Raw genomic sequence first — 62,857 nt, 5'->3', positions numbered from 1 at the left:
CCTAATAGTATTGGTAAGTATTATGTATAGGTGCTGTCATCTCTTCCATTTCACAGATTTCTGATGTAAGGCAAGATGAGCTTGGGGAATTGTCTGTAACTGTGAGATCTTTGTGTGTATGGTAAACAATGATTTTCTGTAACTGTGGGTTAACATAAAAAAGTAAGGTTAAATCACTGTTTACATAGTAACATAGTAGGTTAGGTTGAATACTCATTTTCTGCCTGGATATTGCGACAACCCCTAAGCTTAGCTTTCTCACAGCTGCTCCAGAGCCTACTGAGCATGTGAGTGTCAACAGAACACTTCAAGATGGTGACCCCCTGTGTTTGAAGTCCTGGGATTCCATTGCTGCTATTCGAGACGAGCCGGGAAAGCTTTTAGGGCTGGTTTCAATATAGAAAATATGGCATTTTTCACTTATTAATTCTTAGGGTTTAGTTCTCTTTAAGTGTAAAGGGGCAGGGAGAGTGTATGGTATAATATACACTCATTATACATATATACAGTATATGCATTGACCCTTCCCTACAATTGTCACATTAAGATAATAAGTGTGCCATCTTACAGTTATCCTTAATTTACTAATTGTTTGGAGTTTTTACTGTAGGCAGGACCCCATCAGAAATCGCAGAGCCCCATATGACAAAAATTCCCCCTGGGCTGCGCCCACCACAAGCCCCACCTTCAGGTCCGCCCCCCACCACACAGTAAAAAAAACAAAAAAAAATATTGGTGGCTAGAGTTTCCACATGTTAATAAAAATAAAAAAGATATTGGTGGTCAGGCCCCCCCAAAAAAAAAAACATTTTGTGGCCAGGGGCCGCCCTATTAAAAAATATTGGTGGCTAGGACCACATGAGAAAAAAGTTGGTGGCAAGGCCCCCCCCCACATCATAAGAAAATTGTTGGCTAGGGCATTAAATGTCCATGCCTTCCCGAAGTCACAGCTCTCAGAAAGATGGGGGGCCCTGCTAATCAAGTAAGTGTGGTTTGGCCGGCCCCCCCTTACCCTCGGGCCCCCTACAACTCTCCCCCTTGTCCCCCCCTGATGGCGGCCCTGACTGTAGGCCATAGTTACCTCTACACATTTGTATATTCCTGTAGTACAAATATAGCCAATCCATGTGTCACACCAAATAACTGAATAAGTGAGATACCAACCAAATGTAAAATGACTGTACATTGCACTTCAGAAACTACATATATTTCTATTTTTTATTACACTGTAATTTTTTACACACGGTTTCCCCTTGAAGGATTTTCACATCTTCATATTCCTAAACAAGGACTGCATTTCTTACAAAGGGGAGTTTAGTTTCATTAAAATTGGTGGCGGAACTACCGGGGAGCAGGGGGTGCAATTGGACCAGGGCCCCCAGTAGCTTGCACACTGATGAAGCCAGCCATAAAACTGTGAATGGATGGGGGTTGGGGGGCCTGGCTGCATGTCCGCACCCTGGCCCACCCAACGCTAGTTATGTTACTGATTAAAATGGAAATGATCAGTTATGCAAAAACATTTTCCACTCTTCCCTGTAGTGATGTGCAGGTTGACCTGAAAGGGCTTGAAATTCGGGTGCCTGCTGCGGGTCTCGGTTGGTTGGGGGCACTGACTGGGGAAGTACACTACTCCTCTGCTTTGGAAAATGTCTTCAGAAGCTCACAGAAGTAATGTTCAGAGAGGGGTGAGATGCAGGTTAGGGTCGGGTGCAGGTTGTACTGAGTATTTATTAGGCATTTTTTATAGTTTTGTTTTAATGGATGTTATTATAGGGATGCAACTTGCCTGGTCCATGATAAAACACTTGTGCTTCAGCACTGTACCCTTTAATCACACTGGTAGACTAAGGTTTGGAATGATTTGCACAAGAGACAAAAACTTTAAATTATTGCTTGAAAAAGTCCTTAAAAATTCTTTTGGGTAACCAGATTCCTCCATACATTTTCTAACATATGGAACATTAACTTTTACAGTGGATTCATGTGTAGGGCATTATAACAACTCTATTAATTAAGGTTCCCTGGACTTGTGTAATGTATTTGCTGCAACATATATACGTCTATTCAACTTAAATGTCCCGCCGTATGCAGATTAGCCTGACGAAGACCTCTAACGAAGTTGCACTTGGATTTGCTCGCTTTGCCGAAATAACGCTACAGAAAATTAGCCAGCGTTCGGCGCCCTGGACGCAAATTTTAAATGTTAGTAAATTTAGTGCTGTCTGACCGACGATTTTCGCCTGGCAAAAGTGTTGCGATGACTGTGAATTTTCACCGCTTAGTAAATTTACCCCTAAAGGTCTTCTGCATTCAGCCAATTATCAATATATTAAAACAGGGATTACTTTGTCCATATATTGCAATACAGTCAATAACGGTCTTTCCGTTATTTGGCTCTCCATACCTCAATTCTACTAAAAAAAAAAAAACCATTGTTAAAATGTGACTTATTTTAATATAATGGAGACTGCCTTCCTGTAATTTGGAGCTTTCTGGATGACCGGTTTCCAGATATCGGATCCCACACCTGTATATTCAAACTGGCCAAATATGTCAATGTCATCCCTGGTCTGGCCAGTCCTACACTCACTTCATTATACTTCTTTATTATATATTTTACACAGGGACTAAATTATACCTGCAACTCTATGTATGCTGGGTGAAAACAACCAAACATAACAAACAACCAGAAAAAACAGGCGTCAGCACCCTAATTTGCACATTCACAGCTAAATTTGCATCATTCGTAAACTCAGTTGGCCAGCAAAGTCACATGACAGTCAGGGGTTGGAGAAACAGTTTTAGGGATATAGATTCCTTATACTGCACCTCTAATAAACAGATCAGGATGGTTTAGGGACACTAAAGCCGAACATAAAGCTGCCCATTGAGGCCTCCAGTGCACTATAGAAATTGACTTAAAGGGTGGTTTCACATTTAAGTTAACTTTTAGTATGTTATAGAATGTCAATTCTACGCAACTTTTCAATTGGCCTTCATTTGTTTTTTTAGGTTTTTGAATCATTTGATTTCTGTATTATTCTTTATAATACACAAGAGCCGTGAATATCCTGTAAATTATATCTGTATAAAACTGAAACTTGGGTATTTTAATTAATAAAGTACCCCCCGTTGCAAATATAAGGATATTAGAAAGTCACTGTCAGCCTTGTGCTTTTATATGATCATGGAACTCCTTGGCAACTAATAACATCCTTATATTTTACAATAGTGAGTACTTTATTCATTATATTATTTGCTTGCTATTTTGACCCTTTACAGTGTTCAAATGGTGGGGTCACTGACCTCATCTAAAATGCAATTGGTCTGTAATATTATTGCCACTTTTATATTGGGTAATTGCTAGGGTAATTTAGACCCTATAAAACCAGTTCCTAAAATTGCAAACTTGAGAGCTGCTGGATAAAAAGCTAAATAACTCAAAACCACAAATAATAACAAATTAAAACCAATAGAAAATTGTCTCAGGATATTGACCATTGAGAGTGCTGATTCCCAGCAGTATGTCAGCCGTCTTGCTCTAATCTTAAAATTTCCTTAGACTATAAGAGTGGCCATACACAGGCAGATTAAAGTTGTTGATATTGGTCCTTTAGACTGATTCAGCAGTTTATGTGTCTGTGTGTGGGGGCTTCTGACAGGTCTTCACGATTCAAATCAGGCCAAAAATCAGATATCAATCTGGCTGGTTTGATATTTCTTGCAATCAAGGACCATATTGATGTGGTCCTACAACCCGTTGGCGCCCATTTCATTCGTATAATCTGATAGTTTGGCCCGTGGGCCGAACGTTTGGATTAACCCAATGTCACCTGCCGTTTGGGACCTCCCCAAACGAGTGGATCTTTATTGTGTATGACCACCTATAGATCTACTCATTTGGTTAGGTCACCAAATCTGCCTGAGTATGGCCACCATTACACACAGAGATTTATGTGCCGTTTTGGGGACATTATATTACACTGGAAATCAAAAAATAGGGAGGAAGGACAGACTTGTTCAGTCCTAGGAAACTGTACTTAATGCTTCCAACTCCAAATGCAGGAACAAAGAACATGGAGCCTTTAAATGAACTGTTAGTATGAGAAATGATATTCTGAGACCATCTGCAATTGGTTTTCCTTTTTTATATTGTTTTTGAGTTATTTAGGTTTTTATTCAGTAGCTCTCCAGTTTGCAATTTCAGCAATTTGGTTGCTAGGGATAAAATGACCTAGCAACCGTAAGAAACTGGAATAAGAAACTGGAATATGAATAAAGAGAGGCCTGAATAGAAAGATGATTAATAAAAAGTAGCAATAACAATCTGTAGCTTTAACAGAGAATTTGTTTTTTGATGGAGTCAGTGACCACCAATTTGAAATCTAAAAATGTCAGAAGAAGAAGGCAAATACTGTAAAATTATAAAAAAGGAAAACTGAAGGCCAGTTGAAAAGTTGTTTAGAATTTCATATTCCATAATATACTAAAAACTTAACCTCAAAGGTGAACACCAAGTGACGACATGTAACCAGCAGTTATTTATTATATTGAGGATTTATAAAAAATATCAGATAGTGCTCCAGGCATCCCACCCAGTCTAGGGACAATGGAAACAACATAGCATTTTCATTGGTCACCCATATAGGGCTCAATTGCTTGGGATAATGCAACGTTTTGTTTTGTTGGTGCTAAGTACCAATTTAGTGGTTTCACTACTTACACTACAAATATGGGATCCATTATCCAAAAACCCAGGCCATCTCCCATAGACTCCATTTATCCAAATAATCCAAACTTTTGAAAACGATTTCCCTTTTCACTCTATAATAAAACAGTAGCATGTACTTGATCCCAACTAAGATTATGTTAATCTTATTGGAAGCAAAACCAGCCTATTGGGTGTAATTAATGTTTACATGTTTATAGAGACTTAATGCATTAAGATCCAAATCACAGAAAGATCTGTTATCCAAAAAACCCAAGGTTCCAAGCATTCTGGATAACAGGGCCCCATACTTGTACTACTCATTAGATCAAAAACCAGAAAAACATCCCAACCCCAGTTTTGTCCGGCTCATCAGTCATACTTGACATTGATTCTTTTGCTCCATTAGTTTTTCAAATTAGACATCCCAAGTAGTAATGCTCTTGTTTGGCAGGTTTGGACCTAGCAATTACTCCTCCAGCAGGTCACAGGCATGTGGGAGATCTGACTCTCTGCCAATCCCTTTATCCTTCCTTGCCGTGACCCAACAGCTTATTTTCTGGTGTACCGAACGTCTTTCTGCTTTTATTTATAAAGGGAGTACTCCAAACAATCGGTAACATCAGAAGATGAACTGGAGGCCATACTGAGTACATGCATTTACTAAGCAAGTGTCCCAGCCATGATATGAGATGAGGCAACATACATGCACGTATTGAGTAGGCTAGCATGGGCAGGCACTCGGGGAGTAGTCTTCTGGTATCAAGGAAATATATTATCCAAAACGCTCTCGCCCGCTTGGTTCAGGAAAAGGGTGCAACTTTCCTCGATCAGGTCACAGATATCCTGATATCTATAACTGGATTTATAGGGAAATGAGGAGAGCACTCTGCAAGCATATAAATGCTGTGGTTATCCTTTTATTAGTCGACTACTTGTACACGACAATGTTTCTGGCCCTATATGCCCTTTATCAAGTGTAACAAACAGAACGTGTCGGCTTCTTAAAACACCCCTACTATCCCCTCACCAGTGAAATCCCAAGGAGGTGTGTGTAAAAGTCCATCTTTTCAGTCCATATGTAAATAGTTAATCAAACAGGTGTGTGGATATCTTTGAATAAAGGTTCAGAGTATCTGTGTTTGTGTCCATTCTTCAACCTTTCCACACAATTGTAACATAGTAGCAACATTTATAATCATTCGTGTTCAAAATCATTTTGATACATTGTTTATTCCCCACATTACTTTCTACTCATGTCGTGTACAAGTAGTCGACTAATAAACAGATAACTGCAGCATTTATATGCTTGCAGAGTGCTCTCCTCATTTCCCTATAGATCGAGTAGTCTTCTGATGTGGGGGGTACAGCACTTGAGTGGTTTTAGCCCCTATTACTATGCTCCTGCTACTCTTAAGTGCAGCATAGCCAAGTATCTACACAGTGTCTGTATCACTTTAAGTTTATCTAATACTGTATAGGAGAGGCTTAATTTGTTTGTGTTTGTTTTTTCCATTCTATATTGATTTGATCAAGAATTATGAATTAGGCCTATCCTGCTGTTGAGATGAAATACAATCATCTTGAATGCTATATGTAAACTATAATGGTCAATAATGGTTTAGGTCTGTAGATGGAGCCACAAGCTAGCATCTGCAGTTTGCTGCAGTATAATACAGATTTTTATTATTTGACTATTTGCAATAGTGCAAGCAACATCTGATTGGCTAATACAGGTTGTAGCAGAGCAGCCATACCTTGGTTAGTCAATATGGTAACTCGTAATTTCATAGCTGTCAAAGGGACTTTAAATTTTCTATATGTGGGTCATTACATACATTCATCCATACATTCCTCGCGAGAGTGTCATTGGCTGTCAGCAAGAAGTATGCTGGGAGTTCTGCAACATTTTGGTGGTGCAACAATGCTATGAAAGGTATATGTCACCTCTAAATTCAGTTGTACAATGGTAGGTAGCAAACACACTATTATATGGATGCACCAAATACACTATTTTAGGATTTGGTGGAATCACAAATCATTTGTGAAAGATTTGGGCGAATACAGAACTAAATCCGAACCCCAATTTGCATATGTAAATCAAGGAAGTGAGCAGGAAAGAGAACCACGCACACAGTGGGCTGCTAAATAAATCCTCGACCAAACTCACAGCGCAATGTCTTCCCAATCCGACACACTGAGAAGCCACCTACGCCTACACCACACCTACAACTACATGCATCCAACACAACACAACTTTCAGAACGCCACATGATGCCTCTTCACCCGACAGTCGTGTTGTATGTAGTTTGTAGGTGCGATGTTTCTATAAACTTACATTATATTTGGCGCTTCCGACTGGTCGTCTGCGTTTCCTCTCAGTGCATCAGATCTGAAGACATCGGTCCATGGAGTTCAGGCCTTAGGACCTTCAAATGCTGGGCTAGAATAAGAGGGAACAGCTGATAATAAAAAAAGTTACTGAACTTCTATCAATGTGTGCCCATAAATAAGTGACTTTGTACTGTCTCTCTCCATGGAGCGATCTTCTTTCGTCATCCTCCTTCTTCGCGCGGCTGCTCATGCGCAGTAGAGCAAAAAGCCGAACTTTAAATAAAAAGTTGGCTATTTCGTTCAACTGCAAATGCGTTTGCCCCAGGAAATTTGAAGAAAGAAGAAGACGGAAGTGGATCGCTCCGTGGTGCTCACTGGTATAACTCCGGGCCGGTGCAGTTTTCTGCTGATAGGAGCACCGGCCCGGGGTTTCAGATACAAGTCAATACAATCACTTGGGGGTGCCTACTATTTGGCAACCCAAGTGCACCAGCCTTTCCTTCTCCTTTAAGTAAATATTGCCCTTTTACATATTTTGCCTTGAAGCACCATTTTGTGATGGTCTGTGTGCTGCCTCAGAGATCACCTGACCAGAAATACTACAACTGTAAACAGGAAGAAGTGTGGCAGCAAATGAAAGAACTCTGTCTAATAATTGGCTCATGTGACCTAACATGTATAGTTTGTTTTGTGTGCACCATGAATCATACAATGCCAGGGGGCGGCCCTTATTTTTTAATATGGCAGTTTTCTATTTATGATTACCCAATGGCACATACTACTAAAAAAGTTTAGGAATTATTTAATTAAGAATTAGGAAAATGGTTTATTTACATGAAGCAGGGTTTTACATATAGCTGTTTATGTAATATACTTTTATAGAGACATTGTTTGAGGAGTATAGTTTTCCTTTAAAATGCTAAGAAGCTACACAAAACTGCATAGTCTGATGCAATAAGTAGGTTCAATTTATTATAATATGGTGTGTGTTTGACAATAATAATATATTATTTCAGTGTCTACATACTTTATTCTTTCAGATTGGCATGACTGGCTGGACTATAACTTTCAAGATTCTCCAGGCATATTGGGAGCTATTGTCTAACAACCATAAGAATGCTGCACAATAACCCCCATATGTAACAAAAGGCACAAAGTTTGCACAAGTGTGGTGACCTGTAGCAACCAGTTTGCTTTTAAAAAGGTGTCCATTAAATGCTACCTGCTGATTGGTTGCTATAGGTGATTAGACCTTTGTAAATGTGGCACCTTTAATTACTTTAATATTCCCCTTTGACCCAAGGATAACTTGCCAGTTCCTGTTCCTAGTGTATAAAAGCGAAGGCAAATGAAGGAACAGGTATTCACTCCACTATAGGAGGACCTGGAGTGAATGTAAACATCAGTGCAGGAGTCCAAGACCAAGCCCTAAGGTAATTCCTATGGGAAACCAGGGTGAAAGGAACCCATGAATGAGGCTTAGCAAGTAACAGGATAGTTCCTGTGATAGTTCACCCCAGGAGTGTAAGAGAGCAGGGCTAGTGAGCGAGAGCAGTGCTGTTCTTCACCAATGAGAAATTGTGTATGGTTTGAATTCCCCATGCAACACCCTCATCGGTGTAGGGACCACCAATCTACCACCACAAGTAAAGAGTTTGGGCAAACAAGGAGCTAAACTTGTTTATTACCCTGGGATGAATACTATCCAGTCCTGGACCTTTGCTCACCTTTACCCTTGTTCTAGTCTCTTAACTGAACTCATAGTTAGAGCTATCTTCAATAACCCTATACTTCCTTACTTGCTAAATGACAATGGGACCAGTCCCTGGGCTGGATCAACTTGTACTATGAGCTATCTTCCATAACCCTCTATTCCCTCACTTGCTAAACAGCCATCCAACCCCTTATTATATTATTATTATATGATCCCCTTATATATTTATACATAGTTATCATATCAACCCATAAGTGCCTCTTCTCTGGCCAAGCCTGGGCTGCTTTGATTTTTTTGCCCAGGCTGCTTTTTACTCCAAGTCCAGTCCTGTCCAGTAGTGATGTGCGTGTTGACCCAAAATCCACAGTGACCCGTGGATTTGACTCCAGTTGGGTGGGTTGAAATTTGACCAACTATTGCAGGTTAGGGTTAAGGAAGTACACTCCTCTTCTGCTCCTGAAGATTCCCTGCCTTTTATCCAGAGGCGCAGACAGAAGTAGCATAGTAGAATGAGAAGACGTGGGTACAGATTAGGAGCAGGTCCTACAATGCCAAAATTTTGCAGGTTAGTGTCGGGTGTGGGTCGAGTTTTACCTGACCCTCACATCACTAGCCCTACAGAGCATTTGTTTTTCAGATGTCAGAAAAAAGACAAATTTTCATTAACTATGAAAAATAAAGTAGCAGAAATTAGCCATTCTATAACAGTTAACTTAAAGGTGAACCACCCCTTTTAAGAAATGTGAACCCAATACAGGACCCCACTTAAAACTTTGTTTTACTCCTTACTGCAATAACCTTTTCCATCTCTATTTTATCTTGACTGATAGCTTTTGATTTTCTTCGCTTACAAGGGGAATATATTGACATGTATACAGACTTAAGGTTGAACTTGATGGACGTGTGTCTTTTTTTCAGCCTAACTTACTATGTTACTATGAATATTTATTTAGCAGGATTTTTAAAGACATTCCATAATGAAATCTTTCCCAGTTAATATATTGCAGAGATGCCTTACCAGAGGTGTACTGTCAATTTATTGTAGTTCTGGATCTATTGTACTAAAGGAGCACCTCTTCTAATCAATAAATCTGTCACAGCACCTAGCGTTACAATTCCAGCAAGGGCTCAGCAAGACAAGTTTGCAGCAGAACAACACACTGTTCATTAGATGGGGGTTTTTGAAGGGAAATAATTAACACACACCCCTTCAACCTAAATACTGCAACTTTGCAGAACCCAAGAAACAGAGGCCAGATTCTGTGCCAATCGCAGAGTCTGGGGAAATTATACATAAGGCACAACATTTTAAAGGGGTGGTTCATCTCTAAATAAACTTTGAGTATGATGTAGAGAGCAATATTCTGAGACAATTTGCAACTGGTTTTCATTTGTGTTTTTATTTGTGCTTTTTGAGTTATTTAGCTTTTTATTCAGCAGCTTTCCAGCCTTCTATTCCAGCCATCTGGTTGCTAGGGTCCAAATTATCATAGCAACCATGCATTGATTTGAGACTGGAATATGAAAAGGAGAGGCCTGAGTAGAAAGATGAGTAATAAACAGTAGCAATAATAATACATGTGTAACCTTACAGAGCATTTGTTTTATAGATGGGGTCAGTGACCTACATTTGAATGCTGGAATGAGTCAGAAGAAGGCAAATAATTGAAAAATCAAATTTGGCCAATTGAATAGTTGCTTAGAATTAACCATTCTATAACAGGTAACTTAACCATCCCTTTACACTGCTCACACTTAGGGTGTATTTATTAACATTGGAGACAAACACCACCAGTGATGTTGCCCATAGCAACCAATTAGCCATTAGCTTTGAACAGTCACCTACAAGTTCCAAAACAAAAGCAAAGATCTAATTGGTTGCTATGGGCAACATCACTGGTTATATTTGGCTCCAATGTTAATAAATATGCCCCCTACTAGAGTAGACTGATGAGGGTTAAGTTTACCACACACTGGACCTTTCCAGTACACTATGTAACAGCACAGATCCCCAAACTGCATTTAAAATGTCTTTATTATTGGCACTAGGCACAGACTTGCATCTCAAGTCCCATGGGAACATAACAAAGAGTCGTACAAGCTGTATCAGTGCCCAGGGCAGCTAAAAACAAGTCATTTTTAGCACAGTTTGGTGCTGTTTTACTAAATAAGGCATTCCCCCAACATTATTTGGATTAGAATTCTCTAGCAAATGATGGAACAGCCGGAGTTCCCTCAGTATTAACAGCAATAAAACCAAACTCATGAAAGGGAAGATTTTAATTTCCTATTTATTTGAATAAAACTGTGATACAATCTGTCTGTCATGTCACCAGAAAAATACCTCTAAAGTAGAAATAAAATATTCCTACAACTGTTGTACAGTTAGGACACTCCAATCTGTTCGCAGACACTCATTGGGGGAAATTTACTAAAGGGCAAAGTGACTAAGCGGTACTTCACACCCTAATGCCAGGCGAAGTTGCGCTCTGACGAATGAGTGTAACTACGTTAATTCACTAAGATTGGGATTTGACTGAAAGTTACCAATTGCGCCAGACTTGCCTTCGTCAGCTCAGACCAGGCGAAGTGCAATAGAGTAGATAGGACCTGGTCAAAAAGTCTTAGTCCCAAAAAACGCTGGCGTCTTTTACTTTTTACAGGGTAATAGGCTGCAAAATATTGTAATTTTATTTTGGGATACCCAGCTTCCCCCCTACATTCCCTAACATATGGCACATAAACTATACACTGAGCTCATGTGTAGGGCAATATAACAACTCTATTTTATTTTATTAAGGTTCCCTGGGCTTGTGTAGTCTAATGTATTGGCTGCGACATATAAGTCTGTTTAACTTCCCGCTGTATGCAAATTAGTCAACGCTAGCTTAATTTCGCTTTGCTTGCCACAGTAACGCTAGTGCAACTTTCGGCGCCCTGAACCCAACTTCGGATTTTCGCAAATTAGTGTATTGGCTGCAACGTCTGTTTAACTTTAATTTCCCACCGTATGCAAATTAGCCAACGCTAGCGTAACTTCGCTTTGCTTGCCGCAGTAACGCTAGCGCAAATTTGCAAGCGTTTGCGCCCTGAACCCAACTTCGGAATTTCGCAAATTAGTGTCGTCTTCGCGAATCTACTCCTGGCGAAGTGTTGCGATGTCGGCAAAGCTGAAGCAATTTTGGAGTTAAAGGGATCCTGTCATCGGAAAACATGTTTTTTTCAAAACGCATCAGTTAATAGTGCTACTCCAGCAGAATTCTGCACTGAAATCCATTTCTCAAAAGAGCAAACAGATTTATTTATATTCAATTTTGAAATCTGACATGGGGCTAGACATATTGTCAATTTCCCAGCTGCCCCATGTCATGTGACTTGTGCCTGCACTTTAGGAGAGAAATGCTTTCTGGCAGGCTGATGTTTTTCCTTCTCAATGTAGCTGAATGTGTCTCAGTGAGACATGGGTTTTTACTATTGAGTGTTGTTCTTAGATCTATCAGGCAGCTGTTATCTTGTTATCTGGTTACCTTCCCATTGTTCTTTTGTTTGGCTGCTGGGGGGGAAAAGGGAGGGGTGATTTCACTCCAACTTGCAGTACAGCAATAAAGAGTGATTGAAGTTTATCAGAGCACAAGTCACATGGCTTGGGGCAGCTGGGAAATTGACAATATATCTAGCCCCATGTCAGATTTTAAAATTGAATATCAAAAAATCTGTTTGCTCTTTTGAGAAATGGATTTCATTGCAAAATTCTGCGGAGCAGCACTATTAACTGATTCATTTTGAAAAAAATGTTTTTTCCCATGACAGTATCCCTTTATGGTAAATTTGTTCCCATTAGAACAGCATTTTTTGGACTTTTTCAGGTTGAGCCCCTGCTTTTTGAGGAGCAACTTTTGGCTGGGGTATATTGTCCCTTTAGAAAAGCAATGTTTACATCCCCTTTAGGGAAGGCTGTCTCCCTTGGACTCCATTTTAATCAAATAATCCAAATTTTAAAAAGGTATTTCCTTTTTCCCTGTAATAACACAATAATACCATGTCCTTGATTCCAGCTAATATATCATTAATCCTCAATAAAGGCAAAATCATACTATTGGATTCATTTATTGTTTAAATGATTTTTAAGTAGACTTAAGGTATGGAAATTATGAAAAGGTAATAACCCCCAGGTCCTGAGCATTCTGGATAACAGGTCCCATACCTGTGCCAAATATTATGTGAATATTTTATCAATAAACTGCAATACTAATGCAATAAATGTAACTTATTTTTAAATGCAATGGTGGGATGTTTCCTGTTACCCCATTATATATTGTGTTCTTTAAATCTATGTTTCAGACATCTGTGCATCCAGTGTCTTGTGGCATCTCCAACAAAGATTATGAGGTGTGTCCCCTGAAACAGAACAAAGAAAGAAAGGTAAGAACATATACAATAGCTTGTAATTGATACAAACTAGGGATGCACTGAGTCCACTATTTTAGGATTCAGCCAAATTCCTAACCCTTTGTGAAAGATATGGCCAAATACCAAACCGAATCAGAAGCCTAATTTGCATATGTAAATTAGGGAAAGGAGGGGGATGGAGAACTGCATGTCCACTGTGCAGTTAAATTCATTTTTTTCCTTTCTTGTGTCTTCTATTTTATGTAGGGTTTAAAAACCCAATAAAATTTTCATTATAAAACATTTTTGACTTCCTTGTTTGTATGCCGAAAAGCCATGTGATTTTTTTGGATACAGATTTGGTTTTGCCAGGCACTTGGTTTCAGCCAAATCCAAATTCTACTAAAGAAGGCTGAGTCTTTACCGAATTCTGAAATGAATCCTGGATTCTGTGCATCCTTAATCCAAACTAAGATATAATTAACCCTTATTGGAAGCAAAACCAGCCTATTGGGTTTATTTAATGTTTACATGATGATCTGTTAGACTTAAAGGAACAGTAACGTCAAAAAATAAGTGTTTTAAAGTAATGAAAATCTAATGCAGTGTTGCCCTGCACTGCTAAAACTGGTGCGTTTGCTTAAGAAACACTACTATTATTTATATAAATAAGCTGCTGTGTAGCAATGGGGGCAGCCATTCAAAGGAGAAAAAGCTCAAGTTACACAGCAGATAGCAGTTAAGCTCTGTCTGTCTAATGGTGTTATCTGTTATCCATTAGTTAACCTGTGCCATATAGCCGTTTTTCAATTTCCGCCATTGCTCCACAGCAGCTTGTTTATATGAACTATAGTAGTGTTTCTGAAGCAAACTGATCAGTTTTACCAGTGCAGGGCAACAGTACATGATATTTTCATTCCTTTAACACACTTACATTTTTTGGTGTTACTGTTCCTTTAAGGTGGGGAGACCCAAATTACAGAAAGAGCCGTTATCTGGAAAACCCCAGGTCCCGGCCACTCTGGATAACAGGTCCATTACCGGTATTGGCAAATAGGGATGTGCATATGAGTAAACAGTATGCTTTTACATCTTTTCCTTTGAGCCACTGCATAGTAACATGGGAACAACGTAAGATGCATGTCCATCAAGCTCAACCTTTTTAGTCTATATATAACCTGCCTAACTGCTAGCTTATCCAAAGGAAGGCAAAAAAAAAACAATTGAAGACTCTCCAATTTGCCTCAGAGGTGGAAAAAATTCCTCCCTGACTCCAAGATGGCAATTGGACCAGTCCCTGGATCAACTTGTACTATGAGCTATCTTCCATAACCCTCTATTCCCTCACTTGCTAAAAAGTCATTCAACCCCTTCTTAAAGCTATCTAATGTATCAGCCAGTACGACTCAGGGAGAGAATTCCCCAACTTCACAGCTCTCACTGTAAAAAACACCTTCCTCATATTTAGCTGGAACCTTTTTTCTTCTAATCAGAATGGGTGACCCTGTGTCAGCTGGAAAGACCTATTGGTAAATAAATCATTAGAGATGTTATTGGACGATCCCCTTATATATTTAGACATAGTTATCATATCACCCTTTAAGCACCTCTTCTCCAGTTTGAACAACCCCAATGTGGCCAGTCTTTCCTAATTGCTGAGATTTCCCATACCTTTTACCAGCTTAGTTGCCCTTTTCTAATTCAATAATGTCCTGTTTGAGCACTGGAGACCTAAACTGTAAACTGTACAGTGTATTCTAGATGGGACCTTACCAGTGCTCTATACAGTGGAAGAATAACCCCCTCCTCCCACAAATCTATGCCCCTGACACTGTTTATGGGAATAATTCAGTTTCTAACATAAACGTGAAAATGTCTGTGTATAATGTTCTCTTTAAATATTCCCAGAACCGATTATAGCACCCCAAAGTAGGACTTGTAATCTTAAATTTCACATGTAGATGATGAGAATCATTCCTGCAAGCACTACATCAGTCATCTTCTTATGTAACATATTGGCCTGCAACTTCAGAATGACTGTGTCCACAGCAACAGAAAGAGCAAATGCCCTTGGAGACCATATGAACAATAAAGAATTTAATTTACAGCAAAGTATAAATATATAAGACTGACTTTTCCTTAAGCTTGATTGTTGGATGCTCCATACATTTTCCTAGCAACTTGCAGCTACTAGTATTGACTGCTTATACCTCCATTCCGCCTGTTCCGCCCAATTGTTTATATAGTCCATAGAGAACCCAGGAACTACTGCCTGTCTGGACCACATGGTCTAGTGGGTCGTGACCATGGATGAAACTGGCTTGCAACAAAAAAACTTATGTTAATGCATTATTGACAGCTCTCTCAATGGCATACACCATGCCAACTCTGAAACTATGACCCAGAACTTGTGCCCAGCTAGAGGGGGCATCACATGCAGCTTTTACTACTTAGTGAGTGCCTGATGGAATTCTGGGCAACGAAACACTGCGTTCTGCATACATTTGTATTTGAATTGCACTTTATATAAGGGGATCAGATAATAATCTATCTAATGCTTTATTTACCAGTAGGTCTTTCCAGCTGACACAAGGTCACCCATTCTGATTAGAAGAAAAGAAATTCCGCCTAAATATTCGAAAGGTGTTTTTTACAGTGAGAGTGATGAAGATGTGGAATTCTCTCCCTGAATCAGTGGTACGGGCTAATACAGTGGTACAGGCTGATACATTAGATAGCTTTAAAAAGGGGTTGGATGGCTTTTTAGCAAGTGAGGGAATACAGGGTTATGGAGTACAAGTTAATTCAGAGACTGGTCCGATTGCCATTTTGGAGTCAGGAATGATTTTTTTCCCCTCTGAGGCAAATTGGAGAGGCTTCAGATGGGCCTTCCTCTGGATCAACTGGCAGTTAGGCAGGTTAAAAAAAATTAAAGGGTTGAACTTGATGGACGTGTGTCTGTTTTCAACCTAACTAACTATGTAACTGTTATTTTGCACTTAGGTCTCTGTAGTGTCATACTTGCAACACAATATCAGTTTACATCTCTTTTGTACCATTGAGGAAATGGATCCACACCACAAAATAATTTTTTGGAATCTTGTGGTTGAGTTGGTTTTGTCCTCAGGGATTCTGAAAGTCAGCTCTACTTATAATGCAAATTTGTTTTTCCACTCAAGTGTTTCATTTTATTTTTTTGAATCCCCTGAGGCTACATAAAATAAATGATATATTGTCAGTGAATTTAAATATACCACCAGAAAATAGATACAATCTTAAAGGTATCAGATTTTAAATGTTAAAATTAAATACATCAACAGTTTACGGGATGCTTTATACAAACAAGGAGAACTTGTATGTTTGTTGGCAGGATTAGAATGAAGCCAATTTGGAGAAACCTCACAAACCCCAACAGAGTTTCCTGGTGCTTGTTGGTAGGGGAATCTGCAACCGCCCAACCAAGGTACGTAGAAGGATCACCGGCACACAGGAGTTTAGTCAGCAGGGCAAGCCCTTGCAATTTTATTAATGCAGTGCGATTAAAATGATTAAAAAAGGATAAAAATGAGCATGAAGCCAAAACTCAGAGGTTCCATTTGAAGTAGGAAAACAAATTACTCTCAAAAGGCTATTTAGAACTTCTAGGAGTGGCAACTGCATGTTCCTGTGTGTCCTTGTGCCGTCTCAGCTGATAATGTCCTGGAAAGTATCATTGTCTGGTCTACTACTTATCCATCTTAAGTCCTGCACCCAAGACATCAGCATGTCCTCTGTTCAACTAGTGATCCATAGCTGGTAGACATCTCTCCATTTTTATTGCATTTATTCCTCTGGGGGTCTGTATCTTTCCCAGGCAGACAGGTACAGCTTGTATTAGAAGACAGGCATTTGAATCTACCACCCATTTCCCAGTGTGGTTCCCTGCTTTTATGGTGTAAGTTACATAACAGATAATAATGTTCCTCCAATGATACAGCCCCGGACTTTTAAAATACAGAAGTGGCACACCACCCCAAAAAAACCTGCTGCTTTAGGCTCACATACCTCCCAACATTTTGGAAATAGAAAGATGGACACAAAGATTTGTCACATGTATCACAGCGGTAGCAGTATGTGTGGTCACACACCCCCCAATTTCCATGTTCACTTTACTAAATTTGGCAGGTTATGAAAGTTTGAACACATTTCAGTGGTTTTATGTGTTATTACAGTTTTGCTAATGAAGGTGAATTGCCCTTTAAGCTGCAAGTCAGTTCCCCAAGAGACCTGCTTATCTTAAATTGTTACAATTTCTTTGCTTATATCAAATTGTTTAATTGAATCTAAGTGCACCTGCCACATATTCTGGCCTCTCTGCCAAAAGCCAATTACGTTTTAGAAACTTTGTATATTTTTCCAGCTGTTCACTGCAGGAGATCAAAGAGAATATCGGGACTTTTCAGTAACAATCCGGGACTGCGGGTTGAGCTGTCAAAATTGGTACTGTCCTGGGAAAACTGGGACAGTTGGGAGGTATGGGCCCAGGCCTACTTTCCTGGCGTCATCCTGAGCTACAGTATGTTCGCCCAGTCATCAACAGTTATAGGTCCTTCTGTCAGTAATTTGCACCCAAAACTTACCTGCTCCAATGAAATGAATATAATCATTATCCTCTGATTTCTAGCTAGAGCAGGGAGCACTGTGGAGGGGGAGGCCACGGACGAATTGGGGGCAGGGTCAGACTGAGCTGGTGGGGCACGGGGTCCCCAGACCCGTTCCTGCCTGAAACCACTGCCCCGACCTCCCTCTCTGGCCCTGATCGCAGCTGTGATAAGAAAAATGTACATCAGGCAGCTGCTGGGTAGGGAAGGGGGTTTTGTGGCTGAGGCAGCAGCCCCGGTGAGCCCCAGTCCAAAGCTGAATGGGGGTGGTGATTGGGGCAGAAGCGGCAGAGCCAGGGGTGGGGCATGCCTGCTTTAGACACTGCCAGAAACCTTCAGATCCAGGTTGGTCTCTCTGCTTTGTGATGTTCATGCAGATCCAGGCTTAAATATCCTGCATCCAGTAATCTTCTTCTTGTGAACTACAATTCCCATAATTCCCCACAGACCTCCCAACTGTCCCATTTTGAGTGGGACAGTCCCTCTTTTGACAGCTCAATCTGCCCCTGTTAATTTTAAGATTAACAGGTCTCTTGGGACAAGTTAGACTCACATCTTAAAGGGTAATTCATGTTTATTAGCAAAACTGTAATAACTGAAAAAAACACAGAAATGTGTTCAACCTTTCATAACGTGCCAAATTTTTAAAATTGATCATGGTTATTAGAGTGTGGTTAAAAAAATCCACTGCGCTATTCGCGGCGACTCTTTTTGGCCCACCTTTTTATTACCAAAATGTTGGTAGGTATGGACTATTCCTGCTTAAAATACATTGACACAATTCAACACCATAAAACTGGGGATATTTAACTGAATTTGGGAATCTTCTGTGAGCTATTTTCATGAACTCAAGTCTAGAGATGGGTCGTTGCAACAGTAGGGGGGCACATCACCAAAGTCAAGCCTAGAAAACCATGGCATGTTTTATACAAAGAGTGAAGTATATCACACTCAAATTATACATTAGCCATTGCTGCACAGAATATAAATCACTAAAATAATAGATTAAGACCATTCATTCAGACCTTGTTTTGATAGAAGTCCATGCTGGGATTATTTTCTGTACATACACATTTAGTACAGGATCATTTCTATTTGTCAGAACCTGTGTCTGAAATGTTTTCATTGTGTGAATGGAGGGGATTTTTTTCAAATAAACACTATAATGCTGACTTTGGCCATGGTCTGGATTTGGCCATTGGGTCACATTTACGGACAGCACACGATTACCCACTGAACAGCATGAGGCTTGGCACTTGTCAGATCTAATGCTTTTATGAGACTCTATTAAACAGGTCACGACAGTATATTGCGTAGATAAGAACTGCCTTCTAAAAATGCTTCAGCACTGTACCCTTTAATTGTTTATCCTTATATAAAAGGAGTAGCTGTCAGCATATTTAATCAACTCTCAAGCTGCTGACGTTCATGCCCCCAAAATCTCTTCTCTCCTTTGTAACACTAATAAGAGAAGTTTCTAGGATTCCACCTCTACCTGAATTAGATGCATCATACTCACTGGGTAAATCACATCATCAAAACAGACCCTGAGGTTCAGGTATGATTTACTCAGACAGTTACCCTTTGTCCCTCGTCCCTCAGGGCTCGGTATTGGGTCCACTTTTATTTAACTTGTTCATTAATGACTTAGGGGAGGGTATTGTAAGTAATGTATCAGTGTTTGCAGATGACACAAAACTATCCAGCCCAATTAATTCCATCGAGGATGTAGCATCCTTGCAACAGGATCTTGACCAACTGTCAATCTGGGCAGCTAAGTGGCAAATGAGATTCAATGTTGATAAATGTAAAGTCATGCACCTGGGATGTAAAAATATCCAAGCCACTTATACCCTTAAAGGGGTGGTTCTGCTTTGAGTTAACATTTAGTATGTTATAAAATGGCCAAGTCTAAACCAGTTTGCAATTGGTCTTCATTATTTATGTTTTTTAAACTGATCCCATCTAAAAGCAAATGCTCTGTAAGGCTACACATGTATTGTCATTGCTACTTTTTATTGCTCATCTTTCTATTCAGGCCTCTCCTATTCATATTCCAGTCTCTTATTTAAATCAATGCATGGTTGTTGGGAAATTTGCCTTCCTCTCAGTTAGGATCAAATATAAGGTACTGTTTCAGTGGTTGTTCACCCTTGAATTAACTTTTAGCATGATGTAGAGAGTGACACTCTGAGACAATTTGCAATTGGTTTTTATTTTTGATTATTTGTGTTTTTTGAGTTATTTATGCAGGAGCTCTCCAGTTTGTAAGTTCAGCAATCTGGTTGCTAGGATCCACATGACCCTAGCATCCATGCATTGACTTGGATGAGAGACTGGTATATAAACAGGAGAGGACCTGAATAGAAAGGTGAGTAATAAAAAGTAATTAAAAGAAACTAATAACCAGATCAAAATGAAGCTCTCTTCTTACCACCTGCCCTATGGTATGTCCTAAGAGGCTCACTTAGTGCTCACAGTCAATGACCCCTATAAACTAGTGATGATTGCTCTCTTACAATATTGCTCCACCCAAATGCTGAACCCAAAGAGTGCAGGGAATTGTTGAAACTGCCAACATTTCAGACCTGAACTAGGGGAGCGCAAGCAGAGGAGGTACATGCCCAGCACCCCACACAGTTATCAGCAGTTGTCTCTACACCCCCTTTAATGCAACCATTAAAACTGTAGGGAATAAAGGGGAATGGCTTATAAGTAATAAATAAATATAATATATGGGAAATGATTTAACTGCACAGTGTTATGGCTTATGAACTAAACAGTCTGTTATTTCTGCATTTGTCTCCGTAGGTAACAAGCAGAGCACAAAACACAGTCATCCATATAATATGCATCCCCAAGGATTGGGAAGTGTGTCCACCAAAGAACCCTACATGCAGTGGATGTTACTGGGCACAACAGCAAATTAATTTTATTGCACCCAACATATCCAGCGGTTGTCTTGTTTTACCAATATATGTTGAAATTGCTCTTAACGTTTGGGGCCCTCTGCAGCTGCAGGGTCTGCTTCTTCTGTAGTTCCACCCCTGCCCACAAGACAGGCAACAGGGCACTGGGCAGGTACCTGTTAAATGGTCTTCTGCCTACCCCTAGTCCTGGGTATCGTTCTCCCTCTGTTGTACTCACCTCCCTCTCTTCCCGACTGTCACTCTCCCCTACCTTTATCCTCTGCCCTTCCCCTCCGCTGCTCTCCCTGCCCTCCCCACTGTTATTGCACATGGACACGCACACTTGTGCACGCTCAAAAGGGGAACGTGGCCCTTGATTCCAGTAAAGGGGGATTTGTTGTGCTCGTACTGCATATAGTGCTGGGAGCTGTGCCCTGAAAAATAAAGAAGGTTTGTTGTATTCTCACTGCAGATAGAGCTGGGAGCTGTGCCCTGAAGATTAAAGCAAACTTCATGTGCTTGGATTGAGAATGTGGAGACACTGTGGATGTCTGTACCAGCTCTGTGTGATTCCCGGTGAGTCTGACTGAGGGAGATATTGAAACTCCAGCGTGTTCCCTGGATGAAGACAAGTGTGTTGTCTGTGTGCCTGCTACGTGGGAGCAACTACTCTGTCCAACAGGAGAGGTATTTGGGCAGGTAGCACTATCTGGGGAAAGTTAAAGGGGTGGTTCACCTTTAAGTTAACTTTTAGTATGTTTTACAATGATCAGTTCTAAACATCTTTTTAACTAATCTATATCATTTATTTTTTATAGTTTTTGAATTATCTGCCCTGTTCGTCTGACACTTTCCAGCTTTCACATCGGGGTCACTGACCCCATCTAAAGAATAAATGCTCTGTAAGGTGACACATTTTTCGTTATTGCTACTTTTTATTACTTGTCTTTCTGTTCAGGCCTTATTCATATTTCAGTCTCTTATTTAAATGAATGCCTGGTTTCTAGGGAAATTTAGATCCTAGTAACCAGATTACTGAAATGGCAAACTGGAGAGATGCTGAATTAAAAACGTAATAACTCAAAAACCACAAATAATGGAAAAAGATTACCAATTGCAAATTGTCTCAGAATATCGCTCTCTATATCATACTAAAAGTTAATTTAAAGGTAAGAGCTCTTGTGGAAAGGGACTGTGACTCTCTTTATAAAACAGGAGTGAAGTGTGAGACTTTGCCTGGTGAGGACTGTGCCACACAGGTTCCCCAGGGCAATTGTGTTATTGATTAATACTATGTATTTGCACTTTTCTTCTCTGCCAGTTATATAAAGTTCTATTTGTTTTACTGCAACAGTGGGATTAATCATTTGTTTTCTTGTGGGGCCACCCATCAGTGCATCCCTGGATCCCACTAGGTGGAGACACTGCCATGGAGAGACATTCCCTGTACCCTTTTTATTTAGCAAAGGGGATTCAGGACCTGTGTATGGTAAGATATTAATGATGTATATCCTATAATACAGGTGGTGGCCAAGATTGGGTTACGTCACTTTCTGGTTGGTCCATCAAACTGTGCCAGTAGAATCCCTTTAGAGGGAACATTTACAGGGATGGCTGATCTTTTTTTTTACTTTTGGTGTATTATAGAATGACCAGTTCTAAGCAACTTTTCAATTGGTCTTCATTATTAATTTTTTATAGATTTTTAATTATTTGCCTTTTTCCCCTGACTTTCAAATTGGGGTCATTGACCCCATCCAAAAACAAATGCTTTGTAAGAGTACACATTTATTGTTATGGCGCTGTTTAATACTCCTTTTTGTCTTCAGTCCCTCTCCTATTCATTGCTGAAATTACAAACTGGAGAGCTGCTGAATAAAAAGTCCACAAATAATAAAAATGCCAATTGCAAATTGTCTCAGAATATCACGCTTTACATCAAACTAAAAGTTTATTTAAAAGTGAACACCCCTTTTAAGAAATGTTTCATGTTTCATCAATCCAAAAGCGCTTTCAAAATTAAGATTGTAAACAGGCCTCCCCTTTCTAATGATGATTGCAATAAATGAATATATATTTTTGTGGTATATTTTGATGTTGCAATAAATACATTTTTGCACTATGAACCCTATACCTTTATTAACATTATAGATGCAGCTTATAGGTGCAGGGTATAGGGGTAATACTTATGTGTGATTTATAGCAACTGTAATGGGGCTTTCCCCATAACTAAATACGAAAGCTGAAACCTGTCAGGTTCAATGTAACCCTAAATATGAATTTGTTTTAATAAGGGGAACAACTGATGGAATATCCCATTTATCCAGATGAGACCGTTACATATATTTGGCAAGTGACTCAAGGAGATGCCCCATTGTCATCTGATCCATGTTGTCTAACAAGACTGAACTCCAGCTCCTTTGATCCACAGAAATATTTATCTTCTGGGCCTTTTGGACCTGCAAGATTCGCAACGATGGCGACGGTGAGCTCCGCTGCGCTTCTCTGCATTTAAGGGTGAGAATCTTTTAAAGAGGGTTTTTTTACACTAAAGCACATTGAGGAGAGGGGAGGGGCAATGCCTGGATGCTTGGGGGGCTTATGGTAGGGGGGGTTTAGTTCTCCTTTAAAAAATCAGAATAAGAAAGTATGAATGGAAAATGATGGTCTAAAATATAAGAATACCTCGAAAACCTCCAAAAAAATTTAGTTTTTCTGACAATTTCTAGCGAAAAAAATTCCAAAATCCTATAAAAGTCTGAGTTGATGTAAAGAGGTCCAATAGGATCAGCGCAGCTCCCACTGACTTCTATAGGACCTAGACAATTTTTACCTGACAAAGTTTTGATATCAGTGGTTTTATGGTTTTTACACTTAATAAATCTCACATTTTTTGAGCTTCTTTAAAAAGTGAGAAAACCACCAATTCTAATGGTTTGTGGAAAAAACAGCCCGGTAGTGTTGGTATCAGGAGAAGAACTGCACAAGCTAAAGAGTCTTCTGTACCACATGTATAAATTGTGATGTACAATAACTAGTGTTTTATATCAAAGTTGACACCTTTCTTCAGGCAAGTGTATTGTTGAGATACTCAGAAGCCACTGTGTGCTTTAAAAAACAAAATTTCTTACAAAAGGCTACTGCATTGTAAACACTGTGTGGGTTACAGTGACATTCAGAACGCTTACTAAAACTGTATTATACTATGCCAAAAAAGCTTTGGTGTTGAAATGGATGCCCCCCCAACCTCCCACATTACAACATTGGTTGTCACTGATAGGAAAGTCATTGGTAATATAAAACTGGCGTACAAAGCAAGAGGGTGCCCCACCAGATTTTGGTCAAAAATGGTCCCCCTGGCTGGAATTACACCCAGAACAAGAACCCTGAAAGGGCACTGTAGATGATTCCCCTAGGACCCGTTGGGTGATTAACCTCAACATCACTACTGATGGTAATATTGCTCAGTAACTCATGCTCCTGACTCAAACAGCAGACATTACTACGTATGTTTCATTTAACAAATATTTCCTTGTCTTTTGTTTCTTTTTTGTATAGTAACCTTTTTTCCATATCCCCTTCCCTTCCCTTCCTGTTGAAACTCAATAAATATACGCTTTTAAAAAAAAAAAGCAGGGGACATTACCAACTCTATCGGCATTTTTTTCCTTTTAGATCATGTTTTCTATGCTGGTGGTGCAACTGTTCATCTTCTTAGCGGAAATCCTCCCGAGGGCACATCACCAGGTTTTGCCCTGTTCCCAGGTACCCCTTGCACCTCTCTGGGTGGACAAATGCACAGGGAAAAATATTTGACTCTCATGAACGTTTTGTTCATACTGTTTACGATGCAGTGTCACAGATTTGTTTTTCAAGCTGCAGTTTAAGCATCCGTTTGGAATTAAAAATTGGGTGATTTTGGAAAAAGTATACTATCCGTGGCAATTATCATTAGCCTTGCACATGTTCCCTGTGGTGGGAGCTGGTTAGAGAAATGTGAGTAAAGGGAGTGGGTAGTCCAGATCTGTCTATGGGCCTTAGCAATAAATCAAAAGTCTAGTGATCTGCACAGAAATGTTTTTAACTAATCTCCAGCACTATTCAGCCTCGTAGCTGGTGACACAGGCATGTGGTCTATTTCGGTTATGGAGAGGCCCCTGTAATCACAGAATTGCTTTACTTTCAGCTCATTTAACTTGGGTAAAGGGGTTAAAGTTCACAATCCAAACAATTTTTTAGCTCCAATGTTTCCTAGCAATTTATTTTTTTACCTGATTTCCATGAGCGGGTTAGTAAGGGCTTGTTGCTGTTTTAAGTATTACAATTCTGGATAACAGGTATGGGACCTGTTATCCAGAATGCTTGGGACCTGTGTTTTCCGGATTACAGATTTCTGTAATTTGGATCTTCATACCTTAAATCTACTATAAATTATTTAAACATTAAATAAACACAATGGGCTGGTTTTACTTCCTAGTTGCGATCAAGTACACACCACAGTTTTATTATTACAGAGAGAAAAGGGAATTATTGAAAAGAAAAATGGATTATTTGGATAAAATGGAGTCTTTTACTTCATAAAAGATCTCCTGATAACAGATCCCTGTATATTATTTGATTTATTTCACAAAAGCATCATATCAAAACTTTTATTTCTATGAATCCAGATGTGTAATTGGTACCGTGTATTGCGTATCTCTCTGTACAGGCCTTTGCTGTTATCTTCCACCCTGACTTCTAGGCTGCTGCTCGGTTGTTGGCATGTTTGGCCACAGGGGTTCTGCCCACTGGTGATTTATTTTGTCAGTTCAATGTTGTTCTTCAACTCTGAGCTCCCTGCACAGTAGGTTTGTTATCTGTTGTTATTATCTTCCCTAAGCTCAGATAGCTTGTGTTTTAGGAATTATTCAGATATGGGGGAGACTTGCTTATTATACATATCTGTCGCTGGTTCTCATGTTCAGGATAAGAAGTGAATATGGCACCATCTTGGATTTAATTTCCCTGTTTGCTTCTACACTGGGTGCTATAAAACGCTGTCATTTTGAGACATGCATCTTGCTTTTTCCTTTAGCCATGAGGGGCCCCTCTGCGAGGGAGGTATTGTCTGCTTGGAGAATCGCTTAATGCATTTCCCCCTTTAAACGCTGTGGAAGTCTCTCTTTGGACAGGAGCTGACTCTGCCTGTGTCTAGCTCAGTTCATGGCCGAAGTGGGAGACAGGGTGCAGAACTGAGATTGCAGGCTAAAGAGGAAGGTCCTGGTGGGGTTTGCGGGTCCTTACCGGACCCCCTAAGTCTGTGGGCCCCTTAGGATCATAGGGTTTTCTTCTTGTTGGTTACACCACTGTATACAGGCTTAGGGGCAGATGTATGAAGGGTCGAATATCGAGGGTTAATTGACCCTCGATATTCGACTAGGAACTAAAATCCTTCGACTTCGAATATCGAAGTCGAACGATTTAGCGCAATCCTGCGATCGAACGATCGAAGGATTATTCCTTCGATCGAACGATTAAATCCTTCGAATCGAACGATTCGAAGGATTTTAATCCAACGATCGAAGGAATATCCTTCGATCAAAAATCTCAGGCAAGCCTATGGGGACCTTCCCCATAGGCTAACATTGACTTCGGTAGCTTTTAGCTGCCGAAGTAGGGGGTCGAAGTTTTCTTAAAGAGACAGTACTTCGATTATCGAATGGTCGAATAGTCGAACGATTTTTAGTTCGAATCGTTCGATTCGTAGTCGAAGGTCGAAGTAGCCCATTCGATGGTCGAAGTAGCCCAAAAAACACTTCGAAATTCAAAGTTTTTTTAATTCGAATCCTTCACTCGAGCTTTGTAAATGTGCCCCTTAGTGTTGGAAACCAGGTTGCATTTTATTGATAAAATGTTCTGAGGATGCCCATGCCTGCTGGTGGGTCACAGGTACTGTAGCACTTTCTGCACCCTCTAATAGTAGTTCCCCTATAAATAGGTTTCTGATATTGATGTTACAAACCCACTCGGTGACACACAGTCTTGGAGTGACCTAGACAATGTTGGCTTGGAAACATTATAGATTGTAGGGTGGGGAGAAGGTGATATCCATAGACACCTGCTAAACACCTAAGCATCCAATTCCAGACGTGTAACAAAGAAGATGAAGATTTTTGGCCAAATCCCTGAATGTTTCCCTGCCTGTTAAACTTACAATACACTCGGAAAGGGATATGGATTTGACACATAGAAAACAGTTACTCATGTGTCACAAATCAGAAGGATTTCCCGTTATCTTAGTATGGGGATCTGTAATATGGATGAATCGTGTGCATTTTTGCTTACCTGCCAGTATTCTGTGTTCACAGGAGAAATGGCTGTATAGTAACCCCACAGGGCAGGTTCAGGCTTTGTACCCACATGCATCTTCTCATCTGCCCAATGAATATTGTGTTGTGCATTTTAACCTTCATTGATTGGGGCTCAGGGCTGGAGAGAAGGGAAGGTGAGAGCCAGTTTGCTCATGTGTGTTATATTCCATATGGTGGAGGCACCTGATAGGCCAGACTATGAAAATAAGAATGGGATCCATTCCTCATATTAAATATGGTTGCTGGGTATTGGAATATAGACTATGTCTCTATACACTGAATGCTTTCAAAATGTTTTATTTTTCATTCCCTTTTATATCCATATGCTCTTAATGTGATACTTCAAGTGTCAGTTTCAATTAAACTCTGGTTTATCTTATACATTTTTTTTCTTTCCCTCCAGGTTTTTGATGTGCGTGTGCCAGTGGGTGCACTGAGTATACAGCCTTATTGCCATGATGGAGGATGCCCAGAATGACCATTATAAACAGAATCTCCATCCTGTTATCCCAGTGTAAGAATGCTTGTTGCAGCAGCCATGCCCGCTGGAGGACTGTGTCTCTCACCTACAGGTACTAAACCTTTCAATGTTTCTTCATTGCTAATTTGGTCAATTCTGTCACTCAGAATAAAGACACACACACAGTGGCTTATCGTTAATCTGTGCAAGACACAGCTTTATTAATCATAACAATGAAAAATGTGCGATTTTTGATCCAGAGGAAGGCAAAAAACCTCTGTGAAGCTTTGTTCTATCTGCTTCACTAGAGGGAAAAATTCCTTCCTGACCCCTTAACGGCAATCGGATTTGCTCCCAGGATCAATGCACCATATTACATCAAGTGAAAGGAAAATGGCAGCATACACATGAGCACCAGTAAGCTGTTTAGTGAAAACTGCATTCCCTTTCATTCCATTCTGCAGACCCCGGCCTCTACAGTTTGAGAGATGGAGTAAAATGGAATGCAGGTTTCACCAAGTGGCTTAAGGGTACTCCTGTTTATGATGCCATATTTTGGTGTAAAGAGGAGAAGAGGAACTGCTGATGGTATTACAGTGCAAGGAAAGGAAGGCACTGCTGGTGATATTACAGTGAAAAGGAAGGCACTGCTGGTGATATTACAGTGGAAAGGAAAGGGAGGCACTGCTGGTGGTATTACAGATGAAGGAAAGGAAGGCACTGCTGGTGATATTACAGTAGAAGGAAAGGGGAGGCACTGCCGGTGGTATTATAGTGGAAAGGGAGGCAGAAGAGACATTATTGGTAATGCTATGGTCGATGGTAGAGAAGGCACTGCAGGTGGAATTGGGGTACTCTTACCTGGTGGAGCTGTCAGGTGGTGCATTTTCCCAACTCCAGCCTGCAAAAGACAACAATATAATTTGAAATGCATTCCTCATATTTTACTTTGCAATTGATATTCCTGAAACCCTATAATACTTTGGGGCACATTAATCACAAATTGGGTGGTTGTTGAAATAAAAATATTGACTAATTGTGGTTGCAACTTTTCCAACAACTTGTGATTATAAATCATTGGTTCCATGTATTTTTAAACAATTTGTACAGTTGTGATTTCTGTGACATTTGGGGTGAAATTTATGGTGGCTTTCTACTTGCCCAAATGATGAAGATACACTTCCATTGGTTTCCTTGGAATGTGAACAGGTTTCAGCAGCCTGAGAGTTTGTTGTGATTGTTTTTGCCACGTATACAAAAACCACAAAATTAGAATTATAGGGATCATCTTAATATTTCAATAAAATCCACTTTGCCCTGCATGCACCCAATATGGCTGCTTCCCATAGCCAGCTCTGCTCTGATCAGTGCCCCTGCACCCATAACTTAAGGAATACTAATGCTAGGCACTTCTTGTTCTGACTTGTGCTTCATGTATTTTTAATTAGGTCTTTTCTTACCCATCATCCCCTTTGGACTTAAAATGCTGCATAGTTAAAGTCCAGAAAGGCTTCATCGATCTCGCTTGCCATCTCAGCAGGGGGTCCTTTGGGCTGGGTCAGATTCGCAGACAGTTTGGTGAACTCCTCATCGAAATACCCCACATCCTCCGGTCCATTTAGGCTGGGCACGAACGGAGCTGTTACGTTCTTCTCGATAATATCATCCCAGACAATGCCCTGCAAAATAGGGACCATAACAAATGCTCATTATTAGAGTTTCATCATTAGAAGCTGAGGATATGAAAGGACTGTATCTCTTGGATAATTATTTGGACAATACAGACAGGGGACTTACATTAAAGAATGGATGTTCTGCTACATCTGCGGCATTCCCCGGGTGGAACCTAGCCTCTCCTCAGGATTCTTCTTCAACAGCTACAAGAAGTGAAAATAGCCGTTACACTGAAGAAGCAGAAGCTTCAGGGAACTCAAGAGAAAGTGGTCACTGATTATAATAAACTGAAAGCTCAGCGCTACTTACCTGTGATATGAAGCTTACTGCTTCGGAGTCCAGGGATGAGGGGTAGTGTGGCTCATCCTCCACGATGGAATCATATATAAAGTCCCTGTCGTATCCGGTGAAAGGTCTCTGAATGATTCATAGGTATTTATTAGGAGGCCATTCTTTTTACACAGAGTGTTTGATGAGTATAGATAAAGAACAGTATTAACTTTAATACATCTGCCTATAGCTGGCCAATGGCAATTTCTGCTTACCGTTCCGAGGAGCATCTCATAAACGATGACGCCAAGAGCCCACCAGTCGACGGCTTCTTGTGTACTCTCCTCCATCACGACTTCGGGCGCCATATAAGCAGGACTCCAACCATGGTGTTGGTGCGGTCTCCATATCCAATGCCTTGATAAAAAAAGAAAAATTATAATTGTATGCCCTAAATGAGTTCCCTTTGCTCTGTGTAATAATACAAGGTGGCTCTTACCAGTTTTGCTCATCCCAAAATCGGCGATCTTGATGTAGCCGTCTTGATCCATAAGTAGATTCCCCGGCTTTAAATCTCTGTATTAAATTAAATTAAAGGGAGATGTTATGACACATTAAAACTACTGTGAAATAGCTGAGCCATAAGCCAAGCTCAAAGAATTCTGGTTCCTGTCTTTTTCCTACCCTTAGCTTTCAAGCAGTGACTTTCAACCTGTAACTGTCCTGCTACTAAATTGCAACAGCTACAAACCCCCCTTTATTAACTCTTACCTGTGTATGACGTCCTTGCTGTGAATTCCTTCTAAACCAAGTGTTATACAAGCAGCGTAGAACCTGCAAGAATAAGAAAATGACATTTGATTATTATATGGCACATTCATAGAGGTATCTTAAAGGGGTGCTTAACTATTATATTATAGAATGGCTAATTATAAGCAGCTTTTCAATTGGTCTTCCTTTTTGTACATTTTTTTATTTATTTGTCTTCTTATTCTGGCTCTTTCAGGCTTTTAAATGGGGATCACTGGCCCCATCTTAAAAGCAAAGGTACTGTGCACTGTAAGGTAACAAATGTATTGTTATTGCTATTTTTTATTACTCATCTTTCTGTTCAGACCTCTTCTTTCCGGCTCTTATTCAAATCGATGCATGGTTGCTAGGGTTATGTGGCTAACTAATTGCAAACTAATTGCAAACTGGAGAGCTGCTGAATAAAAAACTAAATAACTCAAAAACCACAAATCATAAAAAATTAAAACCAATTGCAAATTGCCTCAGAATATAACTCTCTACATCATACTAGAGATTAATTCAAAGGTGAAAACCCTTTACTATTAGTGTAGCTTACCTCTGCCACTATCATTATCCTCCCCTACTCCTCAGTCTTCTATAACTCTGGGACAAATATCCACCTACTGTCATTTATACTTACTTGGTTGTCTGTAGATCAAGTGCTTGCTCCTTATCAGGTGGGTTCTTAAACTGCCTCCTGCCACAAACTCCATGATGAAAAACAGCTGGTTTTGGTGCTGAATGTGGCGTATAAGTCCACTATAAAACTGTGTGGATTCACCAACTGTCCAATTTGCTTCTCTGTTAAAATGCTGAAATATAAAAGAGAAAATGAGTCCGGCACAGAAGTAAATTATCTTGGTAACAAAAGCAACTGGGTGAAAGGAAGGGAAGTGAAAGAAAAGTATATAAAATAGAAAGATTGTGAGACAGAAAGCGACTGCTCCAAAAAGCAATGAGAGGATTATGGAATCATTCCCCATGAACTTACTGTTCTAGTATCATCAGTGGAGTCGATGTTGTCCTTCTTGAGCACTTTAATAGCGCAATAGATGTTTGATGGAAGATACTCTACTAGTAGAACCTGGAATTAGAAAGTGAGTTTAGTGTCATTGTTACCCTGTATATGCTGCTAAAGATCCAAGTCCTACATTAGAGACTGAATCAGTTACCTTGCCGAAGCTTCCTCTGCCTAAACCTTAATCCGGCGAAAGTCCTTTGCTGTAAAACTGCTGAACTGTAGCTCTCTGAAAGGGAATAACATAAATTGTGTTTTGTGCAGCTTGAAAAACAATGTATATCTATATTAATAATGTATGTATTTATGTCTTATATTGAGGGTTTGTCTTACTGTGTCGTTTCAGCCTCCTCTACTGTCATCTCTTCAGCCTGAGAATCCTCTGGAATGGGGCTGTAATCGCGGGGAGAGGACCCATCGATGTTTCAGAAAGTCTTCTTCATTCTCAGGAACTTCACTATTGGGAAGAGGTCATTGAGGTACATGATTAGTATAATGCAAGTTTATAGTAGAAATCAGTCTTAACCGCAGCCTCCCATATAAAGTGTGAGTTTACCTTTCTTCCTCATTCTGTTGTTGTTGCACTGGATCTTCTTCAACAACAGATTCTGCCTCTTCCTCAGCTTCCTCATTTGTATCTTCTACAGGTAAGTCCCTTTAAATATAATGACGGGTTAGTGTTTATTCTAATTCATTTTTTTCCCTTAGTGATTTATAGCTTCACGCTATCCTTTTTTCTTCCCTTAGCAATACATTCTCCATAATCCTTAATACTACAGCACCCCTAGCCATAATCATAGATGGCACTGTACAATTATGTATTGTGGAATCTCCCGGCCAAATGAAGGGGCATTTACCACCTGTCCTCTTTTTTGCCAATCATTTCATCTGTTGGTACCTTACTTTAATTAGAATAATATTCCTGTTATTGTGAAGATATTTTTGTTCTTATTTGATAAAGTATGGGATAGGGATTTAATCTCTAATAAACTCCAAAATATCCTTACTGTCAGATGGTTCTTCAGGCGGCTGTTCTGTCTCTGGAACAGGTTCCTCAGATGATTCATCATGTGATGCTGCAAACAAGAGACAGGCAATTAATGAATGTGGCTTTACATGGATATGATAAGGGCAGTGTTTGTGTCCAAGAAAATGAATGCGTCAATGTAAAATACTCACTTGTGATGAATCACTGGCGGGGTCTGAAATGACCTGAACCTCAGGTGCAGTGATCTCTGGTGCAGGAAGTTGACATCGGTGTCCTTGTAGTCTCCAGAACTGCATCTGAAATATTTGCAAATATAAATTGAAGGGATATTTAGGATTTTCAAATACAACATTCTTGAATCTAAGGCTAAGACCTTTTTCTTGATTTTTAAAGCTGTCCAATGAAAACATTGTTTTAAAATAAATTTAAAGGGTGAAGTCATCTATAGTTTCTGGGGGCTCAATCTCCACACAACTCAATTGAGCAGCTCCGATCAAAGGAAGCAGACATAAGCTCTCCAAGGTAAGATATAACAGTCCTTTGATCCCGTCCCTTATGTGGATCTCAGTGGGATCAGCAATAGGGAAACATACAGCTACATTTTTGCATCATCTAATTTGGTCAATGAACAAATTAATGCCAATTCTTCCTGTAGCTGCTTCATATGTTTCCTATCGGGTGCTCTGTCTGCTGCATCCCCACTGCTAAGATCCACATCAACACCAAAGAATTGGACGGCACTCCGATCAAAAGGAATACATGTTTATAGCATACTCCTGCAGGGATCCTTGGGCGTAGGATCCCTGCAGGAGTATGCTATAAACCTGTATTCCTTTTGATCGGAGTGTTGTCCAATTCTTTGGTGTTGATGTGGACCTTTAGATTGAGCCCCACAGAACTATAGATGACTTCATATCTTTAAATTTATATTTTAAAACAATGTTCATTGGCAGCATCTTAACAAATCAAGAAAAAGGTCTTAAGCCTTAGATTCAAGAATGTTGTATTTGAAAATCCTATATCCTTCAAATTTATTTGCAATATTTCAGATGCAGTTCTGGAGACTACAAGGGACACCGATGTCAACTTCCCTGCACCAGAGATCACTGCACCTGAGGTTCAGGTCATTTCAGACCCCGCCATCGATTCATCACAAGTGAGTATTTTTACATTGACGCCATTCATTTTTGACACAAACACTGCCCTTATCATATCCATGTAAAGCCACATTCAATAATTGCCTGTCTCTTGTTTGCAGCATCAACATGAAAAATCATCTGAGGAACCTGTTCCAGAGACAGAACAGCCGCCTGAAGAACCATCTGACAGGTAAGGATATTTTGGAGTTTATTAGAGATTAAATCCCTATCCCATACTTTTATCAAATAAGAACAAAATATCTTCACAATAACAGGAATATTATTCTAATTAAAGTAAGGTACCAACAGATGAAATGATTGGCATAAAAAAAAGAGGACAGGTGGTAAGATGCCCCTTCATTTGGCCGGAGATTCCACAATACATAATTGTACAGTGCCATCTATGAATTATGGCTAGGGGTGCTGTAGTATTAAGGATTATGAAGAACATACTTGCTAAGGGAAGAAAAAAGGTAAGCATGAAGCTAATAAATCACTAAGGGAAAAAAATGAATTAGAATAAACACTAACCCGTCATTATATTTAAAGGGACTTACCTGTAGAAGATACAAATGAGGAAGCTGGGAAGAGGCAGAATCTGTTGTTGAAGAAGATCCAGTGCAACACACAACAGAATGAGGAAGAAAGGTAAACTCACACTTTATATGGGAGGCTGCGGTTAAGACTGATTTCTACTATAAACTTGCATTATACTAATCATGTACCTCAATGACCTCTTCCCAATAGTGAAGTTCCTGAGAATGCAGAAGACTCTTCTGAAACATCGATGGGTCCTCTCCCGGCGATTACAGCCCCATTCCAGAGGATTCTCAGGCTGAAGAGATGACAGTAGAGGAGGCTGAAACGACACAGTAAGACAAAGCCTCAATATAAGACATAAATACATACATTATTAATATAGATATACATTGTTTTTCAAGATGCACAAAACACAATTTATGTTATTCCCTTTCAGAGAGCTACAGTTCAGCAGTTTTACAGCAAAGGACTTTCGCCGGATTAAGGTTTTAGGCAGAGGAAGCTTCGGCAAGGTAACTGATTGAGTCTCTAATTAGGACTTGGATCTTTAGCAGCATATACAGGGTAACAATGACACTAAACTCACTTTCTAATTCCAGGTTCTACTAGTAGAGTATCTTCCACAAACATCTATTGCGCTATTAAAGTGCTCAAGAAGGACAACATCGACTCCACTGATGATATAGAACAGTAAGTTCATGGGGAATGATTCCATAATTTCTCTCATTTTGGAGCAGTTGCTTTCTGTCTCACAATCTTTTCTATTTTATATACTTTTCTTTCACTTCCCTTCCATTCACCCAGTTGCTTTTGTTACCAAGATAATTTACTCTGTGCCGGACTCATTTTCTCTTTTATATTTCAGCATTTTAACAGAGAAGCAAATTGGGCAGTTGGTGAATCCACACAGTTTTATAGTGGACTTATACGCCACATTCAGCACCAAAACCAGCTGTTTTTCATCATGGAGTTTGTGGCAGGAGGCAGTTTAAGAACCCACCTGATGAGGAGCAAGCACTTTGATCTACAGACAACCAAGTAAGTATAAATGACAGTAGGTGAATATTTGTCCCAGAGTTATAGGAGACTGAGGAGTAGGGGAGGATAATGATAGTGGCAGAGGTATGCTACACTAATAGTAAAGGTTTTTCACGTTTTTGAATTTAATCTCTAGTATGATGTAGAGAGTTTATATTCTGAGGCAAATTGCAATTTGGTTTTTAATTTTTTATGATTGTGGTTTCTGAGTTATTTAGTTTTTTTATTTTCAGCAGCTCTCCAGTTTGCAAATTAGTTTGCAATTAGTTAGCCACATAACCCTAGCAACCATGCATCGATTTGAATAAGAGCCTGGAAAGAAGAGGGTCTGAACAGAAAGATGAGTAATAAAAAATAGCAATAACAATCATTTGTTACCTTACAGTGCACAGTACCTTTTGCTTTTTAGATGGGGCCAGTGATCCCCATTTAAAAGCCTGAAAGAGCCAGAATAAGAAGACAAATAAATAAAAAAAATGTACAAAAAGGAAGACCAATTGAAAAGCTGCTTGTAATTAGCCATTCTATAATATAATAGTTAAGCACCCTTTAAGATTCCTCTATGAATGTGCCATATAATAATCAAATGTCATTTTCTATTCTTGCAGGTTCTACGCTGCTTGTATAACGCTTGGTTTAGAAGGAATTCACAGCAAGGACGTCATACACAGGTAAGAGTTAATAAAGGGGATTTGTAGCTGTTGCAATTTAGTAGCAGGACAATTACAGGTTGAAAGTCACTGCTTGGAAAGCTAAGGGTAGGAAAAAAGAACAGGAACCAGAATTCTTTGAGCTTGGCTTATGGCTCAGCTATTTCACAGCAGTTTTAATGTGTCATAACATCTCCCTTTTATTTTAATACAGAGATTTAAAGCCGGGGAATCTACTAATGGATCAAGACGGCTACATCAAGATCGCCGATTTTGGGATGAGCAAAACTGGTAAGAGCCACCTTGTATTATTACACAGAGCAAAGGGAACTCATTTAGGGCATACAATTATAATTTTTCTTTTTTTATCAAGGCATTGGATATGGAGACCGCACCAACACCATGGTTGGGAGTCCTGCTTATATGGCGCCCGAAGTCGTGATGGAGGAGGAGTACTCAAGAGCCGTCGACTGGTGGGCTCTTGGCGTCATCGTTTATGAGATGCTCCTCGGAACGGTAAGCAGCAATTGCCACTGGCCAGCTATAGGTGGATGTATTAAAGTTAAATACTGTTCTTTATCTATACTCATCAAACACTCTGTATAAAAAAGCATGGCCTCCTAATAAATACCCATGAATCATTTCAGAGACCTTTCACCGGATACGACAGGGACTTTATATACGATTCCATCGTGGAGGATGAGCCACAGTACCCCTCATCCCTGGACTCCGAAGCAGTAAGCTTCATATCACAGGTAAGTAGCGCTGAGCTTTCAGTTTTTTATAATCAGAGACCACTTTCTCTTGAGTTCCCTGAAGCTTCTGCTTCTTCAGTGTAACGGCTATTTTCACTTCTTGTAGCTGTTGAAGAAGAATCCTGAGGAGAGGCTAGGTTCCACCCCGGGGAATGCCGCAGATGTAGCAGAACATCCATTCTTTAATGTAAGTCCCTTTCTGTATTGTTCAAATAATTATCCAAGAGTTACAGTCCTTTCATATCCTCAGCTTCTAATGATGAACTCTAATAATGAGCATTTGCTATGGTCCTATTTTGCAGGGCATTGTCTGGGATGATATTATCGAGAAGAACGTAACAGCTCCGTTCGTACCCAGCCTAAATGGACCGGAGGATGTGGGGTATTTCGATGAGGAGTTCACCAAACTGTCAGCGAATCTGACCCAGCCCAAGGACCCCCTGCTGAGATGGCAAGCGAGATCGATGAAGCCTTTCTGGACTTTAACTATGCAGCATTTTAAGTCCAAAGGGGATGATGGGTAAGAAAAGACCTAATTAAAAATACATGAAACACAAGTCAGAACAAGAAGTGCCTAGCGTTAGTATTCCTATAGTTATGGGTGCAGGGGCACTGATCAGAGCAGAGCTGGGTATGGGAAGCAGCCATATTGGGTGCATGCAGAGCAAAGTGGAATTTATGGGAATATTGAGATGATTACAGAAGAATTCACTGGCACACAAGGGTTCTTTCAAGCAGGTACAAGCCCTTGCTATATTTTATTTGCAGAGGTGCAATGTTTCGGGGTAAACCCCTTTTCTTGATGCTTGATAAAGGGGTTTACCCGAAACGTTGCACCTCTGCAAATAAAATATAGCAAGGGCTTGTACCTGCTTGAAAGAACCCTTGTGTGCCAGTGAATTCTTCCTGTATTCGTATTGTTGAGGTTGCCGAGGCCTCCATCACAGTGCACCGGGTCATCTTATCGTGGAGAGCCAGGGTGTGCAAGCGTGGTAATCTTGTACTGATCGTCAATATTGAGATGATCCCTGTGATGATTCTATTTTTGTGGTTTTTGTATACGTGGCAAAAACAATCACAAAAAACTCTCAGGCTGCTGAAACCTGTTCACATTCCAAGGAAACCAATGGATGTGTATCTTCATCATTTGGGCAAGTAGAAAGCCACCATAAATTTCACCCCAAATGTCACAGAAATCACAACTGTGCAAATTGCTTAAAAATACATGGAAACCAGATTTGTTGATCACAAGTTGTTGGAAAAGTTGCAACCACAATTAGTCAATATTTTTATTTTGACAAACCACCCAATTTGTGATTAATGTGCCCCAAAGTAATATAGGGTTTCAGGAATATCAATTGCCAAGTAAAATATGAGGAATGCATTTCAAATTATATTGTTTTTCTTTTGCAGGCTGGAGTTGGGAAAATGCACCACCTGACAGCTCCACCAGGTAAGAGTACCCCAATTCCACCAGCAGTGCCTTCTCTACCATAGCATTACCAACAATGTCTCTTCTGCCTCCCTTTCCACTATAATACCATCAGCAGTGCCTCCCCTTTCCTTCTACTGTAATACCATCAGCAGTGCCTCCCCTTTCTACTGTAATACCATCAGCAGTGCCTCCCCTTTCCTTCTACTGTAATACCATCAGCAGTGCCTCCCTTTCCTTTATCTGTAATACACCAGCAGTACCTCCCCTTTCCTTCTACTGTAATATCACCAGCAGTGCCTTCCTTTCCTTCATCTGTAATACCACCAGCAGTGCCTCCCTTTCCTTTCCACTGTAATATTACCAGCAGTGCCTCCCTTTACTTGCACTGTAATACCATCAGCAGTGCCTCTTCTCCTCTTTACACCCAATATGGCATCATAAACAGGAGAAACCCTTAAGCCACTTGGTGGAACCTGCATTCCATTTTACTCCATCTCTCAAACTGTAGAGGCCGGGGTCTGCAGACTTCCTGGGGATCAAATGAATGAAAGGAAATGCAGTTTTCACTAAACAGCTTACTGGTGCTCATGTGCATGCTGCCATTTTCCTTACCGTTTCCATCACACTTGATGTAATATGGTGCATTGATCCTGGGAGCAAATCCGATTGCCGTTAAGGGGTCAGGAAGGAATTTTTCCCTCTAGTGAAGCTTCACAGAGGTTTTTTGCCTTCCTCTGGATCAAAAATTGCACTTTTTTCATTGTTATGATTAATAAAGCTGTGTCTTGCACAGATTAACCGATGAGCCACTGTGTGTGTGTGTCTTTATTCTGGGTATTGGTCTCGTTTGGCAGGGGTAACAAATAAGAGACAAGTCCTCCAGCGGGCATGGCTCCTGCACCAAGCATTCTTACACTGGGTAACAGGATGGAGATTCTGTTTATAATGGTCATTCTGGGCACCTCCATCATGGCAATAAGGCTGTATACTCAGTGCACCCACTGGCACATGCACATCAAAAACCTGGAGGGAAAGAAAAAAATTTATAAGATAAACCAGAGTTTAATTGAAACTGACACTTGAATGTATCACATTAAGAGCATATGGTTATAAAAGGGAATGAAAAATAAAACATTTTGAAAGCATTCAGTGTATAGAGACATAGTCTATATTCCAATATCCAGCAACCATATTTAATATGAGGAATGGATCCCATCCTCAATTTCATAGTCTGGCCTATCAGGTGCCTCCACCATATGGAATATAACACACATGAGCAAACTGGCTCTCACCTTCCCTTCTCTCCAGCCCTGAGCCCCAATCAATGAAGGTTAAAATGCACAACACAATATTCATTGGGCAGATGAGAAGATGCATGTGGGTACAAAGCCTGAACCTGCCTTGTGGGGTTACTATACAGCCATTTTTCCTGTGAACACAGAATACTGGCAGGTAAGCAAAAATGCACACGATCCATCCATATTACAGATCCCCCATACTAAGATAAAGGGAAATCCTTCTGATTTGTGACACACTGTTTTCTATGTGTCAAATCCATATCCCTTTCCAAGTGTATTATAAGTTTAACAGGCAGGAAACATTCACTGATTTGTCCAAAAATCTTCATCTTCTTTGTTACATGTCTGGAATTGGATACGCAGGTGTTTAGCAGGTGTCAATTCTACTGTCAGCACCTTCTCCCCTACCCTACAATCTATAATTTTGCCAATACAACATTGTCTAGGTCACTCTAAGACTATCGTGTCACAGAGCAGGTTTGTCACATCAATATCAGAAACCCATTTACAGGGGCACTGCTATCAGAGGGTGCAGAAACGATTTGACACTTGTGACCCACCAGCAGGCATGGGCAACCTCAGAAAATGTTCGGGGGAAGCAAATTATCAATAAACCTGGTTTCTAACACTAATGGGGTTATGTAATAAAATACACTAAGTTTGCCCAGGGGTAGTAACCTGTAGCAACCAATCGTCAGGTAGAATTTACTAGTCACCTGTTTAAATGCATCTTATTGGTTGCCATGGGTTACTGCTCCCGGCAAACTTAGTGACTTATATTACATATGGGGGTAAGCCTGTACACAGTGGTGTAACCACCAAGGAGAAAAACCCTATATCCTAAGGGCCCCATAGTCTTAGGGGGTCTGGTAAGGATCCGTAACCCCACCAGAACCTTCCCCCTTAGCCTGCAGTCTAAATTCTGCACCGTCTCCCACTTTTACATTAAGTGAAGGGAAAGGGGTCCTTAGTTCTGCAACTGCCCGTATACACTATAAACTATGTGTTAAGTTAATGCGAGGTGATGTGTATAAAATTAATTTATTGGCAAAACCACAGCTTCCATTAATAGTGTAACTATATAGGGGGCACTGGTTCTGTAAAGAGAGTAAATCATCAAGATATGTTGTACTATTAATATGACTATAATACATTATATGTTGGAAAGAAAGGCTCAATCTGAACTCATCTGATTTCCCAATACTTAGCTCTGTGGATGTAATTTGCTGAGTCAGAAAATCCCAGCAGCACTGCATTCCCAAATAATCCAGATTTTAATCCTTTCATGTCAGAAAAAAAACAGTAGTAGTAGTAGTTGCAAAATAGTTTCTGGGCCTCAACAATAGCTATGACTCCTGTGTAGGATCTATGGCTACATACACCCATGTATCGTAGCAATTCCATGTTATACAAATAACATACAATTCAGTGAAGGGAATGAATTCCAAGTGGAAGCTGTTGGTACCCAATCTAACTAAGTGCCCATTGCATCTAGAGTGCCCCCAAGTCAATATAAGCAAATTGTGACTCAGGGGTGTGGTCGGCCATGAACTGAGCAAGACACAGGCAGAGTGAGTCCAAAGAGAGACTTCCACGGCGTTTAAAAGGGGGAAATGCATTAAGCGATTCCCCCCAGGCAGAAAATACCTTCCTCGCAGAGGGCCCCCTCATGGCTAAAGGAAAAAGAAAGATGCGTGTCTCCAATTGACATTGTTTTATAGCACCCGGCGAAGAAGCATACAGGCAAATTAAATCCAAGATGGTGCCATATCCTCCAACTTCTTTTCCTGAACATGAGAACCAGCGACAGATAAGTATACAAAGCAAGTCTCCCCACACAAGCTATCCCAGTTAAGGAAGATAATAATAAAAGATAACTAACTTTCTGTACAGGAGCTTTGCTGGATACAAACACCATTATGGCCAAACATGCCAACAACCGAGCAGCAGTCTAGAAGTCAGAGTGGAAGATAAACAGCAGAGGCCTGTACAGAGAGATACACAATAAACAGGACCAATAACAATTACACATCTGGTTTCATGGAAATGAACATTTTGATATGGTGCTGTTGAGAAATAAATCAAATAATATACAGAGATCTGTTATCCATAAATCTGTTATCCAGAAAGCTCTGAATTACGGAATGGCATCCATAGACTCAATTTTATACAAATAAGCCAATTTTTTAAAAATCATTTTCTTTTTCTCAGTAACAATAAAACATTACCTTGTACTTGATCTAAACAAAGATATAATTTATCCTAATTGGAAGCAAAACCAGACTATTCTGTTAATTTAACAATTAAATGATTTTCTAGTAGATTTAAGGTATGAAGATCCAAATTATAGATCCTTGGATCTTTGTTATTTGGAAAACTCCAGGTCCGAGCATTCTGGATAACAGGTCCCATTCCTGTGTCAGATTTTAATAGTTAAGTCAGCAACAACCCCTTATTAACCCATTCATGGGAAATTAGGCAAAAAATTAATTGCTAGAAAACATTGGAGCTAAAAAGCTGTTTGGATGGTGAACTTTCCCTTTACCTAAGTTAAGTGAACTGAAAGTAAAGCAATTCTGTGAGTACAGGGGTCTCTCCCATAACCTAAATAGACCACATGTCTGTGCCACTAGCTATGAGGCTGAATAGAATTTCTGTGCAGATAACAAAATCTGACCTATGATTTATTGCTAATGCCCAGACAGATCTGGACTACCCACTGTCTTTACTCACATTTTTCTAACCACTTCTCACCACAGGGAACATGTGCAAGGCTAATGATAACTGCCACTGATTGTAAACTTGTTTCCAAAATCACCCACCAATTTTTATTTCCAAACGGGATGCTTAAACTGCAGCTTGAACAACGACCCCGTGACACTGCATCCTGAAAAAGTATGAACAAAACAATCATGAGAACCAAATATTATAAAAAAAGCCACAACGTTTGCATTTTAAAATAGTTACGTAGTCCCAGAATCCTGATCCCAGTGCTCTTCATACACGTCATACATATCTATCTATAAGTAGGGATGCACCGAATCCAGGATTCGGTTCGGGATTCGGCCTTTTTCAGCAGGATTCGGATTAGCCCGGCCAATATGAATCCTAATTTGCATATGCAAATTAGGGATGGGGAGGAAATTCGTGTGACTTTTTGTCAAAAAACAAGGCAGTAAAAAATTAGGATTCGGTTTGGTATTCTTTCGCGAGGAATTCGGGGGTTTGTGCAAATCCAAAATAGTGGATTTGGTGCATCCCTACTTCTAAGTCATTACTGTCATTTTTATAAAACTCATCTCCCTTTTATTTTATGTGCTGCTACAGGCATTGGATCTGTTATCCAGAATGCTGATTAACAGGTCTTTCTGTAATTTGAATATACAAGTCTACTATAAAATCATGTAAACATTAAATAAACCCAATAGGCTGGTGTTGCTTCCAGTAAGGATTAATTATATCTTAGTTTGGATAAAGTACAAGCTGCTGTTTTATTATTACAGAGAAAAAGGACATTTTTTTTTAAAAATGTTTAAAAATGTTCAATTATTTGAATAAAATAGAGTCTATGGGAGATGTCCTTACCGTAATTTGGAACTTAGGTAACAAAACAGGTAAGATAACAGGTTTCCAGATAACGGATCCCATGCACGTATTACTGTTGGACTGTTACTGCCTAAATATTTCTCCTTCCCTTCTTGATTTATTGAAATGTTTTTGCTCTTTCCACTGGACAGTTTATCTGATTTATCCTCCGCAATCTCCCCTGAAGTGAGACAACCTGATCTGTTTGTGGACTTTTCTCATTTATGGCAAACTTGCAAAGGCGCCAGAGTTTTCATTCTACATATTCTTGTTTTTTCCTTTTTTTGTACCCTCTGCTTAATGTTCACAGGCTTCTTTAGTTTGTGATGAATGCCTTGTGGGCCAGGGAAGATATGTCATGTAGTGCTTACTCCGTAAGTCTTCATATTCAAATTGATTGAATTCATAGTGGTCAATTTTGAGATAAGCAAGATATAAATATACTATATATGTGCAAAAAGTGCACTCAGTGGTGCCGCACCCCTCTCCCGCTTCTCTCTTGAAACTTTGTCGGAGAGGGTCAAAGAGGGGCTGCATCACTAGTGCACTGAGCATTATAGCACTCTCTTCTGCATTAGCGGAGCCAAATTTCCAGTTTAATAACTGTAATTTAGCTCTTAAAGGAGGCGGGTTTTTTTCTGCCCCTTGTAACTGGCCGCTCACTGCCTGCTGAGGCAAGGCTCTCTCATGGCAGGAGTGTCCCTGATAAATGATCTTGTTTAAAAGTGATAAGTAATGTCAACTTATCGAATCAAACTGAGCAAAAGATGGTCCAGTCCAAGGCTACCAAAATGCCACATACCTCCCAACTGTCATGTTTGTCGCAGGACTGCTCTGTTTTTTGACAGCTCAGCCAGCAGTCCCAGTTTCTCTTTGATCTCCTGCACGCAACAGCCAGAAAAAGATACAAACGTTTCTAACTTAATTGGCTTTAGCAGAGAGGCCAAAATATGTGGCAGGTGCACTTTGATATGTTTGTAACAATTAAAGATATGCAAAGAAACAATGCTAACTATTTAGGATAAGCAGGTCTCTTGGCGAAACTGCGTCTTTTCAGCTTAAAAGGACAATTCACCTTCATTATCAAAACTGTAATAAACATAAAAACCACAGAAATGTGTTCAAACTTTTCATAACCATTTTGTAAAATGAACATTGGTAATTAGGAGCAAATCGGGTTGTCCCTCGTTCTCTTTCCACAATGTTGGGAGGAATAATGCCATTGTTAACTTCATTTACACACACAGAGGTGCAGAGAATTACCGTATGTTGTTTCAAACATAGTGCAGTGTGTACGCTAACCTTTTTACTTACAGCTGAAAGAAAGAAAATAAAAAATTACTTTGTATATCCAAAAAAATGGCATTGGTGGCCTGAATAATGTTTTTAAGGAGAACAAGTTTTAAGTTACCTGCATCCTGTCATGTGTTATCTGTTCCTAGGTCTCCCTTGCATGGATTTAAAGTGAGCACATTTTCAGTATAATATGCCCCTAAAATATTTTCTCTTGTGCATTTGTTCACCCAGAGAGGTGCAAGGGGTTCCTGGGAACAGGGGAAAACCTGGTGATGTGGCCCTCGGGAGGTTTTCACTAAGAAGAAGAACAGTTGCCACCACCAGCATAGAAAAGGTTATCTAAAGGAAAAAAACAGTCAGGCTCTGGAAAACAATTGCTTAGAAATGGTAATGGCCACTGCTTTAAATTAATTTACACACAGATCAAATGCAGTTCTTGTATAAACTGCTATTTGCAACAACATACAGTATTTATGAAAGGTTATCCAGCCAGGACTACAACCATACAACCAAGCAGGGCCCCAATTAAAAAAATACTATAACTATAATACAGGCTTGACCATTCAAACCAAACTCTTTATATCCAAATTGTTATATTACCCTACACATGAACCCAGTGTATTAGTTTATCTGCCATATGGTCATCGCCTGGTCATAGGTGGCGAAGGCAAGTCTGGCGCAAGAGGTAACGCTCAGTAAAATCCGCATCTTAATGAATTTAGAGATGAGAAATCCGCCAGGCTTTAGAGTGCAAAGTTGCACTACTCTCTAGCACTGTCTAGCACTACTGTCTTCCCTAGCGAAGTTAAGCCTGTGCCCGTTAGTAAATCGGTGAAGTACTGAAATGACATCACGCTGGCCGAAGTCACTTCGCACTTTTAGTAAATTTGCCCCTATGGGTTCAACTGGTGGTGAAACAATTGTACATTCCCCTATGAGTTTTATACTACCACTATGGTGGATCATGGAACATTTTATGTTTTACCATTTTAACTAGTTCCGATGCCTGAATGTCTCTGAAGCCCACACAGTGTTTACAATGCAGTAGTCTTTTGTAAGAAAATGTGTCATTTACAGCACAAAGTGGCTTCTGAGTGTCTCAACAATACACTTGCCACACTCAGAGGTTGCCTACAGCTCACCTATTGTAATATGCACTAGAGAAAGGTGTCAACTTTGATACAAAAAACACCTGTTATTGTACATCACAATATATTATATATATATATATATATATATATATATATATATATATATATATATATACACGTGGTACAGGAGGCTCTTTATTAGCCTCATGTAGTTCCTGATACCAACACAAGGGGGCTATTTACTAACAAACAAATATGATCTTTTCCACAAATCTTTTTTTCCCCGCTAAAGATTGTCAGAAAAACTCAACATTTTAAGAGGATTTCAAGGGATTCTTATATTTTAGTGCCTCATTCAGTGTAATTTAAAATTCCTTTAAGAAATTCTCACCCATAAATGCAGAGAAGCTCAGCGGAGCTCACAGTCGCCATCTTGCAGGTCCAAAAGGCCCAGATGATAAATCTTTCTGTTGATTAAGGGAGCTGGAGTTCAGTCTTGTTAGACAACGTGGATCAGATGACATTGGGGGCATCTCCTTGAGTCACTTGCCAAATATATGTAACTGTCTCATCTGGATAAATGGGATATTCCATCAGTTGTTCCCCTTATTAAAACAAATTCATATTTAGGGTTACATTGAACCTAAACAGGTTTCAGCTTTCGTATTTAATTATGGGGAAAGCCCCATTACAGTTGCTATAAATCACACATAAGTATTACCCCTATAAGTTGCATCTACAATGTTAACAAAGGTATAGGGTTCATAGTACAAATATTAATTTATTGCAACATCAAAATATTATACCACAAAAGGGGAGGCCTGTTTACAGTCTTAATTTTGGCATTGAGAAAGCGTTTTTGGATTGATGAAACAAGCATTTCTTAAGGGGGTTGCTCACCTTTAAATTAACTTTTAAGTAGAGAGTGATATTCTGAGACAATTTGCATTTGTTTTTTGTTTTTTATTAGTTGTGGTTTTTGACTTTTTATTCAGCAACTTTCCAGTTTGCAAGTTCAGCAATCCAGTTGCTAGGGTCCTAAATACCCCAGTAACCATACATTGATACTGGAATATGAATAGGAGAGGGACTGAAGAGAAAGAGGAGTATTAAACAGTGGCCATAACAATAAATGTGTAGTTTTCAGGGGGATGTTCTTACGCTCTGCTCTACCGCTCACCCTTAGGAGGTATCTCAAATCCAATAATTAAGGAGAGTCCTTCGAAGCAATACCGCTGTTTCAATTTTTATTGTTAGACTACCGACAACATGTTTCGGGCCTTGAGAAAGGGCACGCAAGGCCTGAAACATGTTGTGTGAATGGTTGTCTATGAATAAAAATCTAATCACAGCAGTATTGCTTCGAAGTGCTCTCCTTAATTATTGCATTGGAAATTAATGTGTAGTCTTACAAAGCATTTGTTTTTTAGATGTGGTCAGTGATCCCCATTTGAAGGCTGGAAAGAGTCAGGCAAAAAATAATAGTAAAAAATAAAAATAATAATAAAAAATAATGAAGACCAATTGAAAAGTTGCTTAAAACTGGCCAATCTATAACATACTAAAAGTAAAGGTGAACCATCCCTTTAATGTAAATTCTCCCTTCTAAAGGGATTTCTACTGGCACAGTTTGATGGGCCAACCAGAAAGTGATATAACCCAATCTTGGCCACCACCTGTATTACAGATATACATCATTAATATCTTACCATACACAGATCCTGAATCCCCTTTGCTCAATGAAAAGGTACTGGGAATGTCTCTCCATGGCAGTGTCTCCACTTAGTGGGATCCAGGGATGCACCTATGGGTGGCCCCACTAGAAAACAAATGATTAATCCCACTGTTGCAGTAAAACAAATATAAAATATATAACTGGCAGAGAAGAAAAGTGCAAATACACAGTATTAATCAATTGCCCTGGGGAACCTGTGTGGCACAGTCCTTACTAAGCAAAGTCTCACACTGCACTCCTGTTTCATAAAGAGAGTCACAATTCCTTTCCCCAAGAGCTCTTAAAGGGGGTGTTCACCTTTAACTTTTAGTATGATATAGAGAGTGATATTCTGAGACAATTTGCAATTGGTGTTTATTCAATTATTTGTGGTTTTTGAGTTACGCTTTTTATTCAGCAGCTCTCCAGGTTTGCCATGTCAGTAATATGGTTACTAGGATCTAAATTTCCCTAGAAGCCAGGCATTGATTTGAATAAGAGACTGGAATATGAATAAGGCCTGAACAGAAAGACAAGTAATAAAAAGTAGCAATAACCGTAAGGGGCACATTAACTATTGGTCGAATATCGAGGGTTAATTAACCCTCGATATTCAACTATCGAAGTTAAATCCTTCGACTTCGAATATCGAAGTCAAAGGATTTACCACTATTCGCTCGATCGAAGGAATAATCGTTCTATCGAACGATTAAATCCTTCGAATCGAACGATTTTAATCCATCGATCAAACAAAATTCCTTCGATCAGAAATTTCCTAGAAAGCATATGGGGACCTTCCCCATAGGCTAACATTGATGCTCGGGTAGGTTTTAGGTGGCGAAGTAGGAGGTCAAAGTTTTTTTTAAAGAGACAGTACTTCGACTATCGAATGTTCGAATAGTTGAACAATATTTATTTAGAATCGTTCAATTCGAAGGTCGAAGTAGCCAATTCGATGGTCGAAGTAGCCAATTCGATAGTCGAAGTAGCCAAAAAAAACATTCGATGGTCAAAGTAGCCAACAAAACATTTGAAATTCAAAGTTTATTTCCTTCTAATACTTCACTCGAGCCCCCAAGTGTGTTGCCTTACAGAGCATTTGTTCTTTAGATGTGAAAGCTGTTAAAGTGCAATAGTAAAAAGAAAGGAAAGCAAACCCTAGAAGGTGCACCTCCCCACCGTTGGATCCAATGACTCAAAGAACCAATTAAAACTTAACTTTTATTAATAATTAAATAAAAACCAAAAGTCCAGAAAAAATTTAAATAATTGTTAAGAACAGGGGGATAAACGGACTGTAATTAAGCCTTGAGGTAGAGAATAGACCAATCACAAGGTCTTGGGATAACCACGGGGCATGAATGGGGGTTAATAACCAATTTACTGAAACCAGTGTGAGATGTGTTGGACATATGATTTGGTAAGTGACATCAGATCACACAGACCTTTACCTGTACTACGGATAATGTTATTTATATGTTGACCTGTCCATGTAATAAGGTTTATATTGGTAAAACCAACAGGCCTTTTAAAAAACGCCTTTTGGAACATGTGTCCAGTATAAACAATGCACCAGAATGGATACAAAATAATCGCAAATTGCCACCAGTCAGTCGTCATTTCTTGGAATTCCACAATAATTCTACCACTAACCTTAAAGCTATGGGTCTTTCTTTTCTTTTAAAATTCTTTTTATTGAATTTTCATGAAAATACAATGAATTAAATATATGAACAATCATATTATGGAATAAAAGAACAATTCATATGAGTAAAATTCAAGAGATGTTTTCATGTATCTGAACCATGAAATAACCAGAAACAAATCAAAACAAAAACAAAAAGACCCGTACTTTTTTTTTAAAAAAAAGATAATTAAGATATGGGAAGTCAGTACAAATAGTTTTAACACACTATTACCAAATTCATTCATTAGTGATCATCTTGTCCCATCAGTTTAAGGATAAAATCTTTTTTAGAAACATCTAAAGATGAAATATACAGGGACCATCTGTTTTAACTTTATTTCTTTGAATAGAATCATCCATCCTAAATCTAACAGCTTCTTGCATACATAGCTTATGCAAATATGAAATTACATCTTTCAAAGAAGGGGGTTTATCTTAATCCAAAACAGAAAAATAGACTTTCGAGTAGCAGCCATAACCAGCCAACAAAAAGACAGTATTTTCATCTGTAATCTTCCCAGAAGAATCACTCTGTGATAATTGAAACAAATCTTTAAGATCTAACAATGCATATTGGGGTTTCAACAATATATCTAACGTGACCACTCCTTTAATGTAACGTGAAATTTTCTCCCATAGAGTTGTGATAAGTGGACATACCCACATATAATGAAAAAAATCAACATTTTGCTCTTTGCATTTCGGACAATAAGAAACCTTCTGAGAATCTTTATTTTCTTGAAACAATTGTCCATAACCCAGATGAATGAATCTAAATTGCTGATCTCTCAAGCTCTCTGAAAGTACATTCTTTCTAAAATTTTGAAACGATATCAAAAGGTCTTTGGAAGAAATGTTTATCCCTAAAAACACGGACCATTTTTTACTGGAATTATCAAGTGGATCAAAATCATTAGAAATAGGGTTTAGAAGATGTGATGAGATCCATGAAATATTATTTAGTTTGAGATCTTCAGTTAATTGCACTACGAAATCATTAAAACTGATGATGATTTAGTTGTGACTTTGTTTTGTGATCAATTAGTTGAAAACCTTGTCTAATTTGCAAATAACTTAAACCTCTCTTTCTCAGAAAGACCATATTGTTCTTTAATTTTGTTCCAAGAAAGAGGATCTCCTGAAACCGGATCAATAATATGACTAATTTGAAAGATACCAAATCTTCTCAAGCTATGGTCTTTATAGAGTTTCTCTTGGGATCAGAGGTGGAGACATAGAAACAGCATTATTGTCTAAAGAAAGTGAGTGGATTTTCCGGATGAACGCTTTAGGTCCAATGGGACTTAATGAAAGTATTACAATGAACGTATTACAATTTACAGTTTAACCCTGCACACCATCTTACTGCCTCTCAAGTGTGATTGATAGTGCTCCCTAATCTGTATTTATTTCTAAAGCTGGAAAGTGTCAGACAAACAGGACAAATAAATCAAAAATTATAAAAAAAAAAATGATGAAGATGAGTTGAAAAGATGCTTAGAACTGATAATTATAAAAAATAGATTTTTGTACTTACCGTTAAATCCTTTTCTCTTGTCCTACATTGGGGGACACAGGCACCATGGGGATGAAGATCCTGTTGCTTGGAGGATGGACACTAAACAGTTAACGAAGGCTCCTCCACCTGCACTGGGTTTTCATCCCCTGCCTACTTCCTGTACCCTCAGTTTTCGGGCCGAAGAAGGAAGGACAACCCTACTAAAACCAGGTGGCAACAGAAGAGGAACTCTCACCCCCTATAAACTATATACAAGTATAATGTCACACTTCAACTGTGCTTGAATTTTTTAACTAGAATTTTTAATCAGGGAGGGAAGGCCTGTGTCCCCCAATGTAGGACAAGAGAAAAGGATTTAACGGGTAAGTACAAAAATCTATTTTTCTCTTGCCTAGATTGGGGGACACAGGCACCATGGGGACGTCCCAAAGCTACCCATGAGGGCGGGACTTGCACCCAAGTTGCTCAGTTAACAACGGTCTGTAGCACCTTTCTCCCCAAAGCTTGCTTCAGCTGAGGAGAAGGTGTGTATCCTGTAGAACCTGGAAAAAAGTGTGTAGAGACGTCCACACTGCAGCTCTACAAACCTGATCAGCGGAAGCCTGGTGGCGTATTGCCCAGGAAGTGCTAAGTGACCTGGTTGAGTGAGCTCGAATCCCGAAGGGTGGAGGTCTGCCTTTAGCTACATAAGCCTTTGAGATGGCAGATCTGATCCATTTGGAGATTGTTGCCTTTGATGCCCTGAGACCCTTCCTTGGTCCCTCCGGAATGATGAAGAGACTGTCAGTTCTTCTTATACTCTTGGTAACCGAAATATATGTCCGTAGAGTGCGGACCACATCCAGAGTGTGAAACTTTTCCTCCATCTGTGTCTTGGGATGTGGGCAGAAAGAAGGCACGATAATGTCTTGATTAAGGTGGAATTCGACACCACCTTGGGAAGGAATTCCGGTGTCGGTCTCAGTACTACCTTGTCCATATGGAAAACTGTAAACGGAGGTTTGCAGGATAAGGCTGCCAACTCAGACACTCTTCTAGCTGATGTGATGGCTAGTAAAAATATGGTCTTAATCGTCAGTGTAAGCAAGGGAATGTCCGTGATAGGTTCAAACGGTTGTTCCTGGATTGCCGATAGTACTAGGTTAAGGTCCCATGGAGGAATAGGCTGACGGTATGGTGGTGCTTGTCGAAGAGCACCCTGTAGGAATGTCTTGATGTTTGTGCGTAGCACCAACTGGTGTTGGAAGAAAATGGATAGTGCCGATACTTGGACCTTTAATGAGCTAAGGGCTAGCCCTTTATCCAGTCCCTCCTGAAGAAAACGTAGAATGTTTGCCTCATCCAATATTTGTGGATCCTTGGAGTTAACCTCGCACCATGCTTATGAATGTCTTCCATACTCTATGGTAGATACGGGCTGACACAGGTTTTCTTGCCTTCAAACAAGGTAGGTAGGGGCCTCTCGTGGGACCCCGGATCTGGAAAGAATCAAGGCCTCAAGAGCCACGCCGTTAAATCCAGCCGTGGAGGAATTCGGGCGGACAATCGGTCCTTGTGTTAGGAGATCTTCCCTGATTGGAAGTCGGAATGGAGTGTCTACTGTTAGCTGCATGATCTCTGCGAACCAGGGTCTGCGAGGCCAGAATGGAGCCACCAGTATTGCCTCCACTTTTCTTCCTTTATCCTTCTTATGATTCTTGGAAGCAGGGCGAGAGGCGGGAATACGTATACCCTGTGAAAAGGCCACGGTGCTACTAAAGCGTCTATCGCTAACGGATCTCTGCTTCTTGCCATAAAGGCATGCTAGTTTGTTGTTGTATCTTGATGCCATGAGGTCCACCTCTGGCATACCCCACCGTGTTACTATCTCTTGGAAGACTTCCGGGTGAAGGCTCCACTCGCCCTGATCCACAGTCTCCCGGCTGAGAAAGTCTGCCATCCAGTTGTCCACTCCTGGAATGTGCACTGCTGAGATGGCTGGTACATTCTTTTCTGCCCATAGCATTATCCTTTGTGCTTCGGCCCAAGGCCGTCTGGCTTCTTGTGCCTCCCTGGTGGTTATGTAGGCTACTGCGGTCATGTTGTCTGACTGTATCCTCACCGGTCGACCCTTCAGAATGTGAGTCCAATGGAACAAGGAGTGCCAAAATTGCCCTTAGTTCCAGTATGTTGATGGGAAGAGACCTTTCCCCCGGACTCCATTTTCCCTGAACAGTGTGCTGTTCCAGGACTCCACCCCATCCTTGTAGGCTGGTATCTGTTGTTACTATCGTCCATGCATGGTTGGGGAAACAGCTTTCCTGACTGTAGTGTGGACGGCTGGAGCCACCATCTTATTGATGCTTGAACTGGATCTGTTACGAGTATCTTGCGGTCTAGTTCTGTACGCATCTGTCTCTGATGCCATAAGATCAATCTCTGTAGTGGTCTTGTATGTGACTGGGCGTACGGTACCGCTGGAATGGACGCTACCATTGTCCCCAGCACTCTCATGGCTACTCGTAGCGGTATATATTTCTCCTTCTGAATGATCATCAGTCTTGTGTGAAAGGCAGCTAACCTTGGCAGGTGGGAGAAAAGCTTTCCCCAGCGATGTTTCCATTAGAAGACCTAAGTATTCTATCCGCTGTGCAGGTGTGAATGTTGACTTCTGGTAGTTGATGATCCAACCCAGTTGAGTCAGTCTTTTCTACTACTGCTTGTAGGTGGCTCGTGGTTAAGGGAGTGGGACTGAGTCTTTACCAGTAGGTCGTCTAAATATGGTATGACTCCAATTCCTTGGAGTCTCAGGTCTACTAAGGCTGCTGCCATGACCTTCGTGAAGACTCGCGGTGCCGAGGATAGCCCGAAGGGAAAGTGCCACAAATTGCCAATGCTCTCCTGCGGCATAGAAACGAAGGGAATCTGTAGTGGTTGGGATGTATGGCACGTGAAGATAGGCGTCCTTGATGTCGATCACTGTCATGTATTCCCCCATCTCTAGGGATAGTAGGACTGATTGTATGGATTCCATCTTGAAATGCTGTCTTTTGACATATTGTTTACTGCCTTTAGATCTAGCACCGGACGATAGGAATCCGTCCTTTTTGGGACGAATGAACAGGTTGGATTAAAAACCTTGGCCCTTGTCTAGATGTGGAACCTGCTGTATGACCCCCAAGGATGAGAGGTCTTGGAGGAATCTTTCGAAATGCTGATCGCTTTGGCTCCCTTGAGGGGAGTCGTGACACAAAGAATCTTTTTGGTGGAATTTGTATAAAGTCTATGAGGTAGCCTTGAGATACTACCTTCAGTACCCAAGGGTCTTGGACTCTCCTGTTTCCACACCTCCCGAAAGTTTCTTAGGCGGCCGCCTAGTAAGGCACCCTCGGGGGTGGGCACCTCTTCATGCGGAGTGTGGATTTTTTCCTGTGATGGTTTTGTCGTGTTCCTGGTTGAAGACCAGTTGTGGCTCTGTTTGTTTGGAAATCTGGAACGATTGGAAGACTGGTATTTTTCTGATTGTGCTCTCTTGCCTTTGGCCTTGACCCTGACGAAAGGGCCGCAGAAATGGTCTCCTCTTGAAAATAGTGCGCTTGGGTCTGCTTTGCGGTAGCAGGGTACTTTTTCCACCTGTCGCTCTGTGAAATTATTTTGTCTAGTTCTGCTCCGAAAAGTTGTTTCCCCGCAAAGGAAGGCTGACTAGAGATCTTTTTGATGCGAGATCTGCAGACCAACTTTTTAACCATAGAAAACGTCTGGCTGCGATGGATTGTGATGAAGCTCTGGCGACTAGTTTTGCCGCATCCAGAGCTGCTTCGCAGATGTAAGAGTTGGCGTCCGCAATCTGTGATAAAAGGAGGTCTGTTGACGGGTCCTCGGACCCAATGAGTTGTGCTACTTGCTCCACCCATATCTCCATTGCTCTTGACACCCAAGCTGTGGCGAAGATCGGTTGCAGAGCCGCTCCTGCCGCCGAAAAAATGGCCTTACAGAAACCCTCTAAACGCTTGTCTATGGGGTCCTTAAAGGAAGCTGCATCAGCAACCGGTATGGTTGTGGTCTTTGAAAGACGCGACACTGGTGGATCTACAGCCGGTGGGGAAGACCAAAGGTCGGTAGCTTCCTGAGGGAAGGGATAAGTCTGTGAAAAACGCTTAGACAGTTGAACCTTGCGGTCTGGAACTTTCCATTGTGCCTTAACTATATCATCAAGGTGTTCATAGGCTGGGAATACATATGAAGTCTTCTTCTGCTTCTTAAAAATGTTTTTACTTGGTTCAGCAGTAGCCGCCGTGTCTTCAATATTTAAGGTTTGTAGAACCATCTGAATCAGCGATTCTACCTCCCTTTGAGATCTAGGAGTATCTTGCTCCTGATCTGACTCTTCGCCTGACAGTACTTGCCCCTCTTCTCCTGAATCTTCCTCGTCTGGGGATTCGGATGATGGGGGTGAGGGCGCTTGGTAACAGTTGCCTGTGCGCTCATCCTTTGTGGTTGATTGGAAAGATGCTCTAAAACCTTGTCTAAGGTTTCAGGAATTCTGGCTAGGTTCTGGAGTCCTGCTAGTGAGAGGGAGAGCGCTCGCACCAATTCGGAATCCGAACTCAATTGAGGAGCCGAGGCTACCGCTGAGCTGGATTGTAGGGTTTCACTCTGCAAACTAGGTGCAGGGGTAGTGCCAGGTCTACAAGATACACACTCTGGGTCAGCAGAGGCAGTGTCAAATTTTGTTTTGCATGAAGAGCATGCAAGGAAGGAAATTTTGGTTGGGGGGCGGGACTTATTCTGCCGCTTAGTGGAGGGTACCCTTCTGTTTTGTCAGCCATGGTGATAGAACTGTCTTTCCCCTTAAGGCAGGTAGCAGGGGAAAATGCAGGGTAAGTAATGTGAAGAACTCACAGGGACTTCCCCTTAAGAGGCGACCTGCGTGGGCGAGAAGAGAATATGCTTAAGGCATATTAACACATGCGGGTGCTTAAAGTAGAGGGGAGGAAACAAGTACTCACTGAGACAAAAACGCTTCCTTCGGGTCTCACGACAGGGAGGCAGAGAAGTGGCTGCAGCTGCGTCTCACTGTGGCTCTAAGATGGCGGCCGGAAGTGATGCAAGGATATCGCAAGTGGCCCAAAAGAAAAATGGCCGCCGATATTCCCTACCGGTGAAAACCGCCCACTTTAAACATGGCGGCCGCACTAGTGAGCGCGATGCAGTGACCGAGCGTGCGGTCCTATCCACTCTTGCTGCTAGAAGACGCGAAGGAAGTAAGCTAGGACGCAAAAGTCCCAGAAGAAAATGGTCGCCGCAGGGAGGAAGGCGCCCACTTCCAAGATGGCGGCCGCATGCGGAGTGCAAAACAGGTACACTTGTGGGAACACAGTTTAGGCACTTGTGGGAACTCATTTAGACATCCCCGGGGCTCTGAACTATCACGAGGGGATAAGGAGGTGAAAAGGGATAATTAAATCACTTACCCCTTTATAGTCAGCCATTCGTGCCCCAATGGTGGTGCATACCCCGTTTAGGGTTGCTGGTGCAGCCTCCGTAGAGCGGGAACCAGTAGCCCCGGGGTGGTGAGGGAGCATCTGCCTGCAGACCTCCGTGGAGCGGGAAGGCATAGAGGGCACACTGTATAAGGCTGGGGGGCTCAGGAAAGATAATGCGGGCCCCCACTGCTGGCATGGTACAAGAATCAATCAGCACCACTGCTCCCAGCCAGTAGTATCCGTCCTCCTTCTGAGGACACTAAAGAAAAACTGAGGGTACAGGAAGTAGGCAGGGGATGAAACCCAGTGCAGGAGGAGGAGCTTCGTTAACTGTTTAGTGTCCATCCTCCAAGCAACAGGATCTTCATCCCCATGGTGCCTGTGTCCCCCAATCTAGGCAAGAGAAACATACTTAAAGTTAACTTAAAGGTGAACCACCCCATTAACTTTCCCCAGGTAGTGCTACCTGCCCGAATACCTCTCCTGTTGGACAGAGTAGTTGCTCCCACGTAACAGGCACACGGACAACACTTGTCTTCATCCAGGGAACACACTGGAGTTTCAATATCTCCCTCAGTCAGACTCACCGGGGATCACACAGAGGTGGTACAGGCATCCACAGTGTCTCCACATTCTCAATCCAAGCACATGAAGTTTGCTTTAATCTTCAGGGCAAAGCTCCCAGCTCTATCTGCAGTGAAAATACAACAAACCTTTATTTTTCAGGGCACAGCTCCCAGCACTATACGCAATTCGAGCAAAACAAATACCCCTTTACTGGAATCAATCCACAGGCTCCTGTCATATTCTCTGCACTTCTTCTGAGCTCTAAACCCTCCATGGGTAAGCTCACAAGGCTTGGGGGACCTGGACCCCAAGCCCTCCATGGGCCTCTCAATTCCTTAGGCCCCTACATCTTGTCTACAGTCCCAGCACTCCGGACTGGAGAGAAACCAGGAAGTAGACTGATACTGAGCACATGGCAGCTCAACTTTATGAAGAAATGGAGCAATACTGACACCTTCTGGCCAAATCAGGAATCTGCCAGAACACACTGCACTAGGGACAAAGGACTCACTCCCCCTCCTTTATCCAATTTAGGTACAACACTTAAGCTGGCCATAGACGCAAAGATTTGATTTTCGGCCATGTGTGGAGTGTCCCGACATTTTTCGTGAGATGTCGATCGGTCGTTCAGTCGATCGGACAGGTTAGAAATTTTATGACGGCTGCCGATAATATCTCTGTATGTATTGCCGACCTGACGATATCAGACCGTCACCAGCTTTTGTTGGACATAACTATTCAGTGCCGGTTGCAGAGACCCAGGGCTGCAGTAGCTTCAGATACCTGTGTGAAGGCACTTTATGGTATTGGGTGCCCATCTACCTTTCGTAGAGTACTTGGTGCTGAGCAGAGAGTCTGCAGAATCCCTTGATTGTGAATGGGGAAATACTCTACAACTGTGTGTATGGGTGAAAGGCAGCTGGGGAAAAAAAATATACCGTATTTGTGCATGTGGCTATTTCCTGAGTGTTGGGGGATTCTTTGAGTTGTAGTGCAACAGTAGTCAGATGACAGGAGGCAGGTTCGGAATGCATGAGGTACAGGAGCTGGCGGTGCAATGAGTGACGAGAGCGTTGGAACCGGGCTGCATTCCGCATATTCCCCCTGGAGAGTTGCTCTTGCTTAAAATAGAGCCGTACTCTGTGCTGGGAATCCCTGTGCGCTAATAGCAGAGCCCCGTATCTAACAAGGGAATGCATCAGACAGGCAGCCTGGACACTGGCACCTAAAGCAAAGCGGTGAGCAGCGGGATTCTGAGGTGACCGTCTCTCCCACAGAAGCACGGTGAGCCTTGTCTTGGCACTGATATAATTGACAAGGGCCGTGGAGCTTGTGAAGCGGGTGGTGGGAGAAAGCGGCTTGGGCAGGGATTGTGTGGGCGGTGGAGAAAGATGGTGGGAGAAATAGGATTGGGGTTGGTGTATTGGACTGGTCCCTTGCGTTTTTCTGTTTCTCATTGTCCTTGTCATAATCCGATCATTTGGCAATAGGGCCGAATGTTCGGATTACCCCCGGTATAGTCCTGCCATTAACGGCATATCTGGGAAAGATCTGCTCTTTTGGCTATATCGCCAAACAAGCGGATCTTAAATGGCCATCTTTAACTGGCGACAGCAGGGGATTTCCGACCATGTGGGATTTTCAGACCATAGGGGAATTTAACCCAAGGGCCACATTATCCTCTGATCGTGCACAAATGTGCGTGTCCATGTGCCATAACAGTGGGGAGGGCAGGGAGAGAGCAGCGGAGGGTAAGGGCAGGGGATAAAGGTAGGGGAGAGTGACAGTCAGGAAGGGAGGGAGGTGAGTACAACTGAGGGAGAATGATACCCAGGACTATGGATTGGCAGATCCTAGATAGTCCCCCTCCCTGCTTCCCCCCACCTTCATAGTTCATTACCCCTGAAAGTGTCCCGAATACTTTGCTCATGTATTGGTGCAGAGTAAGCGCAGCGGAGCTCATGGGTGTCATATTCAGAATCTTTAGTATTCTTTGGGTCCTCTTCCTTCACTTCAGCAATTAAAGGAGAACTAAACCCTAAAGTTAAAAATCCCTAACCCCCTACCCTACATAGACCCCCTTCCCCCCCCCAGCCTAGCTGCTACTCTGGGCAAATGCCCCTATGTCTTAACTTAGCCCCCTGTGCAGATTCATCACTCTCTACATCATACTAAAAGTTATCTCAAAGATGAACAAACCCTTTAAGGGCAAGGTAGCAGACTGAAACAATGGGAAGGCATTAGGGGCACCTGCCAAGAATGTGAGGGGGTGGAGTACAATTCCAGAAAATATATTTACTGATGTAGGCACAGCAACACAGCAGCTCCATTAGCCAGGTGGTCTATGTCTGGCCCTAAAGTTTTCTTAAAAGAGGGGAATTGTGTGGTAGAACTGATTGGGTACAGAACACTGTGTCAGTGGGCACAAGGTTGCCATAGGACAGGTGGTAAGTACAGGGCCATGATGCGACCTGCATGAGAGGATATGGGTAGGGGACAAGTGGAGGATGTCTACTTACCGCCTACACTCATTAATAGAGCAACTACCTTTCGAGGTAGCTCTATATTCATGAAGCAAAATTGGGTCTCTGCACTCTGAAACAGAGCAACAGCTCTTTCTGTTATTTGGGTCTCCCCACCTTAAGTCTACGAGATCATCATGTAAACATTAAATAAACCCAATAGGCTGGTTTTGCTTCCAATAAGGATTAATTATATCTTAGTTTGGATTAAGGATGCACAGAATCCAGGATTCATTCTTTAGCAGGATTTGGATTCGGCTAAAACCAAGTGCCGGGCAAAACCAAATCTGAATCCAAAAAATCACATGGCTTTTCAGCATACAAACAAAGAAATCAAAAATGTTTTTATAATGAAATATTTTATTGGGTTTTTAAACCCTACATAAAATAGAAGACAAAAGAAAGTAAAAAAACGAATTTAACTGCACAGTGGACATGCAGTTCTCCATCCCCCTCCTTTCCCTAATTTACATATGCAAATTATGGTTCTGATTTGGTTTGGTATTTGGCCACATCTTTCACAAAGGGTTAGGAATTTGGCTGAATCCTAAAATAGTGCATCCCTAGTTTGTATCAAGTACAAGCTATTGTTTTACTATTACAGAGATAAAGGAAATCATTGTTAAAAATTTGGATTATTTGAATAAAATGGAGTCTATTGGAGAAGGTCTTTTCGGTTGTTGTAGATTTCGGATAAGGGTTTCAGATAAAGGACCATATCTGTACTTTGTTTATTAATCGTAGATTGTTTTATAATGGTTTTAACGTTCACTTTTTTCTTTGTTTTGTTTCAGGGCAACTCTACTTTTTGATGGCCAAAGACTGGTGCACCATATTGAACAATGTATAATGGTAAAGGGAACTTCCAGCATTTTAAAAAAAATAAAGTTAATTATGCGATAGTATTAGCAGTTTATTGATAAATATTCATAAGTTGGTAAGGTATGTAGACCATGCTATCAGAATGCTCGGACTGGGGGTTTATAACCTTTTCATAATTTTCCATACCTTAACTTCTTAAATATCATTTAAACATAAATAATCCATAGTATGATTTTGCCTTTATAAAGGATTAATTCATTTAGCCTGGAATGAATGGCATTTTGTGTGAGTTAAGGAAAGTCCGAAGTTGGGAGGGCGGCGAATACTTGCGAAGTTGCGCTAGTTTGGTGGCAATCAAAGCGAAGTTAAGTTAGCGTTGGTAATTTGATACGGCAGGAAGTAAACGGACTTATATGTTGCGCCAATATTACACACAAGGGAACTTAATAAAGTAACTATGAGTTGTTTATTGCTCTAACATGATCCACTTATAGTTTATGTGCATAATGTTTAGGAAATTCTGTAGGAGGCGAGAGCTGGTTATCCACAAATAATAATTTAGTTTTACAAATTTTGCAGTCCTATTATGTAATAAAAATCACATTTTTCATGGTATTTCAATTATTTTTTGGTGGAATTCCTCTATTTTTGAACCAGGTCCTCATCTACATCTATTGCACTTTGCTGTCTGAGTGGACGAAGGCAGTCTGGGGCAGAGGTAATAACGTTCGTCAATCCCATTTAGTGAATTACGTGTAACTCATTCGCCAGAAGCGAATATTTGGATTAGGTGTGAATACCAGAATCTATCTCTTCGCTAGCGAAGTTACGCAGCGCCTGTTGAGTTCCGAAGTACATATTTGTTCGCATTTTCGCTCACATTCAGACTGCCAGAAGCTTTCGCTTTTAGTAACATTTCCTGGTGACAGTTTGGGAGTGTCTATGTACAAAAGTGTAGGACTAAATTTATTTCTACTTTAAAGAGGTATTTCTTTTTCTGGGACATGACGATCGGAATTGATACAAGTTTTATTCAAATAAATGATAATAAATCTTCCCTTTCATTGGTTTGGTTATTGCTAGTTTATAACTGAGGCGAATTCCGGCTGTTTGAAGCATTCAGTCTTTCTATGAAATTCTAATCAGAATAATGTTGGGGGAATGCCTTATTTTAGTAAATAGGCACCAAATGTGGCTAAAAGTTACTTTTTTTTAGCTGCCCCTGGATTGATACAGCTTGTATGACTTTGTTATGTTCAGATGGGATTGAGTGCTGAAGTCTGTGCTATGTGGCAAGTCTTGTTGCGGAAGGAAGGGTTTTTGGGTTCTAGAACTGGTGCTGTTCGTTGGGGTAAACTATTCAGCGTACGGTTTGCACTCAATGGAGGAGTAGCGGTGTGGGAAGTGGCTAAGAGGTTGGGGTGTTAAGAACTAGAAGGGGTGCGTCGGTGATTAAGGATTATAGGGGAGCTAGTGTACGGGGCGTGGGTTGTAAGGGTCATCGGGAAGGATGGAGGGTTATTGATTTTTCTGTATGTAAAGTCTTCAGATTATGGAGTGTGTTTAGGTTAGAGGAGGAGGATATAAAATAATACTAATTAAGTATAATTCTTCACTAGTTGCATTTAAATACAAGTAGTAACTCGCTGTTGCTGGCAATATTTGTCAGGTAATGGGAAGACTAGAAATAATTGCATGCTCTAAAAATTGTATATATATTGGTACACTGAGACCTGGTGGGAGTGAACATTGTGACTGGTTGTATTTAATGGGTTAATACCAATATCGGTAGAGATTTGACTGGGCAAGGTATCATAAAAGAATTTATTGTGTGATAAACAGACTGTATAAGTGGAGATGAACAGCTATCTGCGTACAACGTTTCATCAGGTGTCAAGTTGTTGATATGGGTGCTGTAATTCAATTGACGAAGGTATGTTTGTAAATATTGCTGAAGTGCAATTTTTCCAGCTCGTTAAGATATAGGATAACTTATTTTGGACGTTAGTATAATAATATATACTCTCCTCTACATTTGTGTGGGGAAGCATTTTGGGATAGTGAATACATGGTTTTGAGCTGTGCAGCATTTAGGAGTATAACATATTAGGTGCTTGACATATAGGTCTGCAACTTAAGATGGAATGCTTTTACAGGGTTAACAGAGGGATCTTAAAGCGCTAATAATTATGTAGTATCTGTAAAAGGAGTGTGCAGCAAATTTTTTGTTCATAAACTTGGTGTTGAGTGGTAAGAAAACGTCTTTAGCTTCAAGTTAGCTGTAGCGAAACTTTTAAGGTAAAGGAAGGCATAATCACGCAAGAAGTTAGTAGAAGCTAAAATTGCTATAGAAAGGTTTGCACAGCAGTAAAAATCAAATTCTTTTTTTAAATATGCTCAATAGTCAAAAAATGAAGCAGGAGGGGGTGGGACTTAACTATAAGAGGGGGTCGTGGTTTGATGAAAACATAATAAAAGCGCAGATTCTGAACTCGTATTTTATCTGTAACATGATGAACCTATAAGTGTAAGGTTTTCTTCTTAAACTCCGAATTGTTACAATATGTGCATTTGGTTCACACATGAAGAAATTTAAAGGACTTTGAAATGTTAGTTAATAAGTCAGGGCCGATGGTTTCATCCAGGGTATTAGCGAGCTTAATTGTGATTCAAACTCTTACTTAATTATTCCAGGATTTACATTGAAGATCTGGCATAGTGCGAGCTGGCGAATTGCTATTGTGCCTTTTAAAAAGAGGATCCTCCTTTCAGCCTCAAAACATGGGTTGTGTGAGTCATCTTAGAGCTTTTCGAAGTTAATAAGGTAAGTTGGATTTCATGAATATAATATATGATTGTGCCAGCCCCATGTTTGATTGCATATAGATCTTGCCGAACTACTTAATTTCTTTTTAGGATGTAAGAGAGTCGATTTGGATGCATGATGATGATTTACTGTAATTTGCTAAGCTTTGTATACAGTGCACAAGTTTGTTAAGTTAAGGATGTTGGCTGGAACTAGTATTTGTCCTGATAGAGATGGCTAAAGTAGACTAACGAGTGGTGGTAATGGAAATTTTTAAGTGGACATGTTGTTAGTGAAATACGCAGGGCTCTGTATCGGTCCCTTGTTTTAATCTTTTTAATTATGACCTGGAGTGGGCATTGATATGTTTTATTTTTGCAGATGATACTAAATTGTGCAGAATATAGGTTTCATGCGAGCTGCACTTTGCAGAGTGATTTGTCTAAATTGAAAACTGGGCAGCAAACTGGAAAATGAGGTTAAATGTTAGATAAAACAAGGTTAGTATTTGCAAATATATAATGCTAGTTGAACTATGTGTGTTGGAGTTATCCTTAAATGAAAAGGATTAGGGGTCTTTGTATGATAATGTTATTTGCTGTATTCTGGTATCTTAAGAAATTAAATTCTGTTTGCCAAAGGGCATTATCAGGGATGAAATATTATGTCTTTATGTGTG

The 62,857-nt window shown here is 40.6% G+C and overlaps 1 protein-coding gene and 6 long non-coding RNA genes across 9 annotated transcripts; 5 read left to right on the top strand and 2 right to left on the bottom strand.

The window, feature by feature from the left end:
- Positions 1 to 10,440: 10,440 nt before the first annotated feature.
- On the top strand, positions 10,441 to 21,371 carry LOC121401107. The gene is made up of 5 exons (XR_005966134.1): positions 10,441 to 10,482; positions 13,101 to 13,181; positions 16,519 to 16,611; positions 20,600 to 20,869; positions 21,170 to 21,371. It is a non-coding gene; the product is annotated as an uncharacterized LOC121401107 (long non-coding RNA).
- Positions 21,372 to 23,173: 1,802 nt separating this feature from the next.
- On the top strand, positions 23,174 to 31,669 carry LOC121401103. Of its 2 annotated transcripts, none has more exons than XR_005966129.1 (4): positions 23,174 to 23,214; positions 24,373 to 24,462; positions 27,451 to 27,619; positions 31,608 to 31,669. It is a non-coding gene; the product is annotated as an uncharacterized LOC121401103 (long non-coding RNA). The 2 variants fall into 2 exon arrangements; XR_005966128.1 differs by lacking the exon at positions 31,608 to 31,669 and adding an exon at positions 28,956 to 29,093.
- Positions 29,350 to 30,487, top strand: LOC121401111. Its single transcript, XR_005966137.1, has 2 exons — positions 29,350 to 29,594; positions 30,458 to 30,487. It is a non-coding gene; the product is annotated as an uncharacterized LOC121401111 (long non-coding RNA).
- Positions 31,670 to 34,185: 2,516 nt separating the features above from the next.
- Positions 34,186 to 34,590, top strand: LOC121401112. The gene is made up of 3 exons (XR_005966138.1): positions 34,186 to 34,260; positions 34,365 to 34,440; positions 34,528 to 34,590. It is a non-coding gene; the product is annotated as an uncharacterized LOC121401112 (long non-coding RNA).
- LOC121401106 lies at positions 34,187 to 36,334 on the bottom strand. Its single transcript, XR_005966132.1, has 3 exons — positions 36,248 to 36,334; positions 35,362 to 35,403; positions 34,187 to 34,247 (listed from the first exon to the last, which is right to left on the bottom strand). It is a non-coding gene; the product is annotated as an uncharacterized LOC121401106 (long non-coding RNA).
- On the top strand, positions 34,879 to 37,960 carry LOC121401079 (serine/threonine-protein kinase N2-like). Its single transcript, XM_041585450.1, has 8 exons — positions 34,879 to 34,966; positions 35,575 to 35,637; positions 35,831 to 35,907; positions 35,990 to 36,132; positions 36,264 to 36,371; positions 36,478 to 36,558; positions 36,674 to 36,891; positions 37,785 to 37,960. Exons 1-8 carry the CDS (start codon positions 34,893 to 34,895, stop codon positions 37,810 to 37,812), a joined length of 792 nt encoding a protein of 263 aa, XP_041441384.1. The 5' UTR covers positions 34,879 to 34,892; the 3' UTR covers positions 37,813 to 37,960.
- A 725-nt stretch (positions 37,961 to 38,685) lies between these two features.
- On the bottom strand, positions 38,686 to 43,991 carry LOC121401101. 2 transcript variants are annotated; one of them, XR_005966125.1, is made up of 5 exons: positions 43,953 to 43,991; positions 41,927 to 41,991; positions 40,987 to 41,089; positions 40,752 to 40,891; positions 38,686 to 38,829 (listed from the first exon to the last, which is right to left on the bottom strand). It is a non-coding gene; the product is annotated as an uncharacterized LOC121401101 (long non-coding RNA). The 2 variants fall into 2 exon arrangements; XR_005966126.1 differs by lacking the exon at positions 43,953 to 43,991 and adding an exon at positions 43,492 to 43,546.
- Between the last annotated feature and the right edge of the window lie 18,866 nt (positions 43,992 to 62,857).

This window comes from Xenopus laevis, chromosome 3L (genome assembly GCF_017654675.1).
Source record: "Xenopus laevis strain J_2021 chromosome 3L, Xenopus_laevis_v10.1, whole genome shotgun sequence".
Classification (NCBI taxonomy): Eukaryota; Metazoa; Chordata; class Amphibia; order Anura; family Pipidae; genus Xenopus; species Xenopus laevis.
Note: the sequence above shows the minus strand (reverse complement) of the source record. Positions and strands in the feature narration are given on the sequence as shown.

Coding starts and splice junctions, on each gene's coding strand:
- LOC121401079 (XM_041585450.1), top strand. CDS start 34,893: ATGGAGTTTGTGGCAGGAGGCAGTTTAAGAACCCACCTGATGAGGAGC. Junction 35,908..35,989: donor TTTTGGGATGAGCAAAACTG/GTAAGAGCCACC, acceptor TTTTTTATCAAG/GCATTGGATATGGAGACCGC. Junction 36,559..36,673: donor CAGAACATCCATTCTTTAAT/GTAAGTCCCTTT, acceptor CCTATTTTGCAG/GGCATTGTCTGGGATGATAT.